Source organism: Mus musculus, chromosome 3, assembly GCF_000001635.26.
Source record: "Mus musculus strain C57BL/6J chromosome 3, GRCm38.p6 C57BL/6J".
Classification (NCBI taxonomy): Eukaryota; Metazoa; Chordata; class Mammalia; order Rodentia; family Muridae; genus Mus; species Mus musculus.
Window position 1 is genome coordinate 49059926 of NC_000069.6, and position 72089 is coordinate 49132014.

A 72089-nucleotide genomic window follows, 5' to 3' on the forward strand; every position below is an offset into this window, starting at 1 on the left:
AGATGGGAGTCCAGCATGACTGTTCTATGAGGGGCTCCACCCAGCAGCTGAGTTAAACAAATATTGAATGGAGCTCAGGGAGTCTTAAAAATGCAGCTAGGTTTTCATGTGCGTCTCCGAACAACTGGAGAAAGGGCAGACTATAAAGCTGTTGTCTGTCTATGGAATCTGTTCCCCTGTCTAGGCAGCCTTGTCTGGCCTCAGTGGAAGATGATCTGCCTAGCACTGAAGAGACTTGTTGTGCTGGGGTGGAAAAAATACAGGGCAGGGTGGGGGTGGGGTGGGGGAGGGCTCCACCTTCTCAAAGGAGAAGGGGAAAAAGAGGAATGGTGTGTGTGTAGGGGGCACTGGAAGCAGGATCACTGATAGGGCAGTAGAGTGAATAAACAAATAAATGGAGAAATGAAAGTGTAAATGAATTGTAAATGAATCAAAAATGATAAAATTCTAAAATCAGGAATAAATACTAATGAAAATTATTATACAACATGGAAGAACAGCAAATTAAAACTCATTTATAAAAAAAATGCCATATGAGACACCTTTGTGTCTCATAAAGATGGACAGACAGACAGGAGATGAAGAGGGAATTAATTTTCACAGTAGTAAACAGCTAGATATGACCAACTATTGCAAACATCAATCACAGCCACCATGACTGCATGCACAAGATCTCTATAGGACTATACCTTCCAAAATAATTTAATGGATGGAGAACAGGCTCGTGAAATCTCATGCCCTTTAAATGAGGTATTGAGAATTAATGGAGGCCCCTGAATGAAGAATCTGTTTATTCAGGGATGATGGACCTAAGAGTCTGCCTATGCTCTAGTAAAAATTTCCCTATGCCCATTCATATTCAAGAAGCTCTAAAAGAATTCAGTTGGTCTTCAACAAACAACAAACAAACAAACAAACAAACAAACCTACTGAAATTGTCATGGAAATTTAGTGGTTGTATGAGACAGAGGAAGTGAGGAAATAGTATCAGATTTGTTTCATATTATAGGCAGGTATGTATATAATAAACAAAACAACATCAAAGGATAAAAAGTCTGGGAAAACCTAAATAAATGTTATTAAACAAAAGAAACAAAAATCAAGCAAATGAAAAATAAACTGTTAATTATCTCTGAAATATAAGCATAGTGTTATTATTCCAATTCAGTCAACTATTTTTATATATTAGTTAAAAAGTAATAATAATGATGATAATAATAAATGTTTCTTCATAGTTGTAGAACATAAACTGTTTTTGTACTGTTCATGAATTAAAAATTTTTATTTTACAAAGAAATGACAGAAATTTCTTTAATATGTTAAATACCTTGTATTCATAAACAACAAATATGTGCCTAAGTATTTTTCAAATTCTTTTGTAGAGTGTAAAGGACAAAGCATCCACATTTTCCTATGCTACACTGCCATTCCTCATCAGCGCCCTCATCACAGGAAAGCCTGTGATGTTTGACTTGATCATAAGCCACATGGCTAGAGCACATGGCAAGAGGGCGGTGTGAAAGCGGCCTTTCCTGTGATGGCTGGGGAATATCAACAGATTACAAGCACACGCTCCTTTTCAGTGAAAGAGGATTTTTCAGCACTAAAGCTAGAATACAATTATTCTCCTACTTATATTTATTTATAAGACAACTAGATGCTTTTCAAATAGGGTAATAATGTTAATAACAATCCTGACTTCCTAGTAACAAATTAGAAAATTCAATTGTAACAATTATCTGGGTTGATTAAAATGTAAAACCAAATGTAACATTGTCTACTGATGATCTCAGACATCATCTTTGCTGAAACTGTGACTTTGAGGATTTAGAATGTAAGAAAAACAAACGAACAAACAAACAAACAAGAAACTAAGTGCCATCTTTAATTAGAGACAGTCCAAAAAGTTACCTGTTGCTAAGCTTGATGATCTTTGACCTCAGAGCCACATGGTTAGAGAAACAATTACTTTTAAGTTGTACTCTGACTCTCGAATCTACACCACAGTATGCTCACCCACAGCATAAACACGTGTGCATGCATGCATGTGTACATACAGCAAATAAATAAATTAGAAGAAAATAGAAAAAAAATAAAGAACTAAGACTGTTTGCTTCACCTGTTACTTGGGTTGTTTGTTTGCTGGAAGCCCCGTATGTCAGTACAGCATGCTCCTGAGCCCACCATATTTCACAACTGTCATCTCAGAAATACTGTAGAACACCAGGTGCCTGGGCTGAGATTACCACTTGGATCCTGCCACCCGAATTCATATGCAAATCCCAAGTCTGAAATGTATTAGTGTGGGTGGTGCTAATGCTCAGATTCTGTTCCCCAATTGGTTCTTGATCGATCAATAAAGCTAGGAGCGACCAATGACTGAAGAGAGGGCGGGACACTTAGAGTTGCACTGGAGGAAGTAGGAAGAATCTAGAGAGAATTAGACGCAAGGGGAAGGAAGAGAGCGGCAGGAGGTAACTCCAAACAACCACCAGCCACGTGAGTTTTCCGTTAGAGTGACCAATGCCCACTCTATTCGATGTTGCCTGGGGACCCAGGGAGGATTTAGGAGTACCCAGTCATTGAGTTAGCAAAATTATTTTAAGATTAACTGGAGAGAGAAAGAGAGAAAGAGAGAGGGAGGGAGAGAGAGGGAGGGAGGGAGGGAGGGAGGGAGGGAGAGAGAGAGAGAGAGAGAGAGAGAGAGAGAGAGAGAGAGAGAGAGAGAGAGAGAGAGACTGTGCCTGTGTGTCTTTGTGTCTTTGTGCCTGTGTCTGTGTGCGTTTATCTGTGGATCTAAGGGAATTTGGGTTAGCATGGCCCATTCCCAGAGCTTAAAGCAAAAAGTGCATACAACAAAATAGTACTAAGAACTCAGGCCTTTTGGATATGACACTTGTGAGTGGAAATATTTTTCATACAATGAGAATCAAATACTCCAGAAATATTCACCGAATGCACACATACACATAAGGAAGAGATGGTAAGGTACTTGACTAGTGTGGGACCAAGTAGAAAGCTCTCTTGGGATGCCCAGCCTTAGGACTTTAAGAAATACCCTGTTATTTATAAGGCATGACTTAATGATATGTTGTTATCTTGGGCATGAGTAACTACAGCGCCTGCACCTGCTCAGGGTAAATATTCTCTAACCTCATGAGGATATGTCCATTTTTGTCCCACAGGGTCTTCCTTTGGCAACATGAGTTCAAAAAGAAGATCAAAACATAAAGAATGTGTTTCACAGAACAAAATGTAGATGTAGACGAGGCTGAACAGTGATGTCAGAGAAAACTGGTGAGTGACATTACGTTTTACAATTTAGAAAACTCTGTTACATTTAGATGACCAATAACATGTATGGATTGGCCAACTGCAACTAAGAAGTCAGTATCTGCAGAAAAAAAGAACCCGTAGTGATGCTCACAGACTCATCCATAAGGCCCTTGCTACAGTGCCTATACACATTAGTGTATTAAACCATAAAGATGTTTTTATGTCTACTTCTCCTAATTTTTGTATCATTCATTAATTTTTTGAAAAATCACCTCTTTTTGAATTATTCTTTTTAAAATATATTTTATTTCTTGTGTCTGTGAGCTTGTTTGAGTGTGTTTGTGTGTGTCACATGAATGAGAATGATTACAGTGGGTGGAAGAAGGCATATGACTCAGTAAAACAGCATAACAGGCAAGAGTGAGCTGTTGGATATGTGCGTTGGTATTCTAACCCAGGTCCTACACAATAGCTTGCAAGTGGCCTTACCTCTGAGCATTTCTTCAGACCTTTTGTTTATCTCATTCTATATGTAAAGTACTTAGCAGGATATCTCAATATACATCATGAAGCAGGTTAATAGGTGCATCTTTCATTTCATTATTTTTTTAACTATTGCATATGTATTTTTGGAATAAGAGAAATTATAGTCTATTTACTACATGTCTCAAATATATACTAGTTTGATGATATTCTTTATTCTATACATTAGACCTCTACACTTACTTTGTACATGACCTCAATATGGTACTCTCTGACTTCTATCTCCTCCCCTTAATCTCTTTGTCTCTAGATGTTCAACAGTGTTTGGAATGTTCAACACTGTTTGGATGGACCAGTTCTGCCACTCACATCATGTGGTATTTGTTCCTGTGTGTGCTTTATTTCCATTGCCCTAATGTGACTCAGGTTCTTTTCTGTGGTCACAATCTTCACCCTTCCTACTGCTCATCTTAGATTAAATACCACAGCTTCTTTATATATCCCACACTCAGTGACTATTAAGGTTTTCTGTATGTCCTGAATATTATCAAAGTGTTCTGGTGAACAGCATGCTTATGAAGAACTTTGTCACACAGTACTTCTGACATCCATGTGTCAACTTACAAACATAAAAACTGTGTATATTTTTCTTTCTTTACATGTTCATGTTTCCTGTCATTTATAATAATAATAATAATAATAATAATAATAATAATAATAATAATAATAATAATAATAATCTTGTATACATGGATATCTCATTGTGTTTTCTTTGTACATTTCCCTGGAGATACCTGGAACTGATCAGGCTTTTGTATAACTGCTGTCTAGACTGTTTTGCCTGGTTTGATGTTTTCTTTGAAAAATAGTGTCTATTCAGTATCCTTATCATTTATAAACCAAGAACTATTACAAAAATCATAGAAAGCCCAATTTATTTCATCCTGAAGATGCATTTCTTCTTCTAAAGTGTCTTTAAAGCAATTCTCCAACTTTAGCAGAACTATTTACTTATTTAGGAACTCTACAAGAATATAATTATGCTTGACAAATAAAGATATTCAACATTGAAAATGTTCATTACTGAAAGTAGGAACAAGTAAGAAAGCTAAACGTATGATGTGTTGTGGCGCCGAAGGTAGATTTTCATGATGAGTCTTTAACAAGAATAAAGGACTTTATTACATCAGTTATTGCACAGTTTGTGCAGCACTGAAAATTCACATCCTTTTGCATTAGTTACATTACTTTCAACCTGACACCTATTTGTCTCCAGAACACTGAAATTGCAGTAAATCTTCCTAACTGGACTGAAAATAATAAAAATTTCATATTAAGTGAAAATCATCTTTGCAGTCCTGTCTCTTTTCATAGCTGCCTTTCTCAAGGCCCTGTGATTTCAGAACCTCAGCAACTGTTAGTCTCTTACTCCTCAGTCACAAACTGTTTTTCATTTGAATTAGCTATCGGAGCTTTGAGACTTCCAAAGAGCCTAGTGTTCTCATTTAACTGCCTTCAGTACGTTTCATCTTTTCCTACATGTGCTCCAATATAGATTTTTTTCTCTTTGAATATTTTTCTATCACACCCATTAAGAAATTATTTGATCTTCATACTCTTAATTATTTGAAAAGCTATATAAATTATTAATAAGTAGCCCTGATATTTTTCTGTTCATCAGACAATCAATTCCCTTTATGACTGCAGCTGGTCTCTGTTAGCCACATCCTTCCTGAACAACTATTATTTCTTGGCGAGATTTCTGCCTGTAGTTTAGTAGCGTCTCATGTTTTCATGCATTCTTGCTTATATGTGTACTGGAACTAGAACTCCTGTTTTTGTTAGTTAGTTTGGTTGGTTGCTTAGTTTTTTGTTTTGTTTTGTTTTGTATTTGTTGTTTTGTTTTTTTTTGTTTCCTTGTTTGTTTTTCCTATTTGTATATTTGCTGATACTTGCTGATCATGTACAATGTAAGTTTTGTTCAATCTATCCCCCGAATATGCACTAAAATTGACAAATAATGGGGCAATATATAATATATGTAAGTTATATTTCAATGTCTTAGTAGTCTTAAGTTGCAGCAAGAAAACTCAACTGGTTCACTTGTAATCTTCGAGGCTGCTTGTGTGGTGGGCATGCCTAAGAATGAACATTTGCCTGAGGGAGCAGGTCATTGAGACATCTTTGAAAGCTATATTTGAATTCAGTTCCCTCTTTCTGTCTACTTTTTCTGCAGAATGAGGATTCTCCCTACTAACCTCTGATAACACTGACCAAAATAGATTAGTCTTTGTTGAAATTGGTAATTGGTGACGTTTTGCCTGTCATTGTTCTGAAGGAAAATCAGAAGTAGTATCTGAATATATCAACTTCTATTACCTACAGCACAATGTTCAGATTGTCATAGAAAAAAGCCATATTGCTCAAGTTCTTGCCTTTCAGGATATTAGGGACAAGTTGTCAGATCCTTAAAGGCCATCAGATGAGCAGGTTTCTTGTGCCAGAGATGAGGCGTTGAGAGTCGATTAGAGCACAATGTTTATAGTTCCTACACTGGCAATACTGCTTGGCAAGGTGGAAGTGGGTGCATCATCTTCTAAAGAAAATACTTTATAGAATGTCATTGAACCTATATGATCCCTGGTCTTCCAATATACAGCATAAGGAGATGAGCATGGCTTTTATAAGAATTGCATGAAAACTTATGGACAAAACACATAGAAGCATGCTTTCTCATTGCAAATGCTAAAAATGCAAATTATCCAAAGATGGAGTTTTAGTCAAAACAGCATGTTGTAAATTTTGTCTTTTTAAAATCCTATGCTTTTTTTCATCTTGCTTAGTGTATAACAATGTAATTAACCACATTTCAGAACCTCACTCTGGAGTACACACACCTTTAATCACAGCATTAGGGAGGCAGAGGCAAGCAGATTTCTTGAGTTCTAGGCCAATCTGGTTTCTGGGCTACTTAGAAAGACACTGTCCAAAGTAAAATAATACACTACAATACAATACAACACAATACAGTACAACACAATACAATACAGTACAACACGACACAACACAGTACAGTACATTACAATATAACACAACTCAAAACAACACAATACTACAACACAACACAAAACAGTACAACAAGTTGCTACAACAGCAAAACTCTTGTGTTGTGTCAGCTGTTTTGACCTTATTCCTCTATGTTTAATTTCTAATATCATTGAGTGTTTATTTATTTCTGGTTTGGCTTTATTGTAAGCTCTGCGAAGCCAATGGCCTTGCTTTTGCTTTTGTACAATACAATACAACACAATACAGTACAACACAACACAATACAATACAGTACAACATAACACAACACAGTACAGTACAACACAACACAACACAACACAACACAACACAACACAACACAACACAACACAACACAACACAAGAGTTACTTTCTCAGGAACTCCAATGCTTAGGATCAGAAGGATGATTTAGAACTGCTGAGTGATAGTTGCCCATGGTATCCCACCTACTCTCTAATAAGCATCTCTAAACATCTCACCTGCAAATGACTTCCTCTCTCTCCCCTTCCCCTACCCCTCAGCCTCTTGGCCATCCAAATATTCAGCTGTTTTGACCTTATTCCTCTATGTTTAATTTCTAATATCATTGAGTGTTTATTTATTTCTGGTTTGGCTTTATTGTAAGCTCTGCAAAGCCAATGGCCTTGCTTTTGCTGTTTTGATTACTGGGCCCACTGCTTTGTAAATATGTAATGATTATCATCTGATATCTTTCTAATAAATTGAATTATTGTTTCTTTAAGCCACAGTGTATATTTTAGGGTTGTTGGGTTTTTATTTCAGTATGTGTGAGAGAAAATTCCCTTGAGTAGTGAAGGAGAAAATTAGTTTAGAGGAGACACAAAGTAATTAACATAGGATATAAAGCAAGCAATAAAGTTAGTGGAAATATAACAAACATAATGAAATTAAAATTCTATTAAAGGAAATATTGAAATAATAAGAACCAAAAGTGGTAAACTAAAACTGCAATTTATTAAATTCCATATCATTAGTATCTTAAAATAATACTGTTCCAGGCAATTATACAAATTCCACTGTGTATGACTTCTCCAAAGGAAGGAGGGCACTGAGACATAGCTTCGGGGAATGACTTCAAAGTTGCCAGAGGAAAGAAGACAGAAAATATAGATAGAAACAACAAAGCATCTTTCATTTTTGTTGACTGTTTCAATTCTTTTAGAAAAAAAATCCATTTTTAGGCCTTTGTGTCTGTAAAATGCTTCAATGCTGAAATGACTATTTGAAATATAAGACAGGTCTCCTCTATTCCACAGCCTTCTTTCTTGAATAATTTTAGTTTTCAAACATATATAATTGTACAGTTATAAAAATATAGGCCATTTTCTCTTTTAATAAAAAGATAAGGATTCATTTAGAGCCCATAGGGGAGGCTCAATTGGTCCACAATCCAGAGACACACATTTTACAACTTGTCTATTGAAAATATGCACACGCATCCAACCAGTTACTTAATAGCGTTTTGTTCATCGTTCTCTTTGAAGTGAACTGTGTGCCAACATGCATGCAATCTCCATGTGCTTCTATGCATTAACAGAGCTAAACATCTGTTGAGGAGCTGTGACAACAGTAGAATGCTGCTCAGAACAGCAAGGACATGTTGTAGAAATCCTTGAGAGAAAAGTTAGCAATGTTTCCTTGCACAGCACTGGAGAGAGATATCTTTATGCTCTGGGTTTTAAACTATCAAATCAGAAAACGCTGCATTTTCATAAGTTTTGTTGAATCTGAACAAGGGTATACACTGTATAATATGCTTAACATAGACAAAAAGACAGGGTTAACTACAGGGAAAGAGGTCGTTTAGCACAAGGAGATGACAATTGTGCCAGAGAAGATGAAATTACAGAAACTGGTAAATGACTCTGTCTCTTCAGAGTTTTTAGTTCTCGGACCTTAGCTCACCCCTGCACCTGTAGACATTCCATTGTACTGACTCTCTCATTTTAGGTCATGGAGTTAAATGAAGTTGTTAGGTTTGAGTTAAGGGATAAGCAGAGCACTCTTTCCTATTATCCAGTGTATAGCAGCAGGCATCCTAACTGGGAAATTCCACTATGTCTGTGATGAGTTCCTGGGATGTTTCAGCCTTCAAGAAATGCTAAACCACTGAGGATAGCATCCCTCAATCTATTCCTGGCAGCCTCTATAGTAGATTCTGGGCTCCTAAACTTTGTAAGGAAAGGCAAACAGCTTCTCTGAATTTGTAAGACAAACTCTTCCAAATCCCTGACTGGAGAAAAATGGCAAGAATTTAAAGAATGTAGCAGACATCAAAAGGCTATGGCACAAGCCCCTGCCCAGTAGTGAAGGCACCTAAGGTGCTTTTTCTCCACACCTACTCTCCAACCTCCTCCCTTTATTCTTTAAAGAGATCATAAAGAATGGTGTTTGACTGTGTTCTCTGCATATGCTTTATAGCAATGACTAGCTAAAGTGGGCAATATACACATGAGGATAATTCTTCGCAATTACGTCTGACTATATACTATAGCATGCTCTTTATACCAATGACTAGTCATATTTTTCATAAGAAAAATATGAACAACAATGTAGATATGAGGTTAATATTTAGTTGAGAATGCAGTTAGTAATCATAAAGATGCCGTCATTAAGGAACCAGAAAGTTTACTAATGAATATATGTGTGTGACAAACTTTTCCAGGGGATGGAAAATGCACACATCACAGACAAGAGCCTAATATTGACCAAACTTATGATTTCACAAAATACCAAGTTGGCGAGCCAACAGATTCCACTGGGATTATTAGCAGGAGTATGGTTGAGAGGACACTTACAGGAGCAGAGATGACTCATGAAAGCACTGCATAGAAATGCAAGTCGGCATTTGTAAAATTACAGCCTTGTAACTCCTTGTCCACATTACAAGCAGGTACAGGTGATTCTCCAAGGCCCATGGAGTCAGTGTCTTCTACAAGTCTGCCTTTACTCTTTCTGCTAAGACAAAACTCTTTCGAATTGACAAGTTGTTTACTTCTGGAGTCTCAGGAGCCTCCCCTACCCTCAGGAGAGAATGTTTATAATTGAAGAATACTATTATATCAAAACAGACACAGGAGGTGAACCTGGCCCAGGAGCCTCCACAGAGAACGCACAGTACCAAACCAGTGTTTGGATCCTTACCTCCCGGAGCAAGTGAACAACTTTCCCATTTTTCCCTGAATTAATTCTTGATAACCTATTATGTTAGTGGTTAAAAATAAATAAAGGAACAGGATCTCTATTTCAAATGATACTGAAAATTCATTAATTCTATAGCTATCTTAATATGTTAGTATTTATTTGAAATTAATGCAAATTCACAGGATTTTACAAAGTCACTTAAAATCGGTCCTGTGCGCCTACCATGGACCCATCCTTTTCTTTTGTAACATCGTGTCAAAGAGAAATGCAGCATCTACCAACCTAGGAAATTGGTGGTGTTAACACTAGAGTGTTTACTTATTTTTATCTACCTACATTTGCACTCAATGTTTATGTGGATTTGCCTGTATGATGGTCTATATAGTTTTATAACAGGGCTTGCCTGTTGAATTAATTGCCTATAATAAAAAAATAGCTTCTTCTATGATATTTACAATTCTTTCCTATTTTTTATCAGTAGCCACAAGAAGCTCTACCCCTTTGCTAACACAGCAATCAATTATTCTCTATAGTTATGCTCGTTTATGAAATCTGAAATTGAACTCTATATATTGTCTTGATACTTTATCCACTTCAACCAATTTTATTGAAGTTTGTTCATTCCTCAGCATACATATCTCAATAGCAATTTAGTTTTCATTTCATGATGAGGTCACAGAGTTGATCTATAGATATAAGTTTATTTGGCTTGACTATTCATCTACTAAAAATATTTGTGGAATTTCATGTTATTTACAAGTCTCCCTGTGAACATGAATTCTCATCTCTGGAATAAATATTTAGAAATTAACCTAAGCAATATATGTTCACTTGCATATAATGTTCATACTTTAGCCATCTTGGTATGTGTATGTAGTTTCAACCTAATTTCATAATGTATAATTAATAAGCACACTGTTTGCTTTCTTTGATGACGTGCTATACGTGTCTTAATCCCTTTAACATTTTGTTGCTTTTCAAAGTTGATATTCTTAAGTTTTCTTCCTTCTGTTTATCCTTCCTCCCTCTCTTCCTCTTTTCTTGCTTCCTTCCTTCTTTCCTTCTTCCTCCCTCCCTGCCCACTTGCCTGTCTTCATTTCTTTTTTTTTTTCTTTCCATTTTTATTAGGTATTTAGCTCATTTACATTTCCAATGCTATACCAAAAGTCCCCCATACCCACCCACCCCCACTCCCCTACCCACCCACTCCCCCTTTTTGGCCCTGGCGTTCCCCTGTTCTGGGACATATAAAGTTTGCGTGTCCAATGGGCCTCTCTTTCCAGTGATGGCCGACTAGGCCATCTTTTGATACATATGCAGCTAGAGTCAAGAGCTCCGGGGTACTGGTTAGTTCATAATGTTGATCCACCTATAGGGTTGCAGATCCCTTTAGCTCCTTGGGTACTTTCTCTAGCTCCTCCATTGGGAGCCCTGTGATCCATCCATTAGCTGACTGTGAGCATCCACTTCTGTGTTTGCTAGGCCCCAGCCTAGTCTCAAACGAGACAGCTACATCTGGGTCCTTTCGATAAAATCTTGCTAGTGTATGCAATGGTGTCAGCGTTTGGATGCTGATTATGGGGTGGATCCCTGGATATGGCAGTCTCTACATGGTCCATCCTTTCATCTCAGCTCCAAACTTTGTCTCTGTAACTCCTTCCAAGGGTGTTTTGTTCCCACTTCTAAGGAGGGGCATAGTGTCCACACTTCAGTCTTCATTTTTCTTGAGTTTCATGTGTTTAGGAAATTGTATCTTATATCTTGGGTATCCTAGGTTTTGGGCTAATATCCACTTATCAGTGAGTACATATTGTGTGAGTTCCTTTGTGAATGTGTTACCTCACTCAGGATGATGCCCTCCAGGTCCATCCATTTGGCTAGGAATTTCATAAATTCATTCTTTTTAATAGCTGAGTAGTACTCCATTGTGTAGATGTACCACATGTTCTGTATCCATTCCTCTGTTGAGGGGCATCTGGGTTCTTTCCAGCTTCTGGCTATTATAAATAAGGCTGCTACGAACATAGTGGAGCATGTGTCCTTCTTACCTGTTGGGACTTCTTCTGGATATATGCCCAGGAGAGGTATTGCTGGATCCTCCGGTAGTACTATGTCCAATTTTCTGAGGAACCGCCAGACGGATTTCCAGAGTGGTTGTACAAGCCTGCAATCCCACCAACAATGGAGGAGTGTTCCTCTTTCTCCACATCCTCGCCAGCATCTGCTGTCACCTGAATTTTTGATCTTAGACATTCTGACTGGTGTGAGGTGGAATCTCAGGGTTGTTTTGATTTGCATTTCCCTGATGATTAAGGATGTTGAACATTTTTTCAGGTACTTCTCTGCCATTCCGTATTCCTCAGGTGAGAATTCTTTGTTCAGTTCTGAGCCCCATTTTTTAATGGGGTTATTTGATTTTCTGAAGTCCACCTTCTTGAGTTCTTTATATATGTTGGATATTAGTCCCCTATCTGATTTAGGATAGGTAAAGATCCTTTCCCAATCTGTTGGTGGTCTCTTTGTCTTATTGACGGTGTCTTTTGCCTTGCAGAAACTTTGGAGTTTCATTAGGTCCCATTTGTCAATTCTCGATCTTACAGCACAAGCCATTGCTGTTCTGTTCAGGAATTTTTCCCCTGTGCCCATATCTTCAAGGCTTTTCCCCACTTTCTCCTCTATAAGTTTCAGTGTCTCTGGTTTTATGTGAAGTTCTTTGATCCATTTAGATTTGACCTTAGTACAAGGAGATAAGTATGGATCGATACGCATTCTTCTACATGATAACAACCAGTTGTGCCAGCACCAATTGTTGAAAATGCTGTCTTTCTTCCACTGGATGGTTTTAGCTCCCTTGTCGAAGATCAAGTGACCATAGGTGTGTGGGTTCATTTCTGGGTCTTCAATTCTATTCCATTGGTCTACTTGTCTGTCTCTATACCAGTACCATGCAGTTTTTACCACAATTGCTCTGTAGTAAAGCTTTAGGTCAGGCATGGTGATTCCACCAGAGGTTCTTTTATCATTGAGAAGAGTTTTTGCTATCCTAGGTTTTTTGTTATTCCAGATGAATTTGCAAATTGCTCCTTCTAATTCGTTGAAGAATTGAGTTGGAATTTTGATGGGGATTGCATTGAATCTGTAGATTGCTTTTGGCAAGATAGCCATTTTTACAATGTTGATCCTGCCAATCCATGAGCATGGGAGATCTTTCCATCTTCTGAGATCTTCTTTAATTTCTTTCTTCAGAGACTTGAAGTTTTTATCATACAGATCTTTCACTTCCTTAGTTAGAGTCACGCCGAGATATTTTATATTATTTGTGACTATTGAGAAGGGTGTTGTTTCCCTAATTTCTTTCTCAGCCTGTTTATTCTTTGTGTACAGAAAGGCCATTGACTTGTTTGAGTTAATTTTATATCCAGCTACTTCACCGAAGCTGTTTATCAGGTTTAGGAGTTCTCTGGTGGAATTTTTAGGGTCACTTATATATACTATCATATCCTCTGCAAAAAGTGATATTTTGACTTCCTCCTTTCCAATTTGTATCCCCTTGATCTCCTTTTTTTATCGAATTGCTCTGGCTAATACTTCAAGTACTATGTTGAAAAGGTAGGGAGAAAGTGGGCAGCCTTGTCTAGTCCCTGATTTTAGTGGGATTGCTTCCAGCTTCTCTCCATTTACTTTGATGTTGGCTACTGGTTTGCTGTAGATTGCTTTTATCATGTTTAGGTATGGGCCTTGAATTCCTGATCTTTCCAGAACTTTTATCATGAATGGGTTTTGGATCTTGTCAAATGCTTTTTCTGCATCTAACGAGATGATCATGTGGTTTTTGTCTTTGAGTTTGTTTATATAGTGGATTACATTGATGGATTTTCGTATATTAAACCATCCCTGCATCCCTGGAATAAAACCTACTTGGTCAGGATGGATGATTGCTTTAATGTGTTCTTAGATTCGGTTAGCGAGAATTTTATTGAGGATTTTTGCATCGATATTCATAAGAGAAATTGGTCTGAAGTTCTCTATCTTTGTTGGGTCTTTCTGTGGTTTAGGTATCAGAGTAATAGTGGCTTCATAAAATGAGTTGGGTAGAGTACCTTCTACTTCTATGTTGTGAAAAAGTTTGTGCAGAACTGGAATTAGATCTTCTTTGAAGGTCTGATAGAACTCTGCACTAAACCCGTCTGGTCCTGGGCTTTTTTTGGCTGGGAGACTATTTATAACTGCTTCTATTTCTTTAGGGGATATGGGACTGTTTAGAAGGTCAACTTGATCCTGATTCAACTTTGGTACCTGGTATCTGTCCAGAAATTTGTCCATTTCGTCCAGGTTTTCCAGTTTTGTTGAGTATAGCCTTTTGTAGAAGGATCTGATGGTGTTTTGGATTTCTTCAGGATCTCTTGTTATGTCTTCCTTTTCAGTTCTGATTTTGTTAATTAGGATTTTGTCTCTGTGCCCTCTAGTGAGTCTAGCTAAGGGTTTATCTATCTTGTTGATTTTCTCAAAGAACCAACTCCTCGTTTGGTTAATTCTTTGAATAGTTCTTCTTGTTTCCACTTGGTTGATTTCACCCCTGAGTTTGATTATTTCCTGCTGTCTACTCCTCTTGGGTGAATTTGCTTCCTTTTTTCTAGAGCTTTTAGATGTGTTGTCAAGCTGATAGTATGTGCTCTCTCCGGTTTCTTCTTGGAGGCACTCAGAGCTATGAGTTTCCCTCTTAGAAATGCTTTCATTGTGTCCCAAAGGTTTGGGTACGTTGTGGCTTCGTTTTCATTAAACTCTAAAAAGTCTTTAATTTCTTTCTTTATTCCTTCCTTGACCAAGGTATCATTGAGAAGAGTGTTGTTCAGTTTCCACGTGAGTGTTGGCTTTCTGCTATTTTTTTTGTTATTGAAGATCAGCCTTAGTGCATGGTGATCTGATAGGATACATGGGACAATTTCAATATTTTTGAATCTGTTGAGGCCTGTTTTGTGACCTATTATGTGGTCAATTTTGGAGAAGGTACCATGAGGTGCTGAGAAGAAAGTATATCCTTTTGTTTTAGGATAAAATGTTCTGTAGATATCTGTCAGATCCATTTGTTTCATCACTTCTGTTAGTTTCATTGTGTCCCTGTTTAGTTTCTGTTTCCATGATCTGTTCATTGGTGAAAGTGCTGTGTTGAAGTCTCCCACTATTATTGTGTGAGGTGCAATGTGTGCTTTGAGGTTTACTAAAGTTTCTTTAATGAATGTGGCTGCCCTTGTATTTGGAGCATAGATATTCAGAATTGAGAGTTCCTCTTGGAGGATTTTACCTTTGATGAGAACAACGTGCCCCTCCTTGTCTTTTTTGATGACTTTGGGTTGGAAGTCAATCTTGTCAGATATTAGGATGGCTACTCCAGCTTGTTTCTTCATACCATTTGCTTGGAAAATTGTTTTCCAGCCTTTTATTCTGAGGTAGTGTCTATCTTTTTCTCTGAGATGTGTCTCCTGTAAACAGCAAAATGTTGGGTCTTGTTTTTGTAGCCAGTTTGTTAGTCTATGTCTTTTTATTGGGGAGTTGAGACCATTGATGTTAAGAGATATTAAGGAAAAGTAATTGTTGCTTTCTGTTATTTTTGTTGTTAAAGTTGGCATTCTGTTCTTGTGGCTGTCTTCTTTTAGGTTTGTTGAGGGATTATCTTCTTGTTTTTTCTAGGGCATTGTTCCCGTTCTTGTATTGTTTTTTTTCTGATATTAACCTTTGAAGGGCTGGATTCGTGGAGAGATAATGTGTGAATTTGGTTTTGTCGTGTTATACTTTGGTTTCTCCATCTATGGTAATTGAGAGTTTGGCTGGGTATAGTAGCCTGGGCTGGCATTTGTGTTCTCTTAGTGTCTGTATAACATCTGTCCAGGCTCTTCTGGCTTTCATAGTCTCTGGTGAAAAATCTGGTGTAATTCTGATAGGCTTGCCTTTGTATGTTACTTGACCTTTTTCCCTTACCGCTTTTAGTATTCTATCTTTATTTAGTGCATTTGTTGTTCTGATTATTATGTGTCGGGAGGAATTTCTTTTCTGGTCCAGTCTATTTGGAGTTCTGTAGGCTTCTTGTATGTTCATAGGTATCTCTTTCTTTATATTTGGGAAGTTTTCTTCAATAATTTTATTGAAGATGTTTGCTGGTCCTTTGAGTTGAAAATCTTCATTCTCATCCACTCCTATTATCCATAGGTTTGGTCTTCTCATTGTGTCCTGGATTTACTGGATATTTTGAGTTAGGATCTTTTTGCATTTTCCATTTTCTTTGATTGTTGTGCCGATGTTCTCTATGGAATCTTCTGCACCTGAGATTCTCTCTTCCATCTCTTGTATTCTGTTGCTGATGCTCAAATCTATGGTTCCAGATTTCTTTCCTAGGGTTTCTATCTCCAGTGTTGCCTCACTTTGAGTTTTCTTTATTGTGTCTACTTTCCTTTTTAGGTCTAGTATGGTTTTGTTCATTTCCATCACCTGTTTGTATGTTTTTTCCTCTTTTTCTGTAAGGACTTCTACCTGTTTGATTGTGTTTTCCTGTTTTTCTTTAAGGACTTGTAACTCTTTAGCAGTGTTCTCCTGTATTTCTTTAAGTGATTTATTAAAGTCCTTCTTGATGTCCTCTACCATCATCATGAGATATGCTTTTAAATCTAGGTCTAGTTTTTCGGGTGTGTTGGGGTGCCCTGGACTGGGCAAAGTGGGAGTGCTGGGTTCTGATGATGGTGAGTGGTCTTGGTTCCTGTTAGTAGGATTCCTACGTTTACCTTTCACCATCTGGTAATCTCTGGAGTTAGTAGTTATAGTTGACTCTGTTTAGAGATTGTTCTTCTGGTGATTCTGTTACCGTCTCTCAGCAGACCTGGGAGACAGATTCTCTTCTCTGAGTTTCAGTGCTCAGAGCACTCTCTGCTGGCAAGCTCTCTTACAGGGAAGGTGCGCAGATATCTTTTTTTTGTACCTCCTCCTGGTCAAAGAAGAAGGCCCAAAACAGGGCCTCTCTCAGAAGCTGTGTTGCTTTGGCAGTTCCCAGAAGCTGTCAGCTTCTGTGGTGCAGACTCTCACCTGTGCAGACTAAATTCCTAAGTTCCAGGGAGTCCTGGAACCAAGATGGCGACCGCTGCTCCTGAGGCTGAGGCCGCCTCCCGAGCCAGGAGGACACCTGTCCTCTGGTCTGGATGGTGGCCGGCTGTCTGCGGCCTGCCAAGGGTGCTGCCTCAGCGGCTCTGTGCTTCTGCCCGTCCCAGAAGCTGTCCGGTTCTCTGGCGCACCCTCTAACCTGTTCAGACTAATTTCCTAGGTCCCGTGGAGTCCCGGAACCCAGATGGCGACCGCTGCTGCTGAGGCTGAGGCCGCCTCCCAAGCCAGTCGGACACCTGTCCTCCTGTCTTCATTTCTAAATTTACTATTTTAATTTATTTTTGTACCATTTGAGATTTAAAGCAGAGCCCTGTGCATGCAAAACTAGTATTCTACCAGTGAGTGACACCCACTTCAAAACTATTTCTTGATAGAATAGAAACACAGCTTCTCAGATACCTTAATATAAGCACAATATTAATATTAATATTCTTAAAATCTGTAACTTAATTATACATCCTTCTAATGAAGATTTTGATAAAACAGAGATTATGATGAAGGTCAATTGTGCCTTTGTTCTTGTATGTACTCTGTGTTTTGGATGGTGTCTGAAACTGTACTTCTGGACTTCAAGTCTAGAAGGCATCCTCATATTTATTTAACAAATGTAAAGAAATTAACAGGGTTCTAATTTTTGTAAGATGTAAAACTGGTAAAATATATATGTATCAGAGATTTTATATTTGGATATATGTTACATATACATATCTATGAAGAATGTACATCCATGGACATTATTTTTGAAGTAATATATGCTTCGTTTTAGCTTGTCAATGATTAATTTTATTAATTATTTCTTATAGTCTAGGCTATTATTATGAAAAATGAATGTTTTGGCTTCAAGATAGTTGCTTTAAGACAATTCTTTTTTTTTTTTTAAAGAAGTTCTTTCCCACTGCTAGTGTACTAAGAGTTTCCGTGCTGATCGTCCATGGCAGCAGGCTTTTGTAATTTTTTTCTGTGTAATTTGTTATCACTTCAGCACTTTCTTTTTAATCTCTTGACATTGAAGAATGCACTGATATTCAAATTCTTTTATCCAAAAATTCCTATCATTATTGCATGATGTGTTCTTTTTATTTTGTTTTATTTGATTTGTTAAACCTTTATTTATTTGCTATTCTTGAGTTCCTGACAGTGGAAACAGTTCACTTCAATTTTGAAAGATAGATGACAAGGTGCTTGATCCAGACTTCTCAGTTGACTTGTTATGGTGGCAGGCCCTCTCCATTATCTAAAGAGAGAAACCTTACTGGAAGAGAAATGAAAAATTTACATCATGCAAGATTACAAAAAGAAAGAAAGAAAGAAAGAAAGAAAGAAAGAAAGAAAGAAAGAAAGAAAGAAAGAAAGAAAGAAAGAAAGAAAAAGAGAAAGAAATCTGGATAAAAGACATAGAAGTATGTGTTTTATAGTATTGGAAAGGACTTTCACCTCCAGAATTTCAGGGTATTGTGTTAATTGCTTTGTGTGTTTTCATTTATTTCAGGAAGCAAATATCAATATTTGTTTCTATAAAGTTTGTTTACATCTGGATGTGCAATATGTATTGTATTAAGGATGCTATTATTCTAGGAGTATATGTTGCTAGGATCTATGAAGAACACTATATAACAATTCCCCACAGTGCTCCTATCAGTCACATATCTTACCTGCCAACATGCTTTCTTTTATGAATACAAATTTCAAGACTGGCTTTCTAAGAAGTTTCTAAGAATCAGTTTCTAAAAAGAAAATTTCTATGTATGTTTGGACCAGAGATTCTGTAATTTAGAAGCTGTAAAATAGTTTCCAGTGTAACTATCTGAAAGAGTGCTTGCACAGCATGCAGGAAGCCCTGCGATATATCCTGAGCTCTACATAAACCACAGAGAGGGCACATACATACCTGATGTCCCAGCATTTAGGACATAGAGGCAGGAAGAACACAGATCCAATGTTGAAAACTTAAGACCCTGTCTCAAATATAAAAATATTAATCTTATTAATCTGAAGTGCACAGTAAAGCAAAAATATGGCTGATTCAAAATACATAGGCACTGTTAATTTCTCACCAGAGAACATCGGAATCGCCAAGCCTCGAACCCGGCAGTATTTGCCTAAAACCTCACTGCTAGTCAAAAGCTGTGGAGAAATGTAATTACAAAGGATAACCAACTCTTGTCTTCTCACTTTTTCCTTTCATTACAACCAAATGAATCTTCTGATCTTTAATTATGTTGCTAACAGTATTCTCACAGAATCTGATCCTGGTTTGTAAACAGGAGTTAGACAATATTTGTGAAACTTGATATAATGGTAATTTACAATTTTCTGCTCTACAAATGTTTGCATAAATAATGTATCGAGGTGTTGCTGTTTCCACAATCTTTCTTTAATTAGACACTCTTGGCAATCCAGTACAACTGTTAAGGAAAAAGTGACAGAATGATTTCTTCTTAGCATTTCTATAATTATGTGAGCTGCTTTAGAAAGTAAATTTTCAAAAACGGTTCCTCATGTCGCTAAGATTCTCTTTACTAGCTAATTGGAAACCACTGTGCTCATTTTATTATAAATAAAATATTCAAAATTGAATTTATTATTCACAGCAAGACAAAACTGTTGATATTCTATGATATTCTATGGATTATTGATAACAGATACCCCTTTCACGGAAAGTCTTTCACATCCACACACACACATCCACACACACAGACACCACACAAACAGGCACAAGGTTGGGGGGGGGGAGAATATAGAATGAAGAAGGAAGGGTTCCAATGAGTAGCCTCAGCATGAAGAGGGGTTCAGAGAGGTGGGGTGTTTGGGAGCAGAAATAAGAATGACTGAAAGTCAAATCTTAGGTCCAGGCTGGTGTTCTCCTCCTCCTCCCTTGGTCTCTCTTTCCCTCCCTCCCTCATTCCCTCCCTCTCTTTCCCTCCCTCCTTCCTTCTCTCTCTCTTCTCTCTCCCTCCCTTCCCCCCTCTCTCTCCAAAAAAAAAAAATTTTTTTTTCCAGATAGCTCATCTCCTACAGAACAGGTTCCAGCCTTTTATTTTACATACCAATCCCATTCATTTACTTCAGGTTTTCTTTAGATTATTTTATGAATCAGTATCCTATGACCCCAGCCCTTTGATTCTTAACAGACAGCAAGCATACAATTTTTTTTAACCTTGCAAAAGAATTCAGAGATCAGCCCTCCCCTGTTAAGTACAGATGATAAGGTAGTTGGGTGGACCCTGCCCTGAAATTACCATTTCTACACCACCTGGGCCTAACCTTACCAAGTGCTTGGCTGACCTTGGACTCAGTAATCTGCCCTGCCTGCCTTTGTATTTTTCTGACATGTTGCCTCATGAATGCAACTGCCTTCGTTCCTTTAGATTCATGAATGCCCTAGTAATTCCTATTAAATCTTTATATTTTGCATAGTTGAGAAATTATATATTTTGAACCCACGTATATAGAGTGCTTTCCCATAGCCTTTAAGGGTCCCAACATTTACCATTTTGCTGAGACATTAGTCACATATTTGCCTCCTGTACCTGTGCTGTCTGATTATCATGAAGTCATTAATGTTAACAGAGAGGATATTCCTTGGAGGAATGTGAAAATATTTACATTATTAGACAAACAGGCCTTACACCTACAGCAGCTATCTAACTTTGTGGAGGTTCACATAGGGACCCCATCCCAGAGGCAAGAACCATGTCACTGTCACCACCATGGTTACACCAGGCTTGGCATCTCCTGAGGGCTCACACCAGGGCCTTGTCCCAGGGACTGGAACCATGTCTCTATCTCACTCTTTCCTCACTAGGCCCAGGCCAGGCTAAGCAGAAGTTGGAGATGTGAGAAAGAGAGAGAATCAGAGACAGAGGCACACACACAGAGAATACAAGGACCCAGAATGATCAGAATGAACAAAAGTTATTTTAGCTTTAACAACGAAGACTCTAACAGAAGTAAGACATTGTGTTATTGAATACAGTCATATGCCATATAGAATTACTGTGGTCAGTGATGCACTGTGTAGAGAACGGGGCTTTATAACATCATGATTCTCGAGGAACTTCAGGCATGCACAGAGATAATACTTGTCTATGTAAAGAACAGTGGTGGTACAGATTCATGTGCTGTGCTGTACATATGCTGTGTTTTAAAGCTGACTCTGTCTACATAGGATAAGTAGTTCTTAGTAAAATATATACCATGATCAAGTGGCAGTATCTCACATATGCTGTGCTTACCACTTCTCATTGCATCATTTTCTTGTGCTTTCATTTCATGGTGTTTTGTCCTTTGTGGACACACACACACACACACACACACACATACACACACACCCTGCATATTTTAAACATCTCAGTTTGTGAAATAATATCGTGTGGCATTCACCTCACCCAGAAAGTCTATGCATTCAACACCTTAAATGCTGCACAAATGCATTTTTACGGGATTCTGTGTAGTCAAAGGATTTTTCAGAAGTCCATGTTTCCTAACACAAAGGCAGAAAATACAAATGGAACACAAAAGCTGATAAAGTGCTTTGTATGGTAGCGTGCACCTGTAATCCCTTTTGAAGCAGGAAGATGAGTTCAGAGCCAACTTGAGATTCTATAATGAGACCCTTTTTAATACCTAAATTATAAAAAGTATGGATAGGTAGATGGCTCAATTAGGCAAAAGTTTGCTGCACAAGTGTCAATTCCCAACATTCATGTTATTAAATCAAGAGAGTGTTGCTTATCCCTAATCCAACTGCTTGCGAAGCAGAGACAGGCAGAATCCTGGGGCTTGCTGGCCAATCTATTGAATGCTAAACTCCAACTTCTGTGAGAGACCCTGCCTATATCCTTCCTTCCTTCCTTCCTTCCTTCCTTCCTTCCTTCCTTCCTTCCTTCCTTCCTTCCTTCCTTCCTCCCTTCCTTCCTTCTTCCCTTCCCTCCTGTCTCTCTCTCTCTCTCTCTTTCTTCCTTTCTTTCTTTCTCTCTCTCTCTTTCTTTCTTTCTTCTTTCTTTCTTCCTATTTATCTACCTACCTATCATCCATCCATCTATCTATCTATCTATCTATCTATCTATCTATCTATCTATCTATCTATGTATCTATTTATCTATCAATTTTTTGTTTGTTTTTTGAGACAATATTTCTCTCTGTAGCTTTGGCTGTCCTGGAACACACTTTGTAGACCAGGCTGGCCTTGAACTCACAGAAATCTATTTGCTCCTGCCTGCTGGGATTAAAGCTGTGCACCATTACAACCACTCTAGATCCTGCCGTTTAAGATACAATGGAGACTTATAAGAAAGACAGGACATCAACCTCATTTTCACATGTACATAAGCATGTACCCTGTCATACATGAAACAAACACCAAATCAAATGAATCTTCAAATATTATTTTTTACATGAAATCTTAGGTTGTCAGGCTGGTGTCTCCGGGGCCTAACTAATATTGAGGCCTCTGCACACAACCAATTAAATGCACAGTAAAATCTAATGTTATCATTATTAGATGCAAAGAACATCAAACAAAATTAAAATGCGAAATATAAATATTTTATGGTAGATAAAATTTAGAGATAGCAAGTATTTTTTTTAAGAACTAACAATGGTGATTGAAATGTACTATTATGTTAAAATTACCAAGAATGGCAAAAGAGAGGGTAGTGAGGGTAAAGACATAAGTTAAAAGCTTATCTACCATAAAACCAAAACAGCAGAAAGTATCTACGGTAGGGAATGTCTAAAACGCTCTGTAAGGACTTGTGTTAGCTATGGGAAGGTTAGGAGCAAACATGGATTCACCCTCTGAGTGTCTCTTCATGTCGTCGTCACACTGGAGCTCCTGTTCCTTAAAAAACAGCTGTCTGTGGTTTAAAATTCTTATAGATTGGAAAGGATGAGTCCTTATCCAGCATAAGTTGAGCTTTGGCAAATATTGAGTTAGTAGTTTTTACAAGCTTTAAAACTATAAATTGAAACCACCCTCCTCCTGTCACTAAAGTATTAATAAATTGAAATATTTATGTTTATTTCAATACATATGTCAGTCACATAAATGCCTCTACTCATTTTTTCCTGAAATTTCATTTATATATAAATTTTTTGTATTCTCTCTTTGATCTTTTTATTTTTCTTATGATAAGATTTAGGAATCTAAATTTTCAAAATATTTGAAAAAATAATGAAATTGATAATACTGGGAAATAATTAATTGGACATCATGAGTCCAACACACTGCTAATTGCTTGACAGGGAATATGGTATTTATTAGTTGCAGTAACTAGTGTCCTTGGGAATCCTCCTGACCACAGTTTTAAATTAAAGACATCAAAGCTAATGAGGCAAAATAACTTGTTCCAGATGAATTCTTTCATAGAGAGTAAATATTTACTAAGCTAACAGCATTATATATAAATGGGTCAAAACATACCAAAATAAGGTACAGAATCTCAGTTCTTTAAAACTGTATACTTTAATGAGCAACTAAAATAAGAACATTAAAATAGTTAATTTATAATATAATAAAAAATTAAAGGTAGGCATAGAACAGATTGGTCAGATGAGCTTCACCATTTGTAAATTGTTAGTTTTCAAATTTTAAAATTAGGATCTCTATATGGTGATGTGGAAATCCCTGGTTTCTTTGGGGATCCAGTTGTGTCATATGAGGTTTTCTAGAAACTTGTCTAGAAAGAGGATGTTTTGCTGAGGTCAGACATGTGGTGTCTTTCTGGAAGCTGTCTGGTGAAAGGGCATGCAAGGTTTTGCTGGAGTAGGTGCCTGAGAGTGCATATAATGTTTGGAAAGAATATAAATGTAACACAACAGACTGTGGACTATACTCTGCCATTGGATCATCTTGCTCTCCTTTTCTGCCTGTTATAACTTCACAGAGAGAAACTCACCAAGGAACTTCTGGTACAAGCTTCATGGGTTCTTCTGGATCAAGCTGATTCATATTTTTGTGGTTTGCTAGTGATCTGGACTGTAGACAACAGAGATTGGAATTCCCCCAAGTCTAAACAGATCTATGTCCCCTTTGTCCTATTAGCCATCTTCCTCTCCTACTTGGATGGAAGTTGAAGCACTTCAGAACCCTTATTAGTGTAGGTTTTAAGAAGTATAAACCTACAATATTGTGTTTGTAAGGACTGTTCAAAAAAGCCAGTTCTTCAGCAAAGAAAACTTAAAGGCAATACCAACCCAGGGATTAATTGGAAAGGAGGCAGAGTTGTGGACAAGGATAAAGTTGGGCCCAGAACAACTGTAAGGATTTTTACTTTTACCTCAATAGTAGCAAGCAACCACTGATATTCTCAAATACTACAAGATGTGATGCACTTAGTTCATGTGTGTATGTGTGCGTGTGTATGTATGTATGTGTATGTGAAAGAGAGAGAGAGAGAGAGAGAGAGAGAGAGAGAGAGAGAGAGAGAGAGAGAGAGAGAGAGAGAGAGCGCATTGTATAGGCAGAGGGAAGAAGTGATAGATCAGGATCAGACCAGATGCATCAAAGACATCATTGTGTGGATAGTCATGATGTGGGAAAAATAAAGGTAGTTCTACCCAAGACAAATTAGAAGTTTCTGATGGGTGCTGGCAAGATGGGAGAGTAGATAAAGCCCCTGATGGCCAAGTTTGATTTCTGGCTTTTACATGGTGTAAGGAGAGAGCTGGTTCCCCAAATTTTGCTTCTGATCTACAGAAGTGTGTGTGTTTGCATTTTATATAAACATATATCACACAGAGAAGAGAAACTGAAAGAGGGAAAGAAAGAGAATGAAAAATAAGAAAGTGATTTTTTAAATATCAAGAAGTTAACAAATACTGAAAGTTGATGCTATGCAAAGACTTACAAAGACGTTTGCTTAAACCTAAACATTAAAGGATACCAATTTTGAAATTTTGAATTTTGCTATTGAGCACAAAGTGTATTTTCACCCAATCCCAGTGAAACAGTTACTTTTGAAAGTGTACTTTGACAGAATAAAAAAGAATACTTTCTAATCTCTGGAAGCACTTGATTCTTCACCTTGCCATCAAGATCTGTTTCAAGACGATCCTTTCTGAGGAGTACTGTGATGGAAATGCTGAACAACTTGAAGAATAAAGAGGCAATGTGCAGGATGTGCTGCTCTCGGGTCTTTATGCCAGTTGCTGTTGATTTCAGAACTACAGTGCCAAATTAAAAGACTATTGTGGTAGAAACTGTCAAGTAAGATGGTTCATTTTCAGAAGGGCAGGCAAGTACTTCTTCCTAAGCAGATAGAAAATATCTATTGGACTTGCTAGCAACAGGTTAGATTTAAAAAAAAAATCAGGAATATCATAAATATATTAACTTTTTAATGAAAACACACATAATATTAATAACCCCTATTCCAGGAAGACGATATATAATCAGTGAAGGTTAACTCTACAGAAACCCTTGTAGAGCAATGTGGGTGATTCAACTGGCAAGGGAACTTCCAGCCACATTCTACTGTTTGCCTCTGTGCTATACTTCCAGCACTCTCCAGACACGCATTGTCTGTCTAAGAAAATCTGTCCTGCAGTCACAAGTGGCTTCTCTACCCTACTCTGTCTCCATGGAGATTGAGAGAATGCTATTGACATATTTGGAGGTGTGAATGGGACAGGGCTTGATTATCACTTGTTTTGTTTTTCATTTCTGTCCAAAGATGAGAATAATTCTAACGTGGTACCTGACAGTATCAGCTTTGGTAGAATTATAATGCTTTCTTACACATAATACAATAGTTCTGAAGTACATATATGTCTCTGGTATAGTAGTGTTGAGGATGATGGTTATGACAACACTCAGAGAAAGTCTCAAATTTATACATGACTTCCATAAAAAAATATCAAAACTGTCAGGCATGGGTGGTAAGAGGGACTCAGTAGATAATGACTTCATGGTCCAACTGTTTGCTATATATAGTTTTGGTCCTATTGCTATCCTATGAAGTTACAATGTCCATGTCCAATCCACTGGTCACAGTGTTGGCCCTTTTTGAACTAGGTAGGTGATCAAACAAATCCAAAAGTCATGAATCAGAAAGAACTTGGCATAGGGTATGGTAGGGTTGGAAGAAATAATGAAAGTTATGAAAAAGAAAATAATGAGGCTAGATTATATCCATGTTTTAACTTATCATAAACCAAATAAATTTAATAGACTAAAAATAATTAAATTGCATAGTAACAAGGCATAAAGAAGTAAGAACTTAAAAAATATGTCAGATGCATATCCTTAATCAGTTGTGATTTACAACTTGGACTACAACCTATCAAATAATTATTGTTATCAAGTTTAAAATGAGAAATAATTGTAATTGTATTTACAGTTCACAGTAAATATTCAATTTCTTAACACAAGAGTATGTGCGATTTAATCCAACAAAGCAAGTATCCTTGCACTTCTGTAAGATGGATCATTTCAGTCTTGCTCTGGATCATGGCGTTTCATTTCGCGCTTATCTTGTAGAATCCGTTCGTATTTAGCACTGGAGGTAATTTTCCATCTCTGTTGTCTGATTATAAACTTCCCTTGCTACTTGCTACTTCCCAAATTGCACTGTTCTGTCTGTCAGAAACAGCTGGGCTGAGTGAGAGAATAATGGGAGTCGATTAAAAAGAAAAGTGCAGCCTGGAAATGTGAACTATTTGATTACACAAAAATAGAAAGTAAAAACTGGTCGTTTTCTAATCTTCTTCCGTCTTCTCTGAAGCAGCATTTGATGGAAAGGTTAGTGGAAACATGAAATTTGTTGGTTCTGAATAGCATCTTTGCTGGGGAAACACATGTAATATTTTCTAAATGTGTTGTTAAGTAAACTGTGTCTGATTTCAGTGAAGTTATTTTGCTGTACACGAGAGATGCCACACAGATACTCAAGCCCTGAGCTTCAGTCTTTCCAGTATCAAACCACTTCTGTGTTAGTTTGTTAGTCGTATAAAAATTGTAAACAAACAATACTAAGATTACTGAATTTGGATCCCAAAGTGTGAAGTGTTTTATGTATCCAAATTGCTCATTGCCTTATGTTAGTAAGGAAAAACTATTGGAAAACTCATTTCCTATAATTAGTTTCTTAGGATCAGAAGTAAATTAAAATGCATAAGAGATATACTACCTATGGTTATAAAATAGTTTTTTCTTTCTTTCATTTTTTTTTAAAGGCAGGCTCTTGCTACTCCAGGCTGGGTTTCAGCTAACTCTAACTTACAGTCCTCCTGCCTTAAGAGTTACAGCCATGTGGCACTTCTCTGAACTCAGATGTGACAGTTTTGGGGTTTATGTTAATGACTTCCAAGTATAACAGCAACATGTCCCTCAAGGGACTGGGTAATATGAAAAAATTATACAAACATAAACCACATATGATGCATATAAAAAAAAGGAAAACAGAAATAAAAGAAACCGAAGTCTGAAGTCAGTAAGCTAACTTTAGTAAATATAAGTTCCTCTATTTAAAGGACCTTTGTTCATATTGACAAGGTGAGAAATTGGTCTAAGGTAACATATAAGTAGATAAAGCCATCCCTTCAGAATTATCTTGCAATGACAGAGTTAATAACATCAGTAAGTGCATGTCACTCATAAAATTTCCTCAGCCAGATGATATAACGTGCAAATATACATTACACAGGTTTGTGACTCGAGGAACCAGTTTTGTTGTAGGATTGCTTTCCCTGAGGGAAGCCGGGTCTGAAAGGATTTAATGTTCAAGAACCTTATTAAGGTGGGGTTTCGTAAGGCAAAATTGGACAGAGAGACCAGGTTAGAGTCAGGCCCAATAGGGATTATATGGCTTCTTGGAGCTGTTTGTAAGAGAGTGGGTTTTACAGTCTGACATAAACCAGTGGCTGCCTAAGGGCTGAACCTAATGTCATAACAAGGGAGAATGAATTCCTAAAGTCACTGTAGCTGAAATTGACTGGCAGTACTTCCTCCATTAGGGACAGTGAGATATTCAGTAAAATCAACATCTGCAGTCAAGACCACTTTCACTCAGACCATGTCTCCTTCAGTAAATCATTGTTCCTATTTGAGTTTATATCTATATGTAGGCTTACATTTTTTAAAACCTACTTTAATTAGGGTTTTTAAACACTTCAACCTCCCTTCTAGCCCACTGACCAAGGGTGGCAAAAGAAAATGGTTTATAGGACAAGAGAGATGTGGACCTGTTTAGAAGTATTTCTTTGGGGTAAATCCAAACATGAATCAGTAGCAACAGTTCAGTCGAATCAGTAAACATCAAACATGAATCAGTAGCAAGGGCTTGATCCAGAAGAAACAGGAATAATGCTGAATGGGCACGAATCTGCTAAAATGGCAAGGAGCAGTATGAATGCCATGAGAAGTTCTTTGGTGCTTTTCTCTCTATGAATTGATGACAAGCAAAGATCAACAAAGACCCCAAAGCATTGCAAGGTCAACAAAAGCAAGAGCATCACACACTGTCTATTGGGTTAAACTTATACCCTTTCCAAACACCATGTGCTCTCTCAAACATTTGCTCCAGCCAAACACCACATGCCCTTTCACAACACAGTTTCCAGAAAAACGCCACATATCTGTTCTCAGAAAAAAACATCATAAGACAGAAAAACACCACATGACCCAACTGAGTCTCCAAAGAAACCAGAAATTTCCACTTCATTATAGTCTCATGGTTTCTGGATATACTCCCCAAACTGGAATAAAGTTGGAGATGGTTTTAGTTTAATGTACTTGCCTCTTTGATGTTGAAACATTAGAGTTTTATGTACTAGAAGAGATTTTCTAAGTGTCCAGTATGTGTGTGTGTGTGTGTATGTGTGTGTGTGTGTGTATATATATATATTCTTCAAGTGGGTAAACACAAATGTTTTCGTTTAATGAGTTACTTAATTATGTTTTTCTGACTGAAAGAAAGGGAAGTAAAAAAGGTTACATACCTGGATTATTTGATCGTACTTAAGTTAATAGAGTCTTGAATTATATAAAGCTGTGTATGAGCCCCTGCTTCTGCTGAATTTATTTAGGCCATAAAGTGAATTGGCTGTAGGCCTGTCAGCCCTTATCTTTAAGGATATGTGAAAAATCACTAATGTTTTGAGAAATCAGACAGAATAGAGCAGTAAAAGCCTTTTACAGGAAAACTTCATCTAGACAGAAAAAATGGAATCTCCTGGCCAGCCACAACCCTAAGAAGGATCTTTTAAAATCATGCTAAAGAAAGGGAGGAATCAGGGCTGGTGAGATGGCTCATCAGGTAAGAGCACACTGACTGCTCTTCCGAAGGTCCTGAGTTCAATTCCCAGCAACCACATGGTGGCTCACAACCACCCGTAATAAGATCTGACGCCCTCTTCTGGTGCGTCTGAAGTCAGCTACAGTGTACTTACATATAATAATAAATAAATCTTTGGGCCGGGGTGAGCAGGGCAGGAGCGAGCAGAGGTCCTGAGTTCAATTCCTAGTAACCACATAATGGCTCACAACCATCTGTGGTGAGATCTGATGCCCTCTTCTGGTATATCTGAGGACAGCTACAGTGTACTTATGTATAATAAATAAATCTTTTAAAAAAACAAAAAAGAAAGGGAAGAAAAGGAAGAATTATCCCATTTCTTTGATGAGATACTCTATTTTTCCTTTTCAGAATTTCTGATCCTGTCCCTTTCCCTGTGAGCTAAACTACTGTGAGAAGCTTGGCCATCGACCCATTTTTCTGTGATCTATGAGACTCACCCTTCCTGATTTCTGTATCTCCTTCTTTTGGATTCTGTCCAGATCCTAAATGTGCCTTTTTTTCCTGATACTTTGGGCTTCTATACTCTTTGATACTCTTCTATAAAGCCTCCATCTCCACCATAGGATTGCTTGTCCGTCATGCACATGTCTGAACTCCATGACAACTTACACAGAAGGATTTCTTTTTCTTCTCGCAACCTACTGGCCCTGTGCTTCTTCACTTTAAACTCTACTACAGTTGACCTACAGTTCCATTTGAGTCCATTCTTAAATAAATTAATGAGACAGGAACCCTAAGAGGGGATCTGAGTTTCCTCTGATTCAGATATATTTTCATTCTCCAGAATTATGACCATAATTTCAAAATTATGGAATTTTTGAAAGCCAGAAAAGAAGACAGGTAGGTAATGTAGCAGTAAAGAGAATAAGCAACAAGAAAGATAAGGAAATCTGGAGGGGACAGTAATAATTAGGTCTTTCTTTTCTTTTTTTAATGTTTTTGTAAAGGTCAAACATTTTTATATATATATATATATTTAATTTACTTTTATTAGATATTTTCTTTATATACATTTCAAATGCTATCCCGGAAGTTTCCTAACCCTCCCTCCGCCCTGCTCCCCTACCCATCCACTCCCACTGGCAAATACAGAAGTGGATGCTCACAGTCATCTATAAGATGGAACACAGAGCCCCCAATGGGGAAGCTAGAGAAAGCACCCAAGGAGCTGAAGGGGTTTACGACCCTGTAATTAGGTCTTTCTGACTATATGATAATATATCATTATATAAATACTTAAATTATTACCACAAGTCTTTAAAACATGCTGGATACCTACGACTTTAAAAGTATAAAAAAGAATTAGAGAAATCAAGTGAGAAGAAGATACATAGAGATCTCATACTATATTCAGAAATAATATATTTTAAAATTATTAGTTATAAATAGTGAATTATACCATTTCTCTGGCTAGCTGTATATACTATCTCCCATATACTCACCCTTTGTAGTGTGCTTTTAAGGAACTAAAATAATGTTTTAGAGACTATTTATAGAAGTTCAAAACTCCAATGAGGAAAATTCTCAGACTTCAGCCATCCTATCTCTGTACAAGGCTGTTTTTTACTTGATTAAAAATATAGCAGGAGGAGTTGAAGAGATAAGGTTTAAGAGTACATACTGCTCTTATAGAAAAATCTGAGTTTTATTCCTAACACCCAAGTTGGGTGGATCATAGCTCACTGTAAATCTCTCTCCTTGAAATTCCACAGGGTTTGATTTTGCAGAGTATTTGATCATAGTGTGAACCCCGAAATTGAGTAACTTATTGGAAGAACCCGTTTCTAGTTGTGGTGCTCCACTGCCTTAGCAGACACCTTTAATCCAAGAGATTTCTGTTTATTCTAAACAGGATTTTAAAAAGTCAACAATAGTTCAAGAGACAGGGCAAGCAAGCAGTTGACAGGGAGAGAATGTAGGAAAAAAACATAGAGAGTAAGAGAAGGTTGGGAGGAAGGATAGAGAGAAAAACAGAAAGTAGAAGGGAGGGACATTCAGTTTGAAGTGTTTTTGAGACTGAGTGGAGGAGTGCTTCCTTTTGGAGATAGATGCTATGGCAGAAGGTCAGTGGTGCTTTCTCTGCGGCTCTGAAACTAGCCGGCTTTCTCTTCAGTATCTGGCTCCTGAATCTTTATTGGCAAAATCGAACATCTGAGATTATTTTGTTAAAATAACAGTCTTCTGGACTCCCTAGGCACTTATAGTGATGTGTATACAGTTCTGCATAAACACACATGTGTTTTCTTTTGTAAGTAAAATGTAACATTAAAAAAAAAGTAAATAGACTTATACAAAGTACAAATTTCTGATGGAGAATTTTGGGGAATCTTCAAAACAGTGTTAACAGTAGTAGTAGTAGTAGAAGAAGAAGGAGTAGTAGCAGAAGTTATATTAAAATGGTACATATTTTGAGATTCCATATATATGAAACTCAGGTGACACACATGAGTATATGAGAACCTTGATTATAGAAATCTGTGACATATGAATCATCTGGCTAACATAAAATTCTTCTTGCTTTCTTTTTTTTTATTGCTGTTTCAATCAGCCATGTGTAAATCAGATGTAAGCTACTAATGTAAGATATTTGAGAATCTTTGCTGGGAAGGGGTGGCCAAGTCAGGAGTCATAAACTTAATGTGCCAACTTAAAATACAACAAATATCTGTCACTGCCTATGTTTTTCATTCTTTCATCCAGAAGATGCTAGAAGTGAATCTCATCATGAGGTCACTAGGTCTAAATTTGGCTTGTGATACTTTCTCTTTCATTCAGTTTACCATGCATGGCATGGGCATTGCCAAGTATATTAACTTACTATTGATTACTCTTTGCCATAACTAGCAGCCATTCTAGAAAGGCACACAATCTAATTAAATTTATGACATTTATTCCTCACAGGACTAAGAGCTAAGGGAGAAAGTTGACTGACCATTCCATTAATTTTTATTTTGATATTCAGAACTGATCTATCGTTTTGATTTGGTCTTTCTATATTGACATAGTTCTATTACAAATTTACAAATTCCTTTGTCATCATATATATACATACATATATATATGTATATATATATGTATATATATATATATCAAGACATTTTAAGTCAATAATTGATACTTTAATATTACTTAAAATTTCAAGTTCAGATTTATTCTTTAACCTGAAATGAATGGTAGGAGAATATCTTCACTAAAGAGACTGGACATTGCACAATACTGAAATTAGATTACGACAGTCATTTGACAAGTGTTTCATTACAATTTACTCTTGCAGTATTTAGGTACATTTTACAATAAAAATAACAAAATCCTAATTTCTACATAATTACTACTGTTGTCTTTATACTTATATTTATGTTTTATGTGCTTTTGGGTTTTTGTTTGTTTGGTTTGTTTCATCAAAAAGTAGTGAATTATGTAACACTGTAAACCATTTACTGTAATGGTAAATTTGATGTGTGTACTTGTGTGTGCTATGACACTCACTTAATGGTCAATCCCAATCTTAATATTGCTGTGAAGGCATCCTTTATTAATTAATTTTACTGTGGTAGGGATCAAACCCTGATCCTTTGTGGGCCTTGTATAAACAAATCTTCTACCCCTGAGCTACACACGTAGACCAAGTGTGCCTCTCAGAGGGGTAAACATGAAATAAGACATATTACCTCCTAACATGAGGATGCACTTAGTCTAATTGATTGAGGACTTTAAAAGGTACCTTAGCGCTTTGACTAGAGCCTCAGCATTAAGTATTCCCTGATGTCTTCATCCTTTCAGTCTCTCTGGAATATTCTGAACTTATGAACCCCATAACATCCATCATAAATTACTTCTTTTCAGCCTGCATTATGTCTTTCTGTACGTATATGCATGTATATGTCCACACATACACCTATATCCCCACACAATCCTACACACTTACATTATCTTTGTTTAGAGAACGTAATTACCAAGGACGAGTTCATGCATGTACACAAGTTGGTCAGACTGTGGTCATAGTGGTATTTAAGAAAGCATAATTGTTTAAATTATCTCTTTCATTGTAGCAGCAAATATTGGAAATTCATAACTTTATTGTACCAGGCACAAAATAGTACAAATGATACAAATATGGTTGTAACATATGCTTATAACATTGCAAAGGATACTCTATGGATTTTAGCGCATTTTCATATGATTATTAATGAACATTTAAAGGAGGCTGCAGCCACAGTCAAAGGTTTGAAAAGGAGAAATTAAATTTAAATTTAAAAAGAAGAATCTTAGTGTAACACCAGCTATATTTTAAACAAGACGTAATGTATGCCTTGGAAGAAGGTAAACCCCCACTCTATTTTTTTCAAGGTAAATATTCTGTACACATTGATAATTTATATTTTTGGCCTGAACAGCTGTTGTTTAATCATTGTTTTTGCAGTAGTGCAAATGCAAAACATATTTTACCTTAATTAACTCATTAAGAGGAAAATAGCCAAAAACATCAGGCTTCTGAGAACACTGATTCTAAGCACATCACCAGGAATAGAATAGTACCTTGTTCTCTTTACAGCTGTGTTATAGCTCCCCGAATAATTCAATTAAAGGACGGCACCGAAGCACAGCAATACATGCAGTTCTGCGATCCAGTCTCTAGAGGGCTCTGCACATCACTTTTTCAGTCAGCCTGATTGCAGCAAACTAAACCTAAAGCAGATAGATACTCTGCAGCCAGTAAATGCAGCAGCCACTGTGCAGGGAGCTCAGAGAAACCCTTCTTTAAAAATTTTGTCTCATTTGCATACGTGTTTTAAGAAGCAAAACGTAAGTGCTTAGGTAGAGCCAACAGATAAAGGAAATAAAAAGGTCCATTTTTTACGTGTACGTGGAAGATCTTTCCTTCCTCTGATTTTCTCTCTGTCTCTGACCAACACTATGTGTGCTACACTGTTTCCTACATGCATCTGGTATTTGTAATTCTGCCAGAATTATTTATGATAGACGATGTTTAATTCAAGACAACAAATATTTCATTGATTTTTTTTTTAAACATTTCAGGATGAAAAGACAGATAAATGCCAGTGCTGTCATTCAGAAGGAACTTGTCTGGAATGCAGGATACACGCTGATTCATAATCTCCCAGTGTTCAGCTCCCACGGGCATTCTCACATGTAATCAAGTTGCTATACATCCTGAGAATATGACTCACAGAAAAAAGTCATTCTTCACTCAGGCTTAAATCTTGATGCTGACAAAGAAAACACAACCTTGTCTGGGAGACTGCAGTATCTATGAGATTTAACTGAATATACATCAAAATGGATGCCCCTCTCCTACTCAGAATTCTCAGTGAAAACAAGTCATGCTCTATTGTGGAAATTTCAAACCAAATACTTCTCATGCTCAAATAGAGCAAACTAGATGTTGATCAGTTTTGGGCATATAGCCTCTCAGGCTAGGGCAAAGTTCTCACCAGGTTCTGTGCTACTTGGCAATGTACCACTAGATATTTATCATGGAGTTACTAATGTAGAATAATACAGAATCTGTGATTAAATATTCCTTTGGTTAGTAGAGCTAGAGTCTCTGATAAGCTATCTGCTAAGAATAGGACATATACCAACGTATGGAATTCTGTACACCTAGGTGGTTCGATACATCATTAATGTACCACGATAGTGATATAGTTATAGGTAAAGGAAAATGAGGAATATTCTTCAATGTTGAATGATTTTTTAAAGGATCAAAGCAGTCTATGCTCAAGCAGACTATGTCCAGACCCTTGAAACATATAGTCCAACATTCTTCATGCCAAACTGACCTAAAACCTTACAGAGGCATTACCATTAAGCAACCATGTTACCTAGTTTCAGGTCCTGAAGTAGAAGATGTCAAAGCTAAATGACTCAGTACATTGCTTTTCTGTTTGTTTGCTTTATTTTGTTTTGTTTTGCTTTTTTCTGTAGCAGGGGAATTTATCGTGATCACCTATGATCAATTAAGTAAAAATCTCTTTGGGTGTGAGTCTCTGCATCTCTTCCCATGGGCTTCTGGGTGGAGCCTTTCTTTGCTAGACCAAAAGTAGACTCAAGCTCAAATACATAATTTCTGGCGGAGGTTACCCATGATGCAGTTGCAGCAGTGCACTGCATCTGGACTTCACCAGTCACCATGAGCGACACTGCAGTCACTGATCCTCCAGTGCTGTAATATCCAAAGACAAGAACGCAGTGTCTCTATACGATTTTCTGATTGTAGCTGTTTAATTGTGGAAAACAAAGACAATATTTTTCAAACACTATTACTCCACATATAAATATCAGATTACCGTATGCTGTAATTGTGTGGTATCAGAATGTTTGATATTAAAATTTGGTGTTTGAGTTTCTGACTTAAGCGTCTTAAGAAAATTAAAATGGAATTTTGCCTTGGGATTAAGATAACATTTGCTATAATTTCTGAAGTCACCCTAATAACATAGCCACTTTTACCATGTATTTATAAGAATCAGCATTCTCAGAATTGACAGTTATGAAAGCAAAATATCAATCTATCCCAAAATATTGACAGCTCTCTAGAACCCAAAGTATCAAATAGTTACACAAAATTAACTTTCATTTAAAATTTAATAATTATGTCTATTACATGAATGTACAGATTGCTTTTACCAGAAGATTAAAGGGAGATAACAAATAATGGTTTATAATTACTTTTATGATTAGTCATGACTGTTAGTAAGGATCTCATTTATATGGCTTTTCTTTTTACAGGACTATGCACTCAAGATCACAGGAATTACTTTGCTAAAGGTATGAGAAGTGGAAGATGTTTGAGAAGCTCTGATCTATAAGAAGGGTACTTATGAGCTCATGGGGTGAGACTTCAACAAAAGCAAAACAACATCAACAATAAAACACCGTGAAAACCTATTAAAGGCATTGTGCACCCGGTGAACATTCTACAGAATGCCTGCCCTGGAGTCTGCTGTTACACGTGCCGTTGCATGGTTACAGGTAACTGCTAGATTGGCATTTCTTTTACATCTTTCTTTTATTAATCATCTAGAAATAATGCCTTTGAAACATAACATTTGTATGCCTCTCTTTAATTCAGTAGAATGCTTAAAGTAAGAAATTGAATTAAAGCTTCATGCTGTTTAGATATTGCTAAAACTATATAGAGTATATATCTTCACGGAATCTTTGATGCTGCAAAATGGCTATTTGATTTTCTTTAAGAAGATGAAAAAGATTGTGGGGAATACTGAGACAATAGGAAGGTAAGTTGCTATCTTTGTGTAATTGCTAATCTTTTTGGAATAAGAAATGTTGCATATTCACACTGTTGGGAACAAAGAGCAGAATGAATGAAGATAATACTGAGGTCTGTAAAAATTGGTTTATTAATTATTTTATGAAAGTTAAAAGTAAAATAATTTTAATTATCACATTATTTATTCACTTACCTCCCAATATCCTCCACCACTCCAACCAGGACCCTCTCAAATAGATCCTTTCCCCATTCCTCACTCCCCTTCTCTGAGAAGGGGGAACCCCTGCCTGGGTATCACCCCCACTATATATCTCAAATCACTATAGAATTAGGCACATCCTCTCTCAAAGAGGCCAGACAAGTTGCCAAGTCCGGGGAACTGGAACATAAGGCAGGGAACAGATTAATGAATAGTTCCAGGTCTAATTTTTGGGGGACCGTCATGAAGACCAAGCTTCACCTCTGCTATATATATGTGGGGACCTCTATCTAGCCCATTCTAGCTATTGAGTTAGTGGTTCAGTCTCTGAGAATCCCCAAGAATACAGGTTAGTTGACTTTGTTAGACTTCCTGTGAAGTCTCTGTCCTCTTTGGGTCCTTTATCCTTTCCCAACTTTTCCATAAGACTCCTCTAACTCCATCTAATGTTTGGCTGGGGATCTCTGCATCTCTTCTTATGGGCTGCTGGTAGAGCCTCTCAGAGGACAGTTATGCTAGGCCCCTGTCTGCAAGTGTAATGGACAATGATTAATTGTGTCAAGGTTTGGTTCTTTCACATGGGATGGGTCTCAATTTGAGCCAGTCATTGCCATTCCTTCTGACTTGCTCTACCCTTGTCCTTACACATCTTCTAGGAAGAACACATTTTGATTCTAAGGGTTTGTGGGTGGGGTGCTATCCTTATCTCTACTGGGAGTCCAGCCTGGCTACAGGAAGTAGCCACTTCAGCATCATATTCTTCACTGACAAAAGTTTTAGCTGGAGTCACCCCCGTAGCCACTCAGGGGCCTCACCTCTCATACCACCAATTGCAGTTCTCTGGCATGTCCTAGACATTGTCACCCCTGCCTACTTACAGTCTCCTTTCTCTTTTACCTGCTCTCCTTAAACTCCATCCCCTCACCCCATTCCCCTTCCCATCCCTCCTCCTACCCAGTTCTCTCCCTCCACCAACCTTCAGTTTCTATTTTATTTCACCTTCTGAGAAAGATTCAATATCTTCCCTTGGGCATTCCATGTTATTTGGCTCCTCTCTGTCAATGGATTGTAGTGTGGTTATCTTTGCAGACTATGATTAATTTAGACTTAGAAGAGAGTACATTCTATGCATATCCATTTTGGGTCTACGTTACCTCACTCAGAATGATATTTTTGTAGTTCCCATTCACTTGAATGCAAAATTCATGATGTCCTTGTTTTTAACAGGTCAGTTATATTCCGTTGTATAAATGCCATTTTCTTTATCCACTCTTCAGTTGAGGTACATTTAGGTTGTTTCCAGTTTCTGGCTATTATGATTAAAGCTACTATGAAAATAGTGCTGAGAGGGGCCTGCTACAGCTGTCCCCTAAGAGGCTCTGCCAGATCCTGACCAATATAGATGCAGATACTTGCAGCCTACCATGGCACTGAGCACAGGAACCCCAATGATGAAGATAGGGGAAGGACTGGAGGAGCTGTGAGGGACCTTATCTGGCTTCAATGGGAAGGAAGGCCCTTCATCCTGTGAAGCCTTGATTCCTCAGTGTAGAGGAATGCTAAGGCAGTGAGGTGGGAGTGGGCAGGTAGGTGGGGAAGCACCCTCATTGAAGCAGGGTAAAGGGGGGATGGGATAGGAGTTTGCAGAGGGGAAACCCAGGAAAGGGGATAATATCTGAAATGTAAATAAATAAAATATCCAATTAAAAAAATAGGTGGGCAGGTCTTCTTGTGGGATAGTAGAGCATCCTTTGTGTATTTGCCCAATAACATTATAGCTGAGTCTTGAGGTAGAATTGTTCCCAATTTCTTGAGAAATCATCAAATTGATGTCCACATTGCTTGTACATGCTTGCCCTCACAATAGCAAATGGAGGAATGTTCCCTTCTTCCACATCCTTATCAGTATGTACTGTTTTTGATCTCAGCTATTCTGATGGATGTGAGATGGAATCTCAATCACTTTGATTTGCATTTTGGTGATGACTAAAAGACAATGAATATTTCTTTCAGTGTTTCTAGGTCATGAAAGAGTCCTCCATTGAGAATTCTCTGTTTAGCCTATACCCCATTTTTAATTGGCTTATTTTGGTTTGTTATTTAACTTCTTGAGTTCTTTACATGTTTTGGATACTGGTCTTTGGTCTGATATAGGGTTGCTGAACATCTTTTCCCAGTCTGTTGGCTCTCATTTTGTCTTACTGACAGTGTCCTTTGCCTTACAGAAGCTTTTCTGTTTCATGGATTGCCTTTTTATTAATTATTGATCTTAGTGCCTGAGCCATTGGTGTTCAGTTCAGGACATTGTCTCCTGTAACAAAGAGTTGAAGGCTATTTCCCACTTTATGTTCTCTTAGATGTAATGTATCTGGCTTTACATTGGGGTCTTTTATTCACTTGGACTTGAGTTTTGTGCAGGGTGATACATGTGATTCTATCTGCATTATTTTGCATGCATAGATTCAGTTAGATCAGCACCATTAGTTGAAGATGCTGATTTTCATTGTATCGATTTGATTTATCAAAAATCAAGTCACTGTAAGTGTGTATGTTTATTTCTTGATCTTCAGTTTAATTCAACTCATCAAGTTGTTTGTTACAATACCAATACCATGCAGTTATTATTATTATTGCTCTGTAGTTCAGCTTGAGGTCAGGGATGGTGATACATACAGGATTTCTTTCATTGTACAGGATTGCCTTAGCTGTACTGAGAACTTTTTTGTTTTTGTTTTTCAATATGAAGGTGATAATTATTCTTTCAAGTTCTGTAAAAATTGTCAGAATTTTGATGCAAATTGCATTGAATCTGTAGATTGTTTTGGTAAGATGGCCATTTTCACTATGTTAATCGTACCCATCTTCTCATATCATCTTCAACATTTTCTTCAGAGCCTTGAGGTTCTTGTAATATGTCTTTTACTTGCTTGATTAAAGATACAACAACATAATTTTTAACATTTTGTGACTGTTGCAAAGCATGTTGACTCACTAACTACTTTCCCTGTCCATCTTTCATTTGCATAAAGGAGGGCCATTGATTTTTCTTTTGAGTTTTTTTTAAGATTTACAGATATGTATTTATTATCTGCAAACAAATCAATTAAAAGACTGATATTAAGTGTACCCGGTGAATTGTTTTGAATAATGTTTTATGTATATTTAATTTAAAATTACAAAGTATATAACACCAAAAAATAAATTATTATGACATAAAAATTATTGCCAACATTCTAATGACATCTTTTTTTTTCTTTTTTCTTCTTTTTATTAGGTGTTTTCTTTATTTACATTTCAAATATTACCTCTTTTCTAATTTCCCCTACGAAAATCCCTTATTCCCTCCCCACTTCCCCTGCTCCCAACCCACCCACTCCCTTTCCCAGTCCTGGAATTCCCCAATACTGGGCATAGAACTGTCACAGGACCTAGGGCTTCTTCTCCCATTGATAGCCAATTAGGCCACCCTCAACTTCATATACATCTAGAGCCACATGTCCTGCCATGTGTTTTCTCTGATTTGTGGTTTAGTTCAAAGGAGGTCTGGTGTTGCTGTTTAGTTCATATTGATGTTACTCCTTTGTGGCTTCAGACCCCTTCAGCTCCTAGGGTACTTTCTCTAGCTCCTTCACTGGTGACCTTGTGCTCCCTCCTATGGATGATTAAGAGCATCCACTTCTATATTTGCCAGGCACTGACAAAGGCCCTCAGGAGACAGATATATCAGGCTCCTGTCAGCAGGCTGTTGTTGGCATCTGCCAAAGTGTCTAGGTTTGGTGGTTGTTTATGAGATGGATCCCCAAGTGGGGCACTCTGATGGTCTTTCCTTCAGTCTCTGCTCTGAAATTTGTCTCTGTAACTCCGTCCATGAGTATTTTTTCCATTCCTAAGAAGGATTCTGAGCTTCTGGGCAAATACACTTATCAGTGAGTGCATATCATGTGTGTTCTTTTGTGATTGGGTTACCTCACTCAAGATATTCTCCAGATACATCCATTTGTCTAAGAATTTCATAAGCTCATTGTTTTTAATAGCTGAGTAGTACTCCATTGCGTAAATGTACCCCGTTTTCTGTATCCATTCCTCTGTTGAGGGAAATCTGGGTTGTTTCCAGTTTCTGGCTATTTTAAATAAGGTTGCTCTTAACATAGTGGAACATGTGTCCTTATTACATGTAGGAACATCTTCTGGGTATATGCCCAGGAGAGGTATTGCTGGATCTTCTAGTAGAACTATGTCCAATTTTTTGAGGAACTGCCAAACTGATTTCCAGAATGGTTGTACCATTCCACTTGTAGTGGAAGAGTGTTCCTTTTTCTCCATATACTTGCCAGCATCTACCGTCACTTGAGGACCTTGGTCCTACGACGCCTCTATGCCCCAGAATAGGGTAATGCCAGGGCCAGGAAGTGGGAGTTGGTTGGTTGGTGAGGAGAGGGAAGGAGAAGGGGATAGGGAACTTTTGGAGGGGAAACCCAGAAATGGAATGACATTTGGAATGTAAACAAAGATAATATCTATTTAAATAAATGTGATTTACCTCTAATTTTCTTATGTGTGATGATTAATGTTGATCGTTAATCAAATTTTATTTAGAAATATTTATGACAAAGGATCCTTTGAGTGACTCTGGGAGTATATTTAATATCATTACAGTCTATCTATGCTTAAGTAACTGATGTGGGCAAACTGACACTATAACTGGGTTATACTATTCTTTTCATTTTCCTGAAATGTATAAAAAGGAGAATGTCACTATATCTGAGCATTCGTTGTCCTGTGCTTCTCAACTAAGGGAACGACTTCACTACCTACAACCTCCTCACATCTGAACTGCTGTGTGATGGTACCCTGAACCATCAAATAATGTGCTATTTTTTCCTAATGTAAATAATTTTCTAGAGTACCTTTCACAGAAATAGGATTATAAATTTCTTTATAAAGAAAGTGTTGCTACAATGCCCGTGAGTGAGTCTGATTCTAACTAGTTGAATTTTTGCTGTGGGAACTGTTTAATGGTAAGAATATGGAAGAACTTGGTCAGATAAATTCCAAATTTTCATTTATTGATAATTACTTAGAACGCCATTTTGATTACAGTTTGGAAGTAAAAAATTAGTAAAGTGATTCTAGTGGATATGTCTCATGAATACAGGTCCCTGAGTAACGAAGGAGGAGGAGAAAACTGAAAATGGCATTTTTCCAAAGACTATGGAGAATCATGAATCAGGCACATTGGAGTCTATCCAATAACATAATTTAAGAATATTTATTATGATAGATAAGAATTTTTAATACACGCCATAAAGTAAATATAGTGAGTGAAACTATTTTTAACAAATAGTATTGTTAAATGTAAAACTGAAGTTGTTTATTTTAGTAGTCCCTTCTGTTCTGGTTAAGTGGGAGGTATAAAGGAACATGGAAATAGAATGACGACATCTTCTATAGTCATGAGGAAGTTTCTGTTGTAGAAACTTGTATGTTGGAGTCGTTTCATTATCTCCTGCTAAATGAAACATAAAAATGTCTTTGTTAGACAAGCATTTCAAGATGATAAATTCACACCCCCTTCACATAAGAATATGTTTTTTATTACATTTTCTCAACTCTATATAAAAAAAATTACATGAGTTAACAATATATCTGATATTGAATGGTGTTACCTGTTAAATCAGGTGTGTTTTAGCCTCTTTATGATTTTTCACATATGTGCTGTAGTGGATCCCGTGCAACTTAATATTTCTACCAAATGGTAATAAATATTTGGCAAGATTGTCTCTCAAATGAAATTAAACATCAGTGTTTATGTACAAGGGTTACAAAGCTTGTTGACACATGGTTTAAATGTTTAGTATGTTTAATGGAGTCTTATATAATTATTTCCCAGTTATCTTTTAAAAAATAATTTCATATGCAAGAAATCCTGTGTGACTTATGGACCATGGGGGAAAAAGGTGTGAAATATAACACCTAATATTCTAAAATTCTTACAGGGGCTAAATAAGGAGTTCCTCTGTCATACATACATGTATGTAAGTATGTATATATGTGTATCTGTATTTATACCTATGCATATATACATATATCCAAATAATTAAAGTGTTTTTTAAAAATAACTTTTCCCATACTCTGATGTCATGATATGTCCCTATGCTGCTCTGATATTTACAAATTTATGAAATCAGGGACGGATATCATCCTTCCATTTGTTTGATGACTAAGTAAAACTTGGAGCTAATGAAAACTTTCATTCTTCAATAGCATTTGAGGTTTTCCCACTGTGGCCATCTATGGCTTTATTCAGAACAGGTGACTTACCAGCAGAATTTAGTGAAGTCTTTATGTCATCTGAACTCTTCTGATTATCAGTATAAATGATATGGTCATAGTCACCAAATATATCTTCACAGTTGTCAATCATGATTTGTATAATAGACATCTGTAACAACACAATGCAAAAACACGATTCTCTGTCATTTCACACAGTTTATGAAATTGAAATCAATAAGAATGATGAGGAAAATAGCAGTTACGGTGAGCAGATATGAACCTGTGAAATGAAATCTGTGAAATGGACACACTGAGTTCTATGCAACCTATTTAACCTGGTAAAAATGTCATGCATATTGCAAAGTATGGAGGAACTACTAAGGCAAAGTAAGATATCAGAGCTGATATGCTGCCAGAATAGCTGTGAATGAATCAAATTAATGACCTCAAAAGTTTCTTGAAAACACCATCAGATAACTTATGGAAAGGCTCATAGTCCTCGGCATCACTAAGCCAGCTTATATCTAATCACTTCATAATGAACAAGATTCTATTCCTTGAAAAATTCTAGCAAAATACTGCGCATTCCAGTGACTTATCCTGCTGTCTTCCTCCAGAGATGCCCAAGTAGATGATGATAAATGTAAGATGACACGGTTTGAGTTCTGCTGTTCTTTAGGAATAAAAGGTGTGATGGTGGTTGAGGATAAATAACTTTTATTTCAACATTAATAACATGTGATTTGGGGACATTCCCTTGAAATATTTCCTGAGTCTTGATAACACTATTAAGTATGCACAGAACGGACCAAATGGAATAAACTGATGTTAGTATTTCAAGGTAACAATACCATAAACTTACCAAGAACCTAGTTTAGAGGGAACTGATTCTATCTAACCAGCTTTTTCAGTAACTGCTCTTCAGAATTGTAGATAACGGCATTTCTCTGTATTTCTCTCTGATGACACCTTTCTCTAGTAACGCCCTAACATCCCTTTCCTAGCTAAAGACTAGGGACAAAGTCAGACTATGTTGATAATGATCTGAGGAAGCCAAAGGCAGCTGCCCTAGGGCCTACATCACTCTCCCAAGTCTCAACCCTGGCCAGAGGAGCAGTGCTCCAATCTGGTGCTAACATCAGTTTATCTTTCTTAGTACTGGCAATAGGCAGTCTCTGTATCACTGTTACCTTGAAATGTTTTAATCCCATGATATTTGCTGTGGGTTCCAATCTAGTTATCACCAGGGCTGTGAGGGTAAATACTTTTAAGTCATCACTCACCTTGTTCTCTGGCTTCACTCTTGAGTATGTATAATGTTAATCTCTTGTTTTCCTGTTCCTTTTGTATCTTCCTCAGCTCTCTCCCCCTAAATTTGTCCCTGGGTGTTTTGGGGATCCAGTATCTCTTTATCTATATCTCTAGCTCAGTCTCTCTGCATTTTGTACAAAGATTAGTTGAAATGTATTCTGTGGCTCCTTTGTAAACCATTTAAAATGTTTTAATAAAAAATAGTCTCTTGAATTGGTAGATCTTTTGCTATGGTGTGAGGAGGCGGTCACTTTTCATTGTGATTGTTTGCATGGGATGCCTGTGTAATTACAGGCATCTCAATATATGATACCATCTTTGTGACAACTTTAGGTCTTTTAAATGACTTGGTTTCCTGGACAAAGTATGTCATTGGTTAGAATTTAAGGTTACAAAAGGCAGGTGCCATTTGCATTATACTCTCTGTGCTTCATGTTCGCTGCCTCAGATGAGAGCCACCAGGGCTCTACTTCCTGTTTGGTTCTCCTTTCTTCCTGCTTCCATGTTCCTCTGTCATGATTTTGAAGGACTATAATCTTTCTATAGCTCTGAGTCCCAAATAAACTTTTACTTCTATATTAATTGCCTTAGTCCTGGGTTTTATTTAAACAAGAGAAAAAGTTGGTGAGAATGGGGGTCTTAGTTGAGAAAATGTCTGCAGCAGATTGGCCCACTTTGTAGGGAAGTCTGTTGGATATTACCTTGATTAACAATGGAATTTTGTAGGGCCCAGATCTCCAGGAAGTTGCCACCCTTGAACTATAAGTCAGACAAAGTAAGATGTGAGGTGCCGGACAGGAGGCAGCACTCCTACACAGCTTCTGCTTCAGTTCTTGCCTTCAGGTTCCTGCCCTGCTTCAGTTTGGGCCCTGACATTTCTCAGTAGTTAACTGGTAACTAGAAGGATATCATGAAGTGTATGTAACCTGTCCTCCATAAGTTGCTTTTCATCAGTGTGTTTTCATAGCAATACTAGCAAATTAAGACACTTTCTGAATTGAACAAGCTATTCCATGGCCTTATTATTAACAATCATACCTCATTATGAGTAACACTACAATGTTTTCTTTCTTATAGACATTATTTCTGGAAAATAATATTTAAAATATATCCTTAGTTTCTATTTCTTTTTGATATTTTTTATTGTCTATCTTTTCTCCTTTCCAAAATGTATGTTCTTTTTTGACTTTCTGTGAATTTCTCATCATGCAACCCAGTAACACTCATTTTCCAGTCTTTCCATATCTACTCCCGTCTTTAAATTACACTGAAAATTTTAAAAAATGAAAAATTAAGTAAAGTTTTGAATTTAAATGAAACTGAGGGAGGAGTGTGCTGTGAGAATGGGACTTAGAGGAGGTTACTGCAATCTGGATATAATGTAAAGAAAGTAAAGAAAAATATTCATGCATACAGCGTTAGAGTAAAACTAAGAGCTACAGAAAACAAAAGACTGAAGAACATAAGACTGTACCTGAAATAAGGCAAGCACACACTATTCTTTTTTTATGTAAGTAGTAGTTAATGAGAAAATAACGGGAAGTATAATATATAACATACTACATTTTTATTATTCATTATATCACATATAGTGTATACATATGTATCTGTGTGTATATATGTATATATGTATACAAATATACATATATAATTATATGCATTGTGCTTTTATATGACCAGCAGTACAGTTGGGGTGAATATTTCATAATTATAATAGTCTAACCACTATGAAGCACAACCAACCAGTGCTCCAAAGTACAGATACAATAGGAAACAAACACAGCAAAAACTAGGTAATCGAGATTTTTTTCAACCTCACTGTAGTCTTCTTGGACTACCATTATTCATGCAGCATACTCTTGGATAGAATATAAATATCTAAAATAAATATCTTAATAGAAAGAAAGGAAAAAGGGAAAGAACAAAAGAATAACAAAGAAAGGACTCACTTTTTAAAATAACATTATAAATCTCCCTCCTCAATCCTTCCTGAAATATATCAATGTATCACCCATCCTAGTAGAGTGCAGTCCTAGGGTGTCCTTTAACATTAGGGACCTATCCGAGTTATTTCCAATTTCTGGATCACAATGAGGACTTTGTTCTCAAAGGGAAAATTTAGATCCCCTTACTTTTTTTGAGAGGTCACTTCCAAATAATGAGTTCTGGCAAGTCGGTTTCCACAGCACATGAGGGGCCATGTGGACAGATAACTTGTAGGTCTCTAGGTGATTGCTGGTAGAAATTTTAATTTTTGATAACACAAAGATGAGCTCTTTGAGCAGCAGGTAGTTTGCTTGTGGCATCTTCATTAGAATATTATACATGGAAAAAGGAGAATTCTATTGTTGATTGTCTGACAAGTAATGTTGCTTACAAAACTTTGAATACACAGAAAAATCAGGGTAAATGTTTTGTAGACCAACTCATAGTATAATCAGAATTCAAAAGAAGTAAGAATATACAGCTACAGTATTCCCTAAAATATTTTCTGCAAATCAATTCTCCCTATACAATTATGGAAAATGTTGTCAAATTATGAATTTCTGTGTATTATACAAATAAATGCTATTCAAAGAACCCAGAGAAAACTTTCAGGCTCCCTGGAAATAGAATGAATGGAGGTTTTTTTAGGTTGTGGGTTTTGTGTATGGAAACATATTGCTGTTAAATAGTGAATCAGGGAATGATGGTGCACAGGCCACCAGCACTCAGGAGGAAGAGGCAGGCAGATTTCTGAGTTTGAGGCCAGCCTGGTCTACAAAGTGAGTTCCAGGACAGCCAGGACTATACAGAGGAACTCTGTCTCAAGGAAGAAAGAAAGAAAGAAAGAGAGAGAGAGAGAGAGAGAGAGAGAGAGAGAGAGAGAGAGAGAGAGAGAAAGACAACAACAACAAATACAGTGAACCAACTTTCCAGCCACCATAGGGACACATGTAATATATAATGTAGTATGAAACCGTGTAAAATGATTATAATTTATTTAACATCTGCATAATTCACAAAACTATGGGAAAAATATTTGTATGCAATACCCACAGGATTCTTCATACATGCTTACTTTAATTTGTCTAAAACAGGGACTCAAACCAATACTTTAGGGTGTCCTACACACAACTGTATGCAATAGGCTGTCTTCACACCATGACAGTTATAATGTAGAAGACTCTCAAGTGGTGGGATGGCACAGTACGCTTGCTTGAGAAATGCACCTGTTTATAAAGTGACTATACATGTCTAAGCAAAGGAAACGTCTTGACATGAAACATCATTCCAGTCCATAACTCTGTAAATACAAGCCTAAGTACCTTCAAAATGCATTGCTTCTACCTTTGTTCAGTTCCCGAAAGTTTTTACCTTTGTACAACACACATTTTTGCGAGAAGACATTCTTCATCAAGCAAGCTAATCCAATCTTCATATAAGTTCGAACAAACAAGTGTCCTTTTATATTTCTAATACAGTCCTTTAAAAAAAAAAACAAGAAAATTAATGGTCAATGTACATTGTAGAAAGTATTTGAGAAAGCTTTGTTAAAAAAATAGCAGTTTAGACCAGTGATTCTCAACTTGTGTGTCACAATACTTTTGGGGATCACTTATCCTGCATTTCGGATATCCCATACATTACACATTACAATTACGAACAGTAGCAAAATTTTAGTGATGAATAAACACCAAAATTATGTCATAGTTAGGGATGACCACAGCATGATGAACTGTATTAATGTCACAGGACTAGGAAGACTAAAACCTGCCACAGACTGTACCAGTCAGCCTCTCTCAATCCGTGGCAAATCAGGATTTCAGACAGATGGGGAAAGAGTTGATCAGAAAAGGGTGACAAACAGACACAGACACAAGGGAATGTTGAATCTGAATGTATTTTGTCCAAGCAAACACCAGGCTTTTAATACAGAAGAAAAACAAGAAGGCTAGGCAAATACAACCTTCAAGGTACACTGGTTCTTAACACAAAACAAAGAAAATGTATATATAAAAAGATGGCGGGAGCCAGGCCTTGTTTACTGCCGCAGACCCTCTGGGCACCTGTGTCTGCATGGAATGGGCTCTCTCGAGCAGATGGGCAAAGCTTAGGAGTTGACAAACAGACAAACACACAAGAGAGGTGTTGAATCTGAATGTAATGTTCTGGTCGAGCCTCAGACTTTTTATAATACAGAGTAAATTGCAAATCATAACAGAATAAGGCACATTGAAGTTTTCCAGGTGCAAGAGGAGTGACTTCAAAAGGAACCAGATAAATGTTTAACACTAGAGATTAGCACAGATGCAAGAGGAGTGACTTCAAAGGGAACTTGCAGGAATCAGATAAATGTTTACACTAGAAAGTAACATCCCCCGCCTGGGATCAGCTTTGTGCCAGGCAAGTGTTTCACACTTTAGTGTTAATAGCACCAGGGGGTTATTAACTCTTGCCAGGCTTCAAGAATAATGTAGTGTCACTGACACCGAAATTCTCTAGGCCTTGTTAAATTTTATCTTGTCTGGAGAATCCTCATTATTAGGATAGTATATTAACTCACTCTTGTTATGGTCAAAAAATACTTCATTCTGATTATATAATTAGGTGAATCTGTACCTTTAGTTCACTGAGTTAAGTTGTAATATACATGTACACCTCTATGTACAGGTCAACCTGGAGTGGTGAACTTTCATATTGCGCACCCTGTTTTACATGTGAGATGGCCTCACTGTTTCACATCCATTCTTTAAATGTGAAAATACTCAACTATTTAAACTAATTGTACGCAGCAGATTGTTTGAGGATATATAATTGTCTTTGTTCATGAAATACCACTATTAACTTTCATGTTGTGCCAAGGGAAAAAAACATAAGGAAAATGCAAGATTCCCATTTGTTCCTATACCTTGAAATTGCTGTGAATATACATGACCACCTTCAGTTACTGATCATCACTTTCTTCCCCATGATGTGGCCCTAGTTTTCTGGCAATGCGAGCCAGACACACTTGGCCAGCTGGAGGGCCAAGGATGGATCAGTCAATCCCTTTGCCTAATGCTATTCAGCTTGCCTACTCTCAGAGCATTATATTTTCTCTTATGTAGGGGCCAAAGCTCCACAGTCTACTGAGTGGCAAACTCAGATCATGGCCCACATAAAAAATAAAACAATGATCTGTGCTCCAGAGTTTTGCTTCTCACTGTTAGGTTAAGCACAGTAGACTATTTAGAAGTAGGTTAGACTAATACTATCATTATTTGACATGGACTTTGGATTGCAATATCTGGCAAAAATACAAGTGCTGCTCTATTTTTTTGTTAGAGAAGGTAAGCAATTTCATGTATCTACTGGACAGAGGACAACATACAAATCTCTCATAACTTCTTATATGTCTGTGGTGGACTAGCTCTTTTGTACTATTGTATTTATGAGGAGTAGGTATTTGGTTTTTTTTGTTTTGTTTTGTTTTTCGTAAGTATGATTTAAGACATGTATCTTGTAAAAACACTTTTTCCACAATTATTACTTGTTCTGCTATTAATTCACATCATATAATTATAGAGGCGAAATCAGTGGGAACATTTGTAATGACAAAACAAAGGCCATCTTACATAAGAGGAAGGTAACTTCCAAACAGAAGGTGTTCACCTGTGTCTTTGTGATGAATCATTTAGCTTGTCAGACTTTTACCTACCATGCCTCTAATCCAGAGGTCGTGTGTCCATAGTTCAAGGAAAATGTAATCATCAGGAAATCCCAGAGACAGAAAGCACATATGCATGTCTAGAGGGATGCTGAATGTTGGTGATGCAAAATCATTCCTTACCTTAAAAACGGAAGCTACTATTAGCACAGATTCTTCATTCCAGTTAATCAGCTGTTCAGTGTAAATCTTATTCCTCAGGGACCAGTGTGATTCTATCGAGAAGAATCAGAATATTAGATCTGAATTTTGTCCCTTTTCTGCAAACATGGATAACATATCCTGTGTGGGATAAGGGAATCATCTATTACTGCAGATTGGAAAGCCCATATGTGTCTTTTAAGGTATACCAGAGCCATGGCAATTATGGATGTAAAGTTACAACTGAAAGGGATGAAGAAGACATTGAACTTTTTTCCTTTTTAGCTGCGAAATATATTTTCTTCCCTAATCAATTTTTCCCAATTTGAAACAACAAGGTTTTATTGGAATTGGATAATCCTCAAGATTTAGTTACACTTCTGTCACCATGTCTATTCATTTTGGTGAATTCTCCTCTCTTACTTCTTTTTCTTCTATGAATATCTTTCTTAAGCATGTCATTCTAAATTACTATTGGGATAGTTCTCTTTCAGAGATCAAATCACTATTTTACCTCCTCTATGTCATGGGATCTATTGTGCATCCTGATATTTGTGTTTTTAAGAAAGCTTTCTTTTTCCACTGTAATGCTGAGACTTTAATTTCCTTTATCTCTTACTTCTAATTTTCCACTCTCTATATCTAACGACGCTGTCACATTAGAGTACCAAAGAAAATTTCAGTACGTCTTCCCAGGTTTCTCTCTGTAAAAATCATGGCCACACCCAGATTTTCTCCACAGTTTCTCTCTTTTCAGTTGATTACATGTCTATAGTCATTGATGACACAAAGTTCAGCTCTAAAATACCTAAGCAATAGGCAGTAATGCTCATTTGTCTAATATGATAAACTTGTTCACATTCAGCATAAATTTCTGGCACAAGCATATTGATAAAATAGATGCTGGACAATAATTGAATATTTCCAATGGAAATCTAGTAGCATATTTAAAATAGACAAAGACATATTAGCTGCAATTTTTAAAGTCAATATATAAAGATCAATATATAGCAAAGAACAATGTGCATATCTAATTCACTGATAATATCAAATAAAGGTCTATAGATATTTCTCATTATGAGATTGAGTAATCTCAGAGGCAGTGATATCAAAGTAGACTGTAAAGTAAGATGGAGGCATAATGCAGCTTAAAGGATTTATAGTAGGAGAATCAGTGGGGCAGTGCCAAAAATTTGTTTTGCCCAACAAACTGGTGAGTTTGAGTGTTTGCTGAAATCAGTGAAAAACATGGGAACACTATTTCTTTTCATTTTTTTAAAATTAGAATTCTCTAATTTCAGTGGTATTTCTTTTTCTATTTTAAAAGTGTCTTACCATCATAAATAGGTTTTATATACATTCATCTGTTTGATGAAATAATTTGCCTAGAACAAAGGTTCAGAGAAATTATGGGACATAGGACAGCTGTAGAAAACCAAAATAAACTCACAAATATAGAAGGTACCATTTTGTCCAAGCAAAAAATGAGTGGAATTGTACAAATGTTTGTTTTTTTATTCATTCTGGAGGAGTTGGAGAAGATGTTTCTTGGTTTCTATGCCCATTTCCTTCTTGTTTCTCTGGATATATTGAAGAAGGAAATCATTATTTGTTGTCATTGAACTCAATTAGCCCTTGCATGCCCTCCACATTTTATAGCCTTAAAGCCTCATGCATCACCACAAATACACAGAAAATAACAAATGAGTATTATAATATTTATAATAATTGCACTGGTTCATAAGGCACTGGATATCTGTTGAATATGGCCCATACTTCTCATATACATGTTAAATACTGTGCATGATTTGAAAGACATTAGAGTCAAGCAATAATATAATACCAATCTGTTAGTTCACCTGTGTTACTTCTTGATGGAACAGTCAAGGACAAATGTAAATTAACAGTAGTATTTAGAAGTCACAATACAACTTGCCTTACTGCATCTTCTGTTAAAGTCCTTGGCTTCCCCAATCCCATAAACTGAAAGCTCAAAGCTGAGGTCATAGGGTCTATGTCTCCCATATGTGTATAGTAAGCTATATTTTAAGAATTGCATAAGAGAAAAGCATCGTGTCTCATGGCTTTTTACCGAAATCTCAAAAGCTGAGCCAAGAGGATCTCTGTGAGTTTGAGGTCAGCCTGGCCTACAAAGGAGGTTTAAGGACAGTCAGAGATTTTCATAGAGAAAACCCAATGCAGTATTCAAGTGTTTTTCTATGTATTATGCACATCCAAGTTACTACTCAATATAGCAAAGTAAGTGACATATCGGTAATTAATTACTTAATCTCATTTTTGGGATTTACCTCTTACATAAATTCAGGACCAGTGAAAGAGGTACCAAAATTTAGAGGCAACTTCTTATAATAGGAAATTATCTATAACAAACACGTGAAGTTTTGCTACACATATTTTAGTAAATTCTTCATTGCTCATTGTTATAATTCATAATTTCAGTGCTAAATGATTCTAACTTTTAAGTTATGACAGTACAACATCTATACACACCTATAATGCCCTCATAGGAAAGAGAAGCAGCTGTACTTATCGCCAGTGCATCATGACCAGGGGTGGGTACTGCTGAGTCCATATTCTGTTTCCTGGATGTTCCTAATGTTAAATGGCGTATTTGGGGAACATGAGGCCTTTGCTCCTTGTGGATGAAAAACTGATGTTTCCTAAGTAACTGAAACCATGTCTATTCCAAAAAATTTTGAGAGAGTTTTCGATCATAAACTTTACCAGAGATGTCTGGGACAAAATGGAATAAACACAGACTGTCTCTGTCATTCTGCATGCCTGACAATCAAATTTTACTTATGTGGTTTGGAGGCTAAAAATATGTAGATATGAATTCTGAGAAAATGTTAGCTGTAATAAAATATGTGGTCAGGCATTGTTAGACATGTAAAACATGATTGTGAGATCATATGTTCAAGTGTGACCATCACAGTGCAATTCTATATAAGAGGATGCTTTCCAATTGTCTCCTTGTGATGGCCAGTATGTGACCCATACCTTCCAGTTGAGTAAATTTGGTTTCATTGGACACAATCATGACTATGCATATTTGTAAGGATGTTTATAGAAAGGCACAACCAAGGAGAGAAAATGACCTCTGAATGAGGGCACTGTCCTCCTGAAATTTCCCATAGGCTGACCTAAAAGCAAGAGAGAGGCAAACTCGTGTGAGCAGTAACATTCATAGGTCTCTGGTGCCAATATGGAGGAAACTGGGTAGTTATGGATCTCCTAAGGAAGCTTCTTTGGAACCCTATTTTTCCTTCTGATATTCGATCTTATATAATCAAACATTTTTTTCTCAGTTAGGCTATTCTACCATATATTTCTTTCAGGTCCAAGGGCAGTTGGTTAATTAATAATGAATTGGAAACACAAATATTGAGAATAATAATAACAATTTGATCCCAATACTGTTGAAGTTATGAATTTTATGATAGTATTTGAAAGGCACATCACATAGAAAGGTATACTCCATAATTTCTCTAAGCTAATCATACTTAGCATCATGAGATCAAGGCTATATTTAATGACACAAATTAGGAGTCATAGTAAACTTATCTGATAAAAAAATATCCAAATTATATTGCCTTTATTTTGCTAAGAAGACCACATGAAAACAAATATAATATAATATATTCTATACCAATTACATCAGAATTCAGTCTTGGATGCTTAACCCAATAGCCAGGACTTTTTTTTTTTTATCATTTCATGGCATTTTTCCTAACCGTGTTAGTTTAAGGATATTCTAAATAAAAAGTGACAAAAGACTGAGTCATTGAGCTCAAATACTCCTTTACATTTTACTTTTTAAAATGCACCAATAATTCTTTCTCTCCAGAAGAACACTATTAATTCAAAGCTGTACTTATTTTACTAAATGAAAGAAAACCAAAACCAAAACAATCTTTATCAACAACAACAACAACAACAAAAATAACCCAGACTCTCAGGATAATCCTGTCTTAATGTAAAGGCTTATCAAATCTATGCTTACAGTTCATGTCTAATTACCTTTTTGGTGATATCATTTGCCAGTACTTCATTATGATATCTAGGAAGACATAAGATACATGGTGCTATCTCAGCAGATAGAGTGTATGATGGCATTTGGTTAATGGAAGAATTTTTGGCAATTTTGTGTAAGATTCGAAAAGGTTGTTGGAGAAGAGCAGCATTGTACCTGGGAGTTTTATTATAAGACTGAACAAAGAGACAGTTACTTTGAAACAAGTTTACTCACCTTGTAAATATGAAGGAAGGGGACAAACAAATTGAATCTTATTAATTGATCTCCATGAATAAAATGAAAGAAAAAAGGTATACTCGAAATGTGTCTTGAAATTTTCCCCCATATTCAGGTGAAAATGACAAATTTAACTGGAGTACAAAGCTGATAATGATAAGCATGGTGCACTGTGACTCCCCAAGTCACACCTCTGTTTGAAAATGTCTTCCATGTTTGTAAACAAATAAAACCTTTGCTATCAGTCAGTAATTTGGGGGAATATTTCTGGGATATATAAACTCTATTGTGTGTAAGCAAATATTACTTCTATTTTGTTGATGTCGTTCACACAATTTGCCAGCCCTTACCTCTGCACTGCTGCTAATTTCTGCATATCATTTACCTTTTCGGGTACAGCAATCCACTGGTCATATAATTGAAATGTCATCAGACTTCCTTTGAGAGATTGAAGTAATTCCTTATAGATTGAGAAAAAATATTTTCCAGAGAAAATAACTTATGGTGTTTACTTAAAATGTAGTCAACCCTAAAGTTTAGTTTAGTTCCAACTTTCTTCACAGCTCCCAAACTTTTCCCAAGGTAGGATGTTGACTGATATGTAGGCCCAGTATGTTTTGTCCCTCAAAACTGTAAACCTAAGAGCAGGTTTTCAGATGTGCTCGGGTTACAGAAAAATATCTACTTAGATCATCGTACCTCTAGTAAACAACTGAGAAAACTAGCATACCTAAGAGATCAATACCTCAGATCAAATACTACTTTTAAATGACAGAAATATACAATTATGGTAACAACAAAAAAGACGACCACATTAAGTTATTATCTAATTTCTGAGGTGCAGAAGATCATGTCTATTATTGGAAGCGTGGGATCACATGAGGGTCTTAGAGAAGGTCCTATCACCGTTTCACTAAACAAACATGATTCCCAATTCTGTTCTAAATATTTATGCTAATATTTATAGATAATGTAGCCCATACAAATACATCAAAGAAGGTTGTCTTGGCAATAGATGGAGTCTATTATAGAAAACCGCAGCTATTCAAAGTACAGAGAACAAAATTTCCTGGGCCTTCAAGACCCACTGCATTCATATTACCTACTAAATCTTTAACCTTAGGCTGCAAACATTGGTTAGAAGATTGAGAAAGACTACATCAGAGATTCAAGAAATCTGCTTTGCGATTTGGCATCCTAGAAATATGGGAGTGGTTACACTTTTGATAGTCCAACAATATGCTTGTCAAAACAATTTCTGAACAAAACATCATCCAGGTTAGTAACACTAACTGGGAATAAGTAAATCTTATGAAGAAAAATTGTAGATTAATAATTATATGCACATAAATACTACAAAGAGTGAGAAAATTGGTGTTTCTCTAAGGGAGCCCCCTAATTTTTAAGCCAATAGCAGTTGGTTAGCTAAGAAATAGTCCATATACTATGAAGGATAATGGACTTATCTGGTTGTTTGAACAGAATTATGTACTTATTTTTATCTATATAATAAAAACAGTAAATGAAAATGGGCCATGGATTTTAACAGAATTGGGAGATTGAAGGGAAACAAACATGGAGCAAGAGAAAGGAAGGAGTGAAATGATGTATTTGAATATTAATTTTAATAATAAAGAATATCATTTGATGGTGCTGCAGGTATGGCAGAGCAATTAAGAATAACTGTTTCACATCCCTGAGGACCTGCACATGGGTACCAATATTTAGTGAGATAGAGACAAGCCGATCATGAGATCCTTCTTGGTATGAGTAGCACAGAGATCCATGAAGAAGTCACATCTTCCATACTGAGGAAGAGAAGTCTGCCTCTCAGAAAAATGGGAGAGAGACAGAGACAAAAAATAAAGAACACTGGTAGTCAAATACATATGACTATGCACACTTACCAGGTGACATTCAAATGCATGTGTGAAGTGACCCTGCACATGGCCATGAAAAAATCCAATGAAAGTTACTTAGTTACATTACAGTTCATTTTGACTTAATTTTTGCTTGTGTTGGTACTCCTTATGTTGTGAATAACAGAAGACCCTTTGAGCTTACCAAATTTCTCTCACATGTATATACTATCTCTCAAGGGAATGCATGATGAAGGAAACTACTAGATGTAAACTCAGAGGAATCCTGAGGGTGGGTAGTACAAGGAATTTCCCTACCTTTAAGATACAGGCGATTTCATGAACTAAGTCCTTTTTAATATGGACCTCTGCCCAAATTTAAATTTGTCCTTTAGGATTTTTGCATGATTTCGCATTTGGAGATATCAGGAATATGCCCACAGTTTTGGGGTCTTTTTCCTTTATGAGGGATAGAATATCCTGAATAGAAGAAAGGGAAATACCTGTTACCATTCATGCAGAACAGAAACCTATGTGCTTGTGAGAACCAGACAAATGGTTTGCACAGGTACAGTGTAAGGGCTGACAAAGTCAAGGAGGACCTCAAACTGGTTTTGTGCATCAATTTTTTCATGTGCACATCCCACCCTAAAATCAACACTAATTGTTTTACCAGAATTTCCTTAGGAGAACCAGAAATGAACCACATGAGACCTACCAAATTACGGTGGGCCATTTTCCCTCATGACAAATCGAACACAGTTCTTTTCCAAAGAGTTTTCCTGTATTAAATATCGGGGCAGGGCATTCTTGGTCCTGGTGGGGCACAGAGCCCCTGTGGAAGCAGGATGTCAAAACAGTCCCTTGTTTCTTATGACGTCTTTCCACGACATCTAAAGAGGAGATGAGATCATTACCTGAAATAGTGTAATTTACACAACTCTTTAAAAAAAAAAAAAAACAAATTTCAATTGTATAATATCCCTGTTTTATCTGGATAGGCATCCTGAAATTTGTATATATTCTTTTTCCATACACTCTACATTGTTATTATTAGAGATGTCTCTAAGACATGATCTAGTGTTCTCTAGGACATGATCCAGTGAGAATTCTCACAGGATGATGGCCTCTAAGTTACACTGCATCATAAGATAATTGAGTTCTAACTGAGCAAGTTACCTAAACTACATACAGGCAGTTGCTTCGCCAGTTATATCCTATTTCATAGCCACCCTCACATTTATTCACATCAATCAGTTTCTATTGTCTTCAAATGTCATGATGCATCTCTTCCCATTATTAGTTTTCTTGTTAAGCTTTTTGAAGAACCATTGTGAAATTTCTGTCATCAGCTGTGTCTCCCTTTATGACTAGGTACACATGACAATTTTGTCAAATTCTGGATCCTGGATCCAGTAGTCTAAGTTCAAAGCTGAGTTCAAATTTTATTTTTCTCCTATAAGACTTTTAAAAAATTGACCATGATGAAATCTTACACATATACTTAAAAGTATTAAAAGAAAACAAATAGATCATACAACAAAATACAAATTAACCAGTCTTTCTCAGTGTAGAGCCTAGTGTCTACCTCTCTAAACTCAGTTTGCCTGAACTACCCAAGTAATATCATAATATTATATAGCCTGAATAAGATGTATGAATTTTAATGTGTGTATATATGTGCTCCTATCGACATTTATTGAAATATATATATATATGTATATATGTATGTATATATACACACACACAACAATGGTTTTCTTAGAAAAACAATAATTTTAATGCAATAAAGGGTTTACATAGGAGTAAGGGGAAAATGCTCAAATTATGCTCTTGTTGAAAAAAAAATCCCTAAAACAATTTCAAAAGCCACAGAACATATGTACTATATCTATTCCAAATTCAGATGCATGTGTAGAAGCCAGAAAAAAATATGCTTTTTGTATGAATTGAAGTGAGATTAGAGTCTAAATAAAATGAGATTAAGAGTCTGGGGTTACTTCTTCAGTCTGAAACAGATTACTTCATGTTTCATGCATATAACTTTTCTGTGTATCTTGCAGTACAATAGTTTAAATCCAGTTCTTAGATCCTGTTCTGCTTTACGCATGAAATTATATTCTAATATGAAAAAAGATGTGTACACACACACTTGTGTGCATATAGTGTCATGGCATACCAGCTTATGTTGACAATCTTTCTGGAACAAATCGAATGCTCTATCTATAATCAAGCTTAGTCCTGATACCAGAATGTAGAGATCTCAAGCTGGACCTGGGGCATCTTGTTTTGTTTTGGGTTTGTTTTCTATGGTGCCCCTCCCCCAAGCAAGAAAATGACAACATGTATTGATATTCTATGGGAACTAAGATGGTATTGATGGAAGGTGGAGAACTCACTTTCCTGCTGGCTTTTAGCTGAGTCTCTAAGCTTTAAGATGAATTTCCCTTGTGCACCCAAGTTTAGGTCTTTCACAAACAACCCAGGCAAAGCAGGAAAAGCTGTGAAAAATCTTGAGTCCCATCTACTGAAGGTATTTTGAAGGTTGGTAATTATAATATCATGTGTACACTCATAGCCTAAAAGAAGAAAATAAGAATATGAATTGAAACTAATCATAAAGAGTGTGACCAATCCTTGCAATGGGATTTAACATGCACCACTCTATTTTATGCCTCATTCTTCTTCTGGGCAATGTAGACTCTATATCCTAAACATTAGGAGAGTTACATGGATATTATGATAAAGTACGGATATGGAAACTGAGAACTCTAAAATCGAGGAGAATAATTTCAATTTATCCCTTTGTTTAGACCCTCTCATTGGAGCACTTTGTATGGGAGACTTAGCAAAAGTATGAGTCCTACTTTGACAGTATTAAGACCTTCCTGTTTTATTTTTGATATCAATAAGCTTTTTTACATCATAAGAACCTTACTTTATACATCTTGCTTTATATTAATCAATTTAAATATTTTCCACTGCACATTTTTTTCATATAGCTGGGAAGCTAGCTTTCTGTAAGTAATTCTATAGCCATGCCAAGCACTTCTTTGTTCAATTTTTTTTCTTGCATATTTATAAGACTATATTTCAATTCATAGTGTGAGGGCAGAGTTTTTTGGAATTAGTGAAGTGGAATGGCCTCTGTTTCCTTCTGTTGATTTTCTCCTTGACAATGTTCAGGTTGAGGCTGTATGCTGTAACTAACACATGAGCCCTCTGGACACAGAAGATTTTTTAGGACCCTATTTGGGTGTATGGACTTGGAAGAATGTGGCCTAATAATGAAGCAGAATTAAGTTTTATGCAGGACAACTTTTCTCAGTACTTCATATAGTTTATAATCTGAGGGTTAGGAAGAGTCACCAGAGGGAAGTGTTCAATCACAAACCTGGATGAAATAAAACATGTTTCTCCATAGCGGCATAAGAACAACAACAGTTGAAGTGAACAACAAAAATTAACAGGAGGTAGCAATCCATTTTCCTTAATATCTCTTAATAAGAAAATTAATATTACCAACATATCCTAATCAATTGAAATTCAAATATATGCAGAATTAGAAATTCGATGGCTGTCATCCAATGGTGTCTCTAATTTGAAAAATGGAGAAATGGGTCCAATATTTTACAATTAAAATACACTTTCTACTTGTTAATTAGTGACTGTGTCTTATTGTATACTACATAATTGTCTTGAAATCATGTTTCTCTTATCTCACCCTTTAGATTATTAGGATTGTTTATTTGATGTTTTTATACTATATTATAGTTTTCAGAACAGCTTGCATATTTGAAAATAATATATATACACCCCAAAGAAATGTAGATAATTAATTTGGGAGGTGGCTTGTAAGAGAAGAACAAAGTGTGAGACTGAATGTTTTGCTTGATATTTATAATGATTGTATCAATTTTGAGGAAGAGGACCCTATAAGTTACTCTTTTTCTGAAATGAATGCTTTTAAAAATCATCATAGCCAATGAAGCAGAATCTTACCCTCACCTAATGTCTTTGCCACCCCGAAAGCAGAACCATTGTTCATTGAAATACAGTTGATGAATTACTTCATGTATAGACCATCTTAATGAACACACCATTTCTTAAGTGAATGAAACCTGTTCTGTGTGGGCTGAGAATGATGACAATCACTCAAGTCTAGTAGCTTTGACCATGGCAGGAAATATGAATCCAAATAGTCGTTCCTACAATTCATTCCTAGGCACAGCAGAACTGTGAACTCTTAACTATTATTGAGGTAAATATCCTTTGGTGATGTGAGGGACATTGAAGTACAGCCTTATTACAATGAACTCCAATGTCTAAAAATTGTATTTATTTTTGATTTGTACTACAGTAAAAGCCAATATTTTAAGGCTCTACTACAATCAAAACAAACAGAAAGATTTTTATTTATGTTCATTTATTAACATGTCTACCATTTTTTATGATTGATAAAAAATATATATATTTTGTTGAATATAATAAAATGAGCCAAAACAAAAAAATAGAATACTTTTTCAAGTTGTCAAAGTTTTTTACTGCTTATGAGAAATATTCACACACACACAAAAGAAAAAATCTTGTGAGTATAGTTTCCTTAAAGATACTAAATTGTTCTTTCAGTGTGTTTTCATTTTAATTTTAGAATTGTTTCTGTTTGTAACCATTTTGCTTCAATGTTTGTCTTTGTACCATATTGAGCTTGATACTTGAACAGTTCAGACCAGGAAATTTGATTCCCTGAAACTGGAGATATGGATGCCTTTAAAGTATCACATGAGTGTTGGGAATCAATGAAAATTTTCTATTCCTAGTAGGATTTTGTGTAATGATCATCAATTTTTTTCTAGTTATTTTCTTCAGAACAAATATACAGAGTCTTGTATTGTTTCCCTTTTAGGAGAGTTATGCTTCTCAGGTGGAAAACTCAGAGCTTTTTGGTTTTTTGCTTTGTTTTGGTTTTGTTTTTTGTCATACTGAAGACTATTTCATAATGACATGTTTTCATGTACCTGAAGGCTATGATAATGGTATTAAGTATAAATTTGATAAATGAAATACTGTTTAGTTATTTTATTTTCTTGTGTATTTATATTTAAGATTAAATTATGAAAACATTGTAACTTCAGGTTTAGACCACTGAACTCAGCTATTCCTTCCTTGGATTCCCCTGTTGCTTACCTTGGAGTGCTCTTGGAACTTCCTCATGGCCAGGACAGAACCACAGTTGGTAATTTTCACTGCTCTGAGTGCCAAATAGAACCATCCATCACCAATAATCTGACAGGAGAGTCTGGAAGATTCTAGTGATTTTCTTTACTTAAAATTTCCAGTGCTCCAGCAGGGAAATTATTAGGACCAGTATTAATGGCATGTCTTCTGACCACAGGTTTGAGCCATCAGGACTAATTTCAGGAGAAAACCCTGAGGTACTTGCCTTTGCTTTCTGAGAGATTCTTGGTCTGTTGGTCCACCATAGAATAAGAAAATGCATTCAACCATAAATGCTAACCAAGATCAACATTATTAAAAATGACACACTTAGGTCTCTGCAGTCTGTCTGTGAAATATTTAAATTTAATTTGACATGAGCACATAACTTAGCACCCAGAGAAACATATACTCACGGTAATTATTATGACTTGATAAAGAATATTTGAAAGATATGGGCACTTTGGCAACAGTATGAAAAATAGACAAAAAACAGAGAGGCTTTGAGGGTGCCTAGAACTACAAAAACCACTGGCATTCATTCAGGGGTAGCCAGTCTGTGGAGAGGATGTCGATGTATCTAACCTTGAATATAGGCCATACACTGGAAAGAAGATCCACAACATAATTATTGCATGCAGAGTTATGGATTCATTTGATATAATCATATAAATAGAACCGTGTGTTGAAATAATTAACAGTGTCTAGGAGTGACTAAAATGAACATAACCTCTAATTGGAGATATCATTAATTGTGCTTTCTTTGTGATTCATGATCAAAACTAAGAATTGTCCCATAGAGTTCTTAAGAATTACACTAGGTGACAAAAATCCATTCAAGCAGATACTCAAACTTCCAACCACCCTAACTTATAAGAAGAGGATGACTGAGACAGAGAGAAACAGAAAGAGTGATAGAGACAGGGAAACAGAATGACATTCAGAGGGTTATTATACAAACTCATAGGAAGTGATAGAGAAGAAACTACACACATACAGAGAAACAGACACACACAGAATGATTAGATAGATAGATAGATAGATAGATAGATAGATAGAATTAAACAGATGCACATTTTAAAAAATAAAGGTGAAATATACAGGAATGTATGCAGAGAGAAAGAATATAGCAAGAAATACACAGACACATTTATTAAAGATTAAAAACCAACAAAAATACAGCAGACAATGCACACTTACCCTCCACATACAGAGAGTGAAAACAAGAAGGAATTAGGGAAGAGAGAAATCATATACCATAAAGGAAGGGCAATAAAATTTATAATGAGAGCAGCGGTCGCCATCTGGGTTCCGGGACTCCGCGGGACCTAGGAAATTAGTCTGAACAGGTTAGAGGGTGCTCCAGAGAACCGGACAGCTTCAGGGACGGGCAGAAGCACAGAGCCCCTGAGGCAGCAGCCTGGGCGGGCCACAGACAACTGGCCACCATCCGGACCAGAGGACAGGTGTCTGCCTGGCTCGGGAGGCGGCCTCAGCCTCAGCAGCAGTGGTCGCCATCTGGGTTCCGGGACTCCCTGGAACTTAGGATTTTAGTCTGCACAGGTGAGAGTCTGCACCACAGAAGCTGACAGCTTCTGGGAACTGCCAAAGCAACACAGCTTCTGAGAGAGGCCCTGTTTTGGGCCTTCTTCTTCGACCAGGAGGAGGTCCAAAAACAAGATATCTGCGCACCTTCCCTGTAAGAGAGCTTGCCAGCAGAGAGTGCTCTGAGCACTGAAACTCAGAGGAGAGAATCTGTCTCCCAGGTTTGCTGAGAGACGGTAACAGAATCACCAGAAGAACAATCTCTAAACAGAGTCAACTATAACTACTAACTCCAGAGATTACCAGATGGCGAAAGGTAAACGTAGGAATCCTACTAACAGGAACCAAGACCACTCACCATCATCAGAACCCAGCACTCCCACTCCAGCCCTTCAAAGGTTAATAACAGAAAAAAACCAATACAAGAATGGGAACAATGCCCTAGAAAAAACAAAGTAATCCCTCAACAAACCTAAAAGAAGACAGCCACAAGAACAGAATGCCAACTTTAACAACAAAAATAACAGGAAGCAACAATTACTTTTCCTTAATATCTCTTAACATCAATGGTCTCAACTCCCCAATAAAAAGACATAGACTAACAAACTGGCTACACAAACAAGACCCAACATTTTGCTGTTTACAGGAGACACATCTCAGAGAAAAAGATAGACACTACCTCAGAATAAAAGGCTGGAAAACAATTTTCCAAGCAAATGGTATGAAGAAACAAGCTGGAGTAGCCATCCTAATATCTGATAAGATTGACTTCCAACCCAAAGTCATCAAAAAAGACAAGGAGGGGCACTTTGTTCTCATCAAAGGTAAAATCCTCCAAGAGGAACTCTCAATTCTGAATATCTATGCTCCAAATACAAGGGCAGCCACATTCATTAAAGAAACTTTAGTAAAGCTCAAAGCACACATTGCACCTCACACAATAATAGTGGGAGACTTCAACACACCACTTTCACCAATGGACAGATCATGGAAACAGAAACTAAACAGGGACACACTGAAACTAACAGAAGTGATGAAACAAATGGATCTGACAGATATGTACAGAACATTTTATCCTAAAACAAAAGGATATACCTTCTTCTCAGCACCTCATGGTACCTTCTCCAAAATTGACCACATAATAGGTAACAAAACAGGCCTCAACAGATTCAAAAATATTGAAATTGTCCCATGTATCCTATCAGATCACCATGCACTAAGGCTGACCTTCAATAACAAAAAAAATAACAGAAAGCCAACACTCACGTGGAAACTGAACAACACTCTTCTCAATGATACCCTGGTCAAGGAAGGAATAAAGAAAGAAATTAAAGACTTTTTAGAGTTTAATGAAAATGAAGCCACAACGTACCCAAACCTTTGGGACACAATGAAAGCATTTCTAAGAGGGAAACTCATAGCTCTGAGTGCCTCCATGAAGAAACGGGAGAGAGCACATACTAGCAGCTTGACAACACATCTAAAAGCTCTAGAAAAAAAGGAAGCAAATTCACCCAAGAGGAGTAGACGGCAGGAAATAATCAAACTCAGGGGTGAAATCAACCAAGTGGAAACAAGAAGAACTATTCAAAGAATTAACCAAACGAGGAGTTGGTTCTTTGAGAAAATCAACAAGATAGATAAACCCTTAGCTAGACTCACTAGAGGGCACAGAGACAAAATCCTAATTAACAAAATCAGAACTGAAAAGGGAGACATAACAACAGATCCTGAAGGAATCCAAAACACCATCAGATCCTTCTACAAAAGGCTATACTCAACAAAACTGGAAAACCTGGACGAAATGGACAAATTTCTGGACAGATACCAGGTACCAAAGTTGAATCAGGATCAAGTTGACCTTCTAAACAGTCCCATATCCCCTAAAGAAATAGAAGCAGTTATAAATAGTCTCCCAGCCAAAAAAAGCCCAGGACCAGACGGGTTTAGTGCAGAGTTCTATCAGACCATCAAAGAAGATCTAATTCCAGTTCTGCACAAACTTTTTCACAAGATAGAAGTAGAAAGTACTCTACCCAACTCATTTTATGAAGCCACTATTACTCTGATACCTAAACCACAGAAAGATCCAACAAAGATAGAGAACTTCAGACCAATTTCTCTTATGAATATCGATGCAAAAATCCTCAATAAAATTCTCGCTAACCGAATCCAAGAACACATTAAAGCAATCATCCATCCTGACCAAGTAGGTTTTATTCCAGGAATGCAGGGATGGTTTAATATACGAAAATCCATCAATGTAATCCACTATATAAACAAACTCAAAGACAAAAACCACATGATCATCTCGTTGGATGCAGAAAAAGCATTTGACAAGATCCAACACCCATTCATGATAAAAGTTCTGGAAAGATCAGGAATTCAAGGCCCATACCTAAACATGATAAAAGCAATCTACAGCAAACCAGTAGCCAACATCAAAGTAAATGGAGAGAAGCTGGAACCAATCCCACTAAAATCAGGGACTAGACAAGGCTGCCCACTTTCTCCCTACCTTTTCAACATAGTACTTAAAGTATTAGCCAGAGCAATTCGACAACAAAAGGAGATCAAGGGGATACAAATTGGAAAGGAGGAAGTCAAAATATCACTTTTTGCAGATGATATGATAGTATATATAAGTGACCCTAAAAATTCCACCAGAGAACTCCTAAACCTGATAAACAGCTTCGGTGAAGTAGCTGGATATAAAATTAACTCAAACAAGTCAATGGCCTTTCTGTACACAAAGAATAAACAGGCTGAGAAAGAAATTAGGGAAACAACACCCTTCTCAATAGTCACAAATAATATAAAATATCTCGGCTTGACTCTAACTAAGGAAGTGAAAGATCTGTATGATAAAAACTTCAAGTCTCTGAAGAAAGAAATTAAAGAAGATCTCAGAAGATGGAAAGATCTCCCATGCTCATGGATTGGCAGGATCAATATTGTAAAAATGGCTATCTTGCCAAAAGCAATCTACAGATTCAATGCAATCCCCATCAAAATTCCAACTCAATTCTTCAACGAATTAGAAGGAGCAATTTGCAAATTCATCTGGAATAACAAAAAACCTAGGATAGCAAAAACTCTTCTCAAGGATAAAAGAACCTCTGGTGGAATCACCATGCCTGACCTAAAGCTTTACTACAGAGCAATTGTGGTAAAAACTGCATGGTACTGGTATAGAGACAGACAAGTAGACCAATGGAATAGAATTGAAGACCCAGAAATGAACCCACACACCTATGGTCACTTGATCTTCGACAAGGGAGCTAAAACCATCCAGTGGAAGAAAGACAGCATTTTCAACAAATGGTGCTGGCACAACTGGTTGTTATCATGTAGAAGAATGCGAATCGATCCATACTTATCTCCTTGTACTAAGGTCAAATCTAAATGGATCAAAGAACTTCACATAAAACCAGAGACACTGAATCTTATAGAGGAGAAAGTGGGGAAAAGCCTTGAAGATATGGGCACAGGGGAAAAATTCCTGAACAGAACAGCAATGGCTTGTGCTGTAAGATCGAGAATTGACAAATGGGACCTAATGAAACTCCAAAGTTTCTGCAAGGCAAAAGACACCGTCAATAAGACAAAGAGACCACCAACAGATTGGGAAAGGATCTTTACCTATCCTAAATCAGATAGGGGACTAATATCCAACATATATAAAGAACTCAAGAAGGTGGACTTCAGAAAATCAAACAACCCCATTAAAAAATGGGGCTCAGAACTGAACAAAGAATTCTCACCTGAGGAATACCGAATGGCAGAGAAGCACCTGAAAAAATGTTCAACATCCTTAATCATCAGGGAAATGCAAATCAAAACAACCCTGAGATTCCACCTCACACCAGTCAGAATGGCTAAGATCAAAAATTTAGGTGACAGCAGATGCTGGCGAGGATGTGGAGAAAGAGGAACACTCCTCCATTGTTAGTGGGAGTGCAGGCTTGTACAACCACTCTGGAAATCAGTCTGGCGGTTCCTCAGAAAACTGGACATAGTACTACCGGAGGATCCAGCAATACCTCTCCTGGGCATATATCCAGAAGATGCCCCAACTGGTAAGAAGGACACATGCTCCACTATGTTCATAGCAGCCTTATTTATAATAGCCAGAAGCTGGAAAGAACCCAGATGCCCCTCAACAGAGGAATGGATACAGAACATGTGGTACATCTACACAATGGAGTACTACTCAGCTATTAAAAAGAATGAATTTATGAAATTCCTAGCCAAATGGATGGACCTGGAGGGCATCATCCTGAGTGAGGTAACACATTCACAAAGGAACTCACACAATATGTACTCACTGATAAGTGGATATTAGCCCAAAACCTAGGATACCCAAGATATAAGATACAATTTCCTAAACACATGAAACTCAAGAAAAATGAAGACTGAAGTGTGGACACTATGCCCCTCCTTAGAAGTGGGAACAAAACACCCTTGGAAGGAGTTACAGAGACAAAGTTTGGAGCTGAGATGAAAGGATGGACCATGTAGAGACTGCCTTATCCAGGGTTCCACCCCATAATCAGCATCCAAACGCTGACACCATTGCATACACTAGCAAGATTTTATCGAAAGGACCCAGATGTAGCTTTCTCTTGTGAGACTATGCCGGGGCCTAGCAAACACAGAAGTGGATGCCCACAGTCAGCTAATGGATGGATTACAGGGCTCCCAATGGAGGAGCTAGAGAAAGTACCCAAGGAGCTAAAGGGATCTGCAACCCTATAGGTGGATCAACATTATGAACTAACCAGTACCCCGGAGCTCTTGACTCTAGCTGCATATGTATCAAAAGATGGCCTAGTCGGCCATCACTGGAAAGAGAGGCCCATTGGACACACAAACTTTATATGCCCCAGAACAGGGGAACGCCAGGGCCAAAAAGGGGGAGTGGGTGGGTAGGGGAGTGGGGGTGGGTGGGTATGGGGGACTTTTGGTATAGCATTGGAAATGTAAATGAGCTAAATACCTAATAAAAAATGGAAAGAAAAAAATTTATAATGAAGGTAAAGGAAGGAAGGAAGGAAGGAAGGAAGGAAGGAAGGAAGGAAGGAAGGAAGGAAGGAAGGAAGGAAGGAAGGATCTTGTTGTTTCTAAAATTGGCAGTCCTTGATTAGGTTTGTGCATATGATCAATTAGTCTCACTTTATTACAATATATCTTTATTGTCTAGTGATAGTAAAAGTATAGGTCAGTACCATTGGGCTGTGAGATTTATTTTTATGGAACCCTAGACAAGAAATTCAAGAAAAACTCCCTCTCAAGACTATTATTATAACTTAGATATGATTAGTTCCAAAAGAGATTATAAAATATGATTTGTAAATTTATCCTGATTAAGTTTCATCTGTATCATTTATATGCAACACGTTTGTAAATATGTGGATCTAAAAACCAAAATTAACTTTTAATTCAAATTAAGTTGGAAATAACTTATAGGCATTTGCATCATTGGTAGTAACTTCTCGATGATGTCATTACCGTATCGATGTTTGTTGCTGTTACACGTAAAGGCTATGAAAAGTACAGAGAAGAATGGTATAAAATAACTTTGAAGTTCATGTATCAAATTATTGTCTAATCATTACTTATAATCTACAGTCTGTAATTGCAACTCCAATATAGAATAAACATCTTGTTTTCTTGCCTTGACATAACTCAGGAAGACTGTCAGTCTAACATATTTATCATAAAATTAACTATGTGGGTACTGGGTATTCAAACAAAGCTAAAAGGTTGTGTATGGTAAAGGAAGACTGAGGGGCCATGGGTACAGGAGCTGAGCATCCTGAATTTCTTTCATGATAGCAGCAGACAGGCAGGGAGGGTGGTTAAAATTGAGCACAACCCTTTGCTTCCTCGCCATCTAGACACCCATCATTTTACACAATTACTTTCATGCACAGCATGTGCAGAGTTTTAGGTAAATAAGTATTAATAGCAACTGCAATTAAAAAAAAAAGACAAAACAAACAAAAGCCAGGTGTGGTGGCACACGCCTTTAATCCCAGCACTTGGGAGGCAGAGGCAGGTGGATTTCTGAGTTGGAGGCCAGCCTGGTCTACAAAGTGAGTTCCAGGACAGCCAGTGCTACACAGAGAAACCCTATTTCGAAAACAAACAAACAAACAAGCAAAAACAAAAAAAACCCAAAAACAAACAAACAGAAAAGAAAATTAAAAAAATAAAACAAACAAAAGATGAGTGAGTACTTTCTCCATATCATGCTTTGTACATAGTTAGATGGTATACAGATATACACTACTGAAATCTGTAATTGTTGATGGAACTATGAACCCAAAATGAATATTTTAGAATGACTCCATCACTTAGTACTCCCAAGTCAAGCAAGGTGCTTGTATTATTTACTCCCTACTGCTTTAACACTTAGAAATTTTTAAAGACAAGTAGGAAACCAGCAAGAAGAAAATAGCATGAAATCAGACGATAGGAATCTGAGAAGACACCACTGATATACTTGAATTCTAATACATTACCAAAGTGTATGACAGTGATTAGATAGGTATATCGTTTTTTCTTCTTTTTTTAATTAGGTATTTTCTTCATTTACATTTCCAATGCTGTCCCAAAAGTCCCCCATACCCTCCCCCCCCACTCCCCTACCCACCCACTCTGACTTCTTGGCCCTTGCATTCCCCTGTACTGAGGTATATAAAGTTTACAAGACCAATGGACCTCTCTTTCCAATGATGGCCAATTAGGCCATCTTCTGATGCATATGCAGCTAGAAACATGATCATTTCATCAGTACATATTGTTGTTCCACATATAGGGTTGTAGACCCTTTTAGCTCCTTGGGTACTTTCTCTACCTCCTCCATTGGGGGCCCTGTGATCCATCCAATGTCTGACTGTGAGCATCCACTTCTGTGTTTGCTAGGGCCCGGCATAGCCTCACAGGAGACAGCTATATCTGGGTCCTTGCAGCAAAACTTGCTAGTGTATGCAATGGTGTCAGTGTTTGGAGGCTGATTATGGGATGGATCCCAGGATATGGCAGTCTCTAGATGGTCCATTCTTTCGTCTCAGCTCCAAACATTGTCTCTGTAACTCCTTCCATGGATGTTTTCTTCCCAATTCTGAGAAGGGGCAAAGTGTCCACGTTTTGGTCTTCGTTCTTCTTGAGATTCATGTGTTATGCAGATTGTATTTTGTATCTTAGGTATTCTAAGTTTCTGTGATAATATCCACTTATCAGTGAGTACATATCATGTGAGTTCTTTTGTGATTGGGTTACCTCACTCAGGATGATGCCCTTAAATTCATTCTTTTTAATAGCTGAGTAGTATTCCATTATATAAATGTACCACAATTTCTGTATCCATTCCTCTGTTGAGGGACATTTGTGTTCTTTCCAGCTTCTAGCTTTTTTAAATAAGGCTGCTATGAACATAGTGGAACATGTGTCCTTCTTACCATTTGTAACATCTTCTGGATATAAGCCCAGGAGAGGTATTGCTGGGTCCTCCGGTAGGACTATGTTCAATTTTCTGAGGAACCGCCAGACTGATTTCCAGAGTGGTTGTACAAGCTTGCAATCCCACCAGCAATGGAGGAGTGTTCCTCTTTCTCAACCTCCTTGCCAGCATCTGCTGTCACCTGAGTTTTTGATCTTAGACATTCTGACTGGTGTGAGGTGGAATCTCAGGGTTTCTTTAATTTGCATTTCCCTGATGCTTAAGGATGCTGAACATTTTTTCAGGTGCTTCTCAGCCATTCAGCATTCCTCAGGTGAGAATTCTTTGTTTAGCTGTGAGCCCCATTTTTTAATGGGGTTATTTGTTTTTCTGGAGTCCACCTTCTTGGGTTCCTTATATATATTAGATATTAGTCCCCTATCTGATTTAGGATAGGTAAAGATCCTTTCCTAATCTGTTGGTGGCCTTTTTGTCTTATTGATGGTTTCTTTTGTCTTACAGAAACTTTGCAATTTTATGAGGTCCCATTTGTTGATTCTCAATCTTACAGCACAAGCAATTGCTGTTCTATTCAGGAATTTTTCTTCTGTGCCCATATCTTCGAGGCTTTCCCCCACTTTCTCCTCTATAAGTTTCATTGTCTCTGGTTTTATGTGGAGTTCCTTGATCCACTTAGATTTGACCTTAATACAAGGAGATAGGAATGGATCTATTCACATTCTTCTACATGATAACTGCCAGTTGTGGCAGCACCATTTGTTGAAAATGCTGTCTTTTTTCCACTGGATGGTTTTAGCTCCCTTGTCGAAGATCAAGTGACCATAGGTGTGTGGGTTCATTTCTGGGTCTTCAATTCTGTTCCATTGGTCTACTTGTCTGTCTCTATACCAGTACCATGCAGTTTTTATCACAATTGCTCTGTAGTAAAGCTTTAGGTGGGGCATGGTGATTCCCCCAAAGTTTCTTTTATCCTTGAGAAGAGTTTTTGCTATCCTTCAGTTTTTTGTTATTCTAGATGAATTTGCAGATTGCCCTTTCTAATTATTTGAAGAATTGAGTTGGAATTTTGATGGGGATTGGATTGAATATGTAGATTGCTTTTGGCAAGATAGCCATTTTTACTATATTGATCCTGTCTATCCATGAGCATGGGAGATCTTTCCATCTTCTGAGATCTTCTTAATTTCTTTCTTCATATATTTGAACTTCTTATCATACAGATCTTTCACTTTCTTAGGTAGAGTCACACCAAGATATTTTATATTATTTGTGACTATTGTGAAGGGTGTTGTTTCCCCAATTTCTTTCTTAGCCTGTTTATCTTTTGAGAAAGCAAGCCTTTCACAGTCTCCCACCCTAACAAGCCAAATGGCCTTGTGGTAAGGAGCAGGTTGTCACCCCCTCCTCCCTGTTTCCTTCCTGGAC

The 72089-nt window shown here is 37.0% G+C and overlaps 1 long non-coding RNA gene across 3 annotated transcripts; it reads left to right on the top strand.

The window, feature by feature from the left end:
• The first annotated feature begins 2411 nt into the window (after positions 1-2411).
• Gm31415 lies at positions 2412-36430 on the top strand. 3 transcript variants are annotated; one of them, XR_867196.2, is made up of 3 exons: positions 2412-2499; positions 3186-3297; positions 36188-36430. It is a non-coding gene; the product is annotated as a predicted gene, 31415 (long non-coding RNA). The 3 variants fall into 3 exon arrangements; XR_375470.3 differs by lacking the exon at positions 36188-36430 and adding an exon at positions 4070-4371; XR_867195.2 differs by lacking the exons at positions 2412-2499; positions 36188-36430 and adding exons at positions 2514-2586; positions 4070-4371.
• The last annotated feature ends 35659 nt before the right edge of the window (positions 36431-72089 follow it).